The sequence below is a fragment of the Schistocerca gregaria genome, chromosome 3 (genome assembly GCF_023897955.1).
Source record: "Schistocerca gregaria isolate iqSchGreg1 chromosome 3, iqSchGreg1.2, whole genome shotgun sequence".
NCBI classification, from domain to species: domain Eukaryota; kingdom Metazoa; phylum Arthropoda; class Insecta; order Orthoptera; family Acrididae; genus Schistocerca; species Schistocerca gregaria.
The window spans coordinates 840,175,150-840,247,238 of record NC_064922.1 but is presented as its reverse complement, the minus strand read 5'-3'; the positions used below and the strand labels follow the sequence as shown (position 1 = coordinate 840,247,238).

Here is a 72,089-nt window from a genome sequence, read left to right as displayed (position 1 = left end):
GTTCGTGAAGTCGGCCCTTTCTGTCGCTCAGCTCGTACAGGTGTGGCCTGGTGGTTTTGGATTTTGTCTGGAACATTTGTACGCTGTGGCACAGAACTTTCTGCGCGCTGGATCTCTTCAAACTGATCTCTGCTGCAAGTCTTCTCACGTATTTCCCTGGAGTTTGCTGAATAGTTCCAGAAACCGCGGCGACATTTTCAGATGTAACTACACCTTGTCTAGGACCAAGATTTCTCGCTGGAACATCAGCCATGCTACCCGTCCGTTGAACTTCGGCGAAGAGCCTGATAATGTTTTTCGCATTGGCTGCTTTCACGTTGTTCTGTAAAATATACACTCCTGGAAATTGAAATAAGAACACGGTGAATTCATTGTCCCAGGAAGGGGAAACTTTATTGACACATTCCTGGGGTCAGATACATCACATGATCACACTGACAGAACCACAGGCACATAGACACAGCCTACAGAGAATGCACAATGTCGGCACTAGTACAGTGTATATCCACCTTTTGCAGCAATGCAGGCTGCTATTCTCCCATGGAGACGATCGTAGAGATGCTGGATGTAGTCCTGTGGAACGGCTTGCCATGCCATTTCCACCTGGCGCCTCAGTTGGACCAGCGTTCGTGCTCGACGTGCAGACCGAGTGAGACGACGCTTCATCCAGTCCCAAACACGCTCAATGGGGGACAGATCCGGAGATCTTGCTGGCCAGGGTAGTTGACTTATACCTTCTAGAGCACGTTGGGTGGCACGGGATACATGTGGACGTGCATTGTCCTGTTGGAACATCAAGTTCCCTTGCCGGTCTAGGAATGGTAGAACGATGGGTTCGATGATGGTTTGGATGTACCGTGCACTATTCAGTGTCCCATCGACGATCACCAGAGGTGTACGGCCAGTGTAGGAGATCGCTCCCCGCACCATGATGCCGGGTGTTGGCCCTGTGTTCCTCGGTCGTATGCAGTCCTGATTGTGGCGCTCACCTGCACGGCGCCAAACACGCATACGACCATCATTGGCACCAAGGCAGAAGCGACTCTCATCGCTGAAGACGACACGTCTCCATTCGTCCCTCCATTCACGCCTGTCGCGACACCACTGGAGGCGGGCTGCACGATATTGGGGCGTGAGCGGAAGACGGCCTAACGGTGTGCGGGACCGTAGCCCAGCTTCATGGAGACGGTTGCGAATGGTCCTCGCCGATACCCCAGGAGCAACAGTGTCCCTAATTTGCTGGGAAGTGGCGGTGAGGTCCCCTACGGCACTGCGTAGGATCCTACGGTCTTGGCGTGCATCCGTGCGTCGCTGCGGTCCGGTCCCAGGTCGACGGGCACGTGCACCTTCCGCCGACCACTGGCGACAACATCGATGTACTGTGGAGACCTCACGCCCCACGTGTTGAGCAATTCGGCGGTACGTCCACCCGGTCTCCCAAATGCTCACTATATGCCCTCGCTCAAAGTCCGTCAACTGCACATACGGTTCACGTCCACACTGTCGCGGCATGCTACCAGTGTTAAAGATTGCGATGGAGCTCCGTATGCCACGGCAAACTGGCTGACAGTGACGGCGGCGGTGCACAAATGCTGCGCAGCTAGCGCCATTCGACGGCCAACACCGCGGTTCCTGGTGTGTCCGCTGTGCCGTGCGTGTGATCATTGCTTGTACAGCCCTCTCGCAGTGTCCGGAGCAAGTATGGTGGGTCTGACACACCGGTGTCAATGTGTTCTTTTTTCCATTTCCAGGAGTGTATGACTTCAACGTCTTTCTTCGGTACGTTAACCTCCTTTCACGTTTCAACGGTGAGTTTGCGCTGTGGCGCAGTATTTACAGGTAGCACTAGATATACCGAGCTGAACAATCCGCCATTTTGAATCCCAATCCGAGGACAGTGTTACATGCTTCGCGTGGCGTACGAGAGTGAGTCAGCGAATTTTGCTTAATTTTATTGTTCCATAGTATCAAATGGTGGGGTGTGCAGCCCCAAACCGCTCAAATAATAGAAGACATGGTCGCTGTAAGTTTTATCGGTTTCCTGTAGATATAGATCGGCGTAAAAGGTGGCTCGACACCAAAATCGAGCAACTACCTGTATAATATAAGTAAAACAGCTTGTTTCTTTTGTTTTAGAAATAGAAATACTCAAAGAGCGGCGGTAATGAGATTATATGTGTAAGAAGTGTTCTTATTTCAATCTTGGTGCATATCATGTTCACATCACACGACGTAACGTTGTCTCAAGTTTAAGTGTAAGCTAATTTTCTTGATTATATTTACAACAACTGTATAAAATCTCAAGTCTTCCTAAGGGGCTGTTAATTTTATGTTGTTGTTGTGGTCTTCAGTCCTGAGACTAGTTTGATGCAGCTCTCCATGCTACTGTATCCTGTGCAAGCTTCTTCATCTCCCAGTACCTACTGCAACCTACATCCTTCTGAATCTGCTTAGTGTAGTCATCTCTTGGTCTCCCTCTACGATTTTTACCCTCCAAGCTGCCCTCCAATACGAAATTGGTGATCCCTTGATGCCTCAGAACATGTCCTACCAACCGATCCCTTCTTCTGGTCAAGTTGTCCCACAAACTTCTCTTCTCCCCAATCCGATTCAATACTTCCTCATTAGTTGTGTGATCTAATCTTCAGCATTCTTCTGTAGCACCACATTTCGAAAGCTTCTATTCTCTTCTTGTCCAAACTATTTATTGTCCATGATTCACTTCCATATATGCCTACACTCCATACAAATACTTTCAGAAACGACTTCCTGACACTTGAATCTATACTCAATGTTAACAAATTTCTCTTTTTCAGAAACGCTTTCCTTGCCATCGCCAGTCTACCTTTTATATCCTCTCTACTTCGACCATCATCAGTTATTTTGCTCCCCAAATAGCAAAACTCGTTTACTACTTTAAGTGTCTCATTTCCTAATCTAATACCCTCAGCATCAGCCGACTTAATTCGACTACATTCCATCATCCTCGTTTTACTTTTGTTGATGTTCATCTTATACCCTCCTTTCAAGACACTGTCCATTCCGTTCAACTGCTCTTCCAAGTCCTTTGCTGTCTCTGACAGAATTACGATGTCATCGGCGAACCTCAAAGTTTTTATTTCTTCTCCGTGGATTTTAATACCTACTCCGAATTTTTCTTTTGTTTCCTTCACTGCTTGCTCAATATACAGATTGAATAGCATCGGGGACAGACTACAACCCTGTCTCACTCCCTTCCCAACCACTGCTTCCCTTTCATGCCCCTCGACTCTTATAACTGCCATCTGATTTCTGTACAAATTGTAAATAGCCTTTCGCTCCCTGTATTTTACCACTGCCACCTTTAGAATTTGAAAGAGAGTATTCCAGTCAACATTGTCAAAAGCTTTCTCTAAGTCTATAAATGCTCGAAACGTAGGTTTGCCCTTCCTTAATCTAGCTTCTAAGATAAGTCGTAGGGTCAGTATTGCCTCACGTGCTCCAACATTTCTACAGAATCCAAACTGATCTTCCCCGAGGTCGGCTTCTACTAGTTTTTCCATTCGTCTGTAAAGAATTCGCGTTAGTATTTTGCAGCTGTGACTGATTAAACTGATAGTACGGTAATTTTCACATCTGTCGACACCTGCTTTCTTTGGGATTGGAATTATTATATTCTTCTTGAAGTCTGAGGGTATTTCGCCTGTCTTATACATCTTGCTCACCAGATGGTAGAGTTTTGTCATGACTTGCTCTGCCAAGGCCGTGAGTAGTTCCAATGGAATGTTGTCTACTCCAGGGGCCTTGTTTCGACTCAGGTCTTTCAGTGCTCTGTCAAACTCTTCACGCAGTATTGTATCTCCCATTTCATCTTCATCTACATCCTCTTCCAGTTCCATAATATTGTCTTCAAGTACTTCGTCCTTTTATAGACCTTCTATATACTCCTTCCACCTTTCTGCTTTCCCTTAATTTTATAGAAAGAGTAAACTGATGATACTTACCTCATCGCAACTTGTTGGTATAAGAAAATATTTGCAGTTATTACTACAGTTCATTTTGAAGAAAGCCAGTTTGAGCAAAACCGAGGACAAACTGAAACCAAGTGCCATCCCTACTCTTTTTGATGTGAGAAATCCTCCACTTCCAGTTGCTCAGCTATGTTTGAGAAGTAACACTTAAAAGTGTTAGCCATTAGTGAGGGGTCAGTCAGTTTATTGCTTTTTCAATCAATTTGGTATTGCTGTGATTACCTAGCATTCAATGCCCTTTTAACAACATGCCAGGTTGCTTTAGTTTTATTCCTAGATTTACTAAACAGTTTGTCGTTTCTCAGTCTTTTTTTAACTTTTTTAAACAACTTCTGACAGATTTCTTTTAAATCTGCTAAAATAGTCAACAAATTCCCTCTTCTACCGACATGACATTTTTATGTCTGTTATGTTCCGTTTTAGCATTATTCCGTAATTGTTTACGAATGCAACACTTATTTACAGTAAACTTAATTGGATATACCTTATATGAACCAGAAAATGCGATACTGGAAACGAATTTTAACCGATTTTGGTAAAAATTTAGAACAGCAACGTATGACTTACATGGAACGTAAGTGACTGTATCATATCTTGAAATACTCGACTAATCACCTACTTTTATTTGCTTGCCTCTTAATGTTAAGTGTAAGCCAACACATTTACTACGGTGTAATATTATTTGCGGAAGGAATGTACCTTTGATGGCCTTAAGAGCATATTAAAAAGCGAAAATGTTCCTTAGAGTTTCAACGAGCGTCTTCAACGTGGATTCAAGATGGCGGATTGTTCAGCTTGTGCTATTCAGTGCTCTATTTATAGGCACTTCGCATTGCGATTGAAGCGCCGTCAGTTAGCGGCTTTTCGAATTATTGTGAAACTTCTTCATAATTTACGTATAAAATTTTTACAGCTTTCAGAGTAAGCATACCGTTTGTTGTACTCGTCTATCGACCTTAATTTTTGAGATATTTACTTTTGAATTTAGGGGCTCCTTCGCAGGATACCCTGTTAAGTATTCCATACACCTACGCCTCTTCTAACGAGTAGCTATCATCCTCAGCTGACTTTCGATGTTGAGCTAATAGGAAACATAGCGTATACAAACTACAGGGAGAACGGTGGAAAGACGGACATAAGAGACAACTGCAGAGGAAGGAAACAGATAAATCTTTCGTAACGGGACACGCTTTCTAGCGGGAAACCACAACATTTTGCCTGATAAGGCATGGCAGCTGCAAGCGGATACCACAGTAGATTGTACAGCCAGAAGACAGAGGTTACTACACAAGGAAATAAAAAAATATAGCAAAGTACGATGAGAGGATTCAAAATGCAAGTTCTAAGAGTAGCTTCAAGGACAGCGTTAAAGCCACTAAACCCAACGCACTGGCCTGGGACGTACGGTGCTGTTCATGTACTTACAATAAAGATTCGTTGACGTTCTTAAAACTGTGGTAGACATCGCTCTAACGAGTAAGAAACGTGATGAGTGCAGTGCAGAAATAAGTCTTAAGAAGAAAATTGAATGCTAGACTTCTGTTAATCTACATATACACCTGCGTCTATACTCCGCAAACTACGTTAGTGTGTGTGGTGGGGGTTACTTCTGCTACCACAGTCTGACTCCCCTCGCGTTCACTGCCCCACTCGCGGTGGCGGGAAGTAATATCTTACCGAACTCGTTCCCATATGCCCTCTCTTTGAATTTCGATTCCAAACCCCTCCGTGATGCACAACCCTTCTCTTCCCGAGTCTGCCACCGAAGTTTCCTGAGAAGCTGCGTGACTCTCCTGTGACGAGTGAACGATCCCGTTACGAAATTTACCGCCCGTCTTCGCATCCCGCCTACCTTCGGATCCTGTCTAGTACTTCAGTCGAGTCAACGTAGCAAAGATCCCAGAATGACGAGCAGTACTCGAGAATGGGTCGAACAAGTAGTTTCAAGGATAGCATTAAAGCCACTAATCCCAACGTTTTGGATTCTTTAGACTATGGTAGACAAGCGTGTCGCGAGGAGTGCCCCGGGAGAGTGTGATGGGACTGCTGTTGTTCTCTATACACATAAATGATTTGGCGGAGACGGTGGGCAGGAATCTGCGGTTGTTTGCCTATCATGCCGTGGTGTACGGTAAGGTGTCGACGTTGAGTGACTGTAGGAAGATACGAGACGACTTAGACAATCTTCTGCTACGGTCGCAGGTTCGAATCCTGCCTGGGGCATGGATGTGTGTGATGTCCTTAGGTTAGTTAGGTTTAAGTAGTTCTAAGTTCTAGGGGACTGATGACCTAAGATGTTAAGTCCCATAGTGCTCAGCGCCATTTTTTAGACAATCTTCCGCCGCGCGGGATTAGCCGCGCGGTCTTGGGCGCTGTAGTCATGGACTGTGCGGCTGGTCCCGGCGTAGGTTCGAGTCCTCCCTCGGGCATGGGTGTGTGTGTTTGTCCTTAGGATACTTTAGAATAAGTAGTGTGTAAGCTTAGCGACTGATGACCTTAGCAGTTGAGTCCCATAAAATTTCATACACATTTTTGAACATTTTAAGACAATCTTTCCAGTTGGTGTGATGAATGGCAGCTAGCCCTAAATGTGGTAATATGTAAGTTAATGCGGCTGAGTTGGAAGACCAAACCTGTAAAGTTCGGATACAGCATTACTAGTGTCTTGCTTGACAGAGTCAAGTCATTTAAATATCCGGGCGTAACGTTGCAAAGCGATATGAGATAGAACGGGCATGTGAGAACTGTGGTAAGGAAGGCGAATGGTCGACTTCGGATTCTTGAGATAATTTTAGAATACAATGTTTCACCCATAAAGGACACCCCATATAGGACGCTAGGGCGACCTATTCTTGAGTACTGCTCGAGTGTTTGGGATCCGTACCAGGTCGGATTGAATGAAAACATCGAAGAAGTTCAGAGGCGGGCTGCAAGATTTGCTATGGACGATAAATAGTTTGGACAAGAAGGTAATGGAAGCTTTCCAAATGTGGCGCTACATAAAAGTGCTGAAGATTAGATGGGTAGCACATAACTAATAAGGAGATATTAAATAGAATTGGGGAGAACAGGAGTTTGTGACACAACTTGACACGAAGGAGGAACGGGTTGATAGGACATGTTCTGAGGCATCAAGGGATCACAAATTTAGCATTGGAGGGCAGCATGGAGGGCAGAAATCGTAGAGGGAGACCAAGAGATGAATACACCAAGCAGATTAAGAAGGATGTAGGTTGCAGTAAGTACTGGGAGATGAGGAAGCTTGCACAGGATAGAGTAGCATGGAGAGCTGCATCAAACCAGTCTCAGGACTGAAGACCACAACAACAACAGGTTCGAACAAAACTTAAGTGTTACGGAAATGCTTCGGGAACTCAAATGGGAATCCGTGGAGGGAAGGCGACGTTCTTTTCGAGAAACACTATTGAGAAAATTTAGAGAACCGGCATTTGTAGCTCACTGCCGAACAATTCCACCGCAGTCAACATACATCGCGCTTAAGAATCACGAAGATAAGATACGAGAAATTATGGCGCATGCGGAGGCACAGAAACGGTCATTTTTCCCTCGCACTATTTGCGAGAGAAACAGGGGAGGCGACCGACTAGTAGTAGCACAGGGTACCCTCCGCCACCCACCGCGCGGTGGCTTGCAATGTTCCTGTCTGGATGTAGATGTGTCAAGCTTCCAATCGAGTGACACGTCCAAGGTGATTTTGCGCATAACCGAGGTAAAATTTGGTGCCAATGTGACATCATAAACCCAACTGAGCCGCCGCTGCTGGCCGAGCGTTTCTAGGCGCATCAGTCTAGAACCGTGCGACCGCTACGGTCGCAGGTTCGAATCCTGCCTCGGGCATGAACGTGTGTGATGTCCTTAGGATGGTTAGGTTTAAGTAGTTCTAAGTTCCAGGGGACTGATGACCTCAGCAGTTAAGTCCCATAGTGCTCAGAGCCATTTGAAACCCAGTTGACTCGTCACATGAGCTTCTGAGTTTTTGCCTGTTTTCCTTGTGTGTGGACACGTTGCTATCTGAAGCGTCGCCGAACCCCACGGCAAGGTAGCAGAGCCTCACGCTTTTGTACCATTACGCAAGTAGTTAGTAGGCACCGTTGGCGCAAAATTCCAAATTCTGCATCGCACTGGGAAACAATTACAGCGTTTGAAAAAGGTGATCTTTTAATTGCTTTAAGCAATGTATTTAGTTCTCTCCATCTTGTAGAGATGTAGATGTAACTCCAACAAGTTACTTTTATCATTGACGAGCTACACTTCCTTAATACTCTTCCAGTCCATCTCGTCCTCACGTCTGTTTTTCCCGTAATTTGTATTACGTCGCCATTCCGCTTCAGGTCGCTCCGTATGCTTACTCCGAGATATTTTACGGCAGTTACTGTTTCCAAAAATGGGAGATATGATACTGCGTGAAGAGTTTAATAGAGCACTGAAAGACCTAAGTCGAAACAAGGCTCCGGGAGTAGACAACATCCCATTAGAATTACTGACTGCCTTGGGACAGCCAGTCCTGACAGAACTCTACCACCTGGTGAGCAAAATGTATGAGAAAGGCGAAATACCCTCACACTTAAAGAAGAATATAATAATTCTAATCCTCAAAGAAAGCAGGCGTTGACAGATGTGAAAATTACCGAACTATCAGTTTAATAAGTCACGGCTGCAAAACACTAACGCGAATTCTGTACAGACGAATGGAAAAACTGATAGAGGCCGACCTCGGGGAAGATCAGCTTAGATTCCGTAGAAATATGGGAAGATGTCAGGCAATACTGACCCTACAACTTATTATAGAAGCTAGATAAAGAAAAGGCAAACCTACGTTTCTAGCATTTGTAGACTTAGAGAAGGCTTTTGACAATGTTGACTGAAATTCTTAAGGTGGCAGGGGTAAAATACATGAAGCGAAAGGCTGTTTACAAATTGTACAGAAACCAGATGGCAGTTATAAGAGTCGAGGGACATGAAAGGCAAGCAGGGGTTGGGAAGGGAGTGAGACAGGGTTGTAGCCTTTCCCCGATGTTGTTCAATCTGTATATTCAGCAAGCAGTAAAGGACACAAAAGAAAAAATCCGATTAGGTATTAAAATCCATGGAGAACAAATAAAAACTTCAAGGTTCGTCGATGACATTGTAATTCTGTCAGAGACAGCAAAGGACTTGGAAGAGCAGTTGAACGGAATGGACAGTGTCTTGAAAGGAGGATATAAGATGAACATCAACAAAAGCAAAACGAGGATAATGGAATGTAGTCGAATTAAGTCGACTGATGCTGAGGGAATTAGATTAGGAACTAAGACACTTAAAGTAGTAAAGCTTAGTGTATTCATCTCTTGGTCTCCTTCTACGATTCTTACCCACCACGCTGCCCTCCAATACTAAATTGGTGATCCCTTGATGCCTCAGAACATGTCCTACCAACCGATCCCTTCTTCTAGTCAAGTTGTGCCACAAACTCCTCTTCTCCCCAACCCTATTCAGTACCTCCTTATTAGTGATGTGATCTACCCATCTAATCTTCAGCATTCTTCTGTAGCACCACATTTCGAAAGGCTCTGTTCTCTTCTAGTCCAAACTATTTATCGTCCATGTTTCACTTTCATACATGGCTACACTCCATACAAACACTTTCAGAAAAGACTTCCTGACACTTAAATCTATACTCGATATTAACAAATTTCTCTTCTTCACAAACGCTTTCCTTGCCATTGCCAGTCTACATTTTATATCTTCTCTACTTCGACCATCATCAGTTATTTTGCTCCCCAAATAGCAAAACTCATTTACTACTTTAAGTGTCTCATTTCCTAATCTAATTCCCTCAGCAGAACCAGACATAAGCGAATGAAAATAAGCAAAGTAGACTAATTTTAGTGTCGAATGATCACTCACTTCTGAAACCGTTAGAATAGTAAAAACGGCAGTATTAAGTCTTTGAACAAGATCCTGAACTTGGGCATTCCACGCCAGCTTACTATCTATCTGAACACCTAGAAATTTGAACTGTTCAGTTTCACTAATCATATGCCTGTTCTGTGAAATCAAAACGTCAGATTTTGTTTAACTAGGTGTTACAAACTGTAAAAACTGAGTCTTACTGTGGTCTAGCGTTAGTTTATTTTCTACAAGCCATGAACTTAGGTCATGTAGTGCACACAACATCCTTTACTACCAAGCTAGTGTCATCAGCAAACAGAAATATTTTAGAGTTACCCGTAATACTAGAGGGCATATCATTTATATAAATAAGGAACAGGACTGGCCAAAACACAGATACCTGAGGCAACCCCCACTTGACAGTACCCCACTCAGACCCAAAATCACAGTCTTTGTCAACATTGTGAATAATGACCTTCAGCTGTCTGTTGCTAAAGTAAGAGGTGAACCAATTGTGAGCTACTCCCAGTATTCCGTAATGGTCCAACTTCTGGAGCAATATTTTGTGATCAACACAATCAAACACAATCAAAACAACAACACAATCAAAATCAAAAAAATATGCCAAACGTTCGAAACCTTTTGTTTAGCCCATTCAAAAGAGAATATAGTATTTTCGGTTGTTAAATGACTTCTAAAGCGGAATTGTAGATTTGATAGGAAATCGTGTGATATGAAATGATCAATTATCCTTACATACACAGCCTTTTCAATAACTTTTGCAAACACTGATGGTGTAGAAATAGGTCGAAAATTATCTGCATTATCCCTTTCCCCATTTTTATAAAGCGGCTTTACTACTGAGTAATTTAATCGCCCAACAAACTGACCATTACTAAAGGAAAAATTACAAATATGGCTAAATACTGGGCTAATATGTACAGACAGTACTTTAATATTCTGCTAGACACGCCATCATGATCATGAGAGTACTTAGTCTTCAAAGATTTAATTATTGACTCAATCTCCCCCTTGCCTTTATCACAGAGGAGTATTTCAGACATCATTCTCGGAAAGGCATTTGCCAAGAAAGTTATATGATTTCCTGTAGAAATTAAATGTTTATTGAATTCATCAGGAATGCTAAGAAAATGATTGTGAAATAACTCGAACGTGTTGCTGGAGGTCGTATGGTGAGTGCTTCCGTTACCAACGAAGCAAAAGTGTTTGGCATTTTCAGAGGCACTGTATCGAAAATTTGTACCACACATAGTAGGTGTTGCGTGATCACGCCAGACGGTCATTGAAGACGATTGTGCCGAAAATAAGAGGACAACTGCAAAAGTCACTACGGAAGTGAACGTCGCAGTCGCCAACCGCATCAGCACCGTAAGAACACCGAGGGAGAGGCACAGGCACAGAACTGCAGAGCGGGTTAGAATTCCAAAACTACTCATGAGGCCCATGCCCTTGTAGTAGAGCCGGCCGCGGTGGTCTCGCGGTTCTAGGCGCGCAGTCCGGAACCGTGCGACTGCTACGGTCGCAGGTTCGAATCCTGCCTCGTGCATGGATGTGTGTGATGTCCTTAGGTTAGTTAGGATTAAGTAGTTCTAAGTTCAAGGGGACTGATGACCTCAGCAGTTAAGTCCCATAGTGCTCAGAGCCATTTGAACCGAACGGTACCGACTGGCCGCCGTGTCATCCTCAGTCCACAGGCGTAACTACATGCGGATATGGAGGGGCATGTGATCAGCACACTTCTCTCCCGGTCGTATGTCAGTTTACGAGACCGCAGCCGCTACTTCTCAGTCAAGTAGCTCCTCAGTTTGCCTCACAAGGGCTGGGTGCACCCCGCCTGTCAACAGCGCTCGGCAGACTGAACGGTCACCCATCCAACTACTAGCCTACTCCGACAGCACTTAACTTCGGTGATCTACCACTGCGGCAAGGCCATTGGTTGGACATCCGTTAGTGGACATTAATATCGCATGAGCGCACCCTTCGTCTTTATGAAGGATTGAACTTCGCAGGGGACGTTTTCAGTGAGGTATCTGAATGTGTATGGAGGAATGGCAATCTATTTTTCCTCAAGAGCCGAAACCAGAAAGGCAGCGATGTTGGACGCTGGGGTCTGGAGAGGAGTCGACATTCAAATTGATCCCAAAGGTGCTCCATTGTGTTCAGGTCTGGATCTGGGGAATCCAACCCATTTCAGGTGCCTCACAAATGCTGATTTCTGACAGAGCGCATTGTCATTTTGACAGAAACAATCATTGTTTCCCAATCAGTTACACATGATGGCAGGTAAGGTTTCCCAGGCATTTGCCAGACCCAAACCCATCCATCGGATTGCCAGAGTACTGCATGATTCACCGCTCCAGTGGCTTCACCCTTCACACCGCCCCAAGTGTTGCTTAACTCTGCCCAAGTAAAGATATATCCTGTGAGGAGCTGCTTGACCGTTGTACGCCATTCTTTTTAAATCGCTAGACAAGAAGAGAACAGAAGCTTTGGAAATGAGGTGCTACAGAAGAATGGTGAAGACTAGATCGGTACATCATGTAACTCAGGAGGAGCAGTACTTTATATGTAGAGCAACCATAGCCGAAATATTCCGCGATTTGAATAAAGAAGACTGCTGCGCCTGTTAGGATTCTTTATTGGAGAATACGACCGGGCTCGCAAAGTTGCATCATCAGGTGCTCCACTATATACAAAGAAAGGAAAGAATTTATCAGAAATTTAGACATGCCAAGAAACGGACATATACACTACTGGCCATTAAAATTGCTATACCAAGAAGAATTGCAGATGATAAACAGGTATTCATTGGACAAATATATTACACTAGAACTGACATGTGAATACATTTTCACACAATTTGGGTGCATAGATCCTGAGAAATCAGTACCCGGAACAACCACCTCTGGCTGTAATAACGGCCTTTATACGCCTGGGCATTGAGTCAAACAGAGCTTGGATGGCGTGTACAGGTACAGCTTCCCATGCAGCGTCAACACGATACCACAGTTCATCAAAAGTAGTGACTGGCGTATTGTGACGAGCCAGTTGCTCGCCCACCATTGACCAGACGTTTTCAATTGGTGAGAGATCTGGAAAATGTGCTGGCCAGGGCAGCAGTCAAACATTTTCTGTATCCTGAAAGGCCCGTACAGGACCTGCAATATGCGGTCGTGCATTACCCTGCTGAAGTGAAAGGTTTCGCAGGGATCGAATGAAGGGTAGAGCCACGGGTCGTAACACATCTGAAATGTAACGTCCACTGTTCAAAGTGCCGTCAGTGCGAACAAGAGGTGACCGAGACTGCAACCAATGGCACCCCATAACATCACGCCGAGTGATACGACAGTATGGCGGTGACGAATACACGCTTCCAATGTGTGTTCACCCGATGTCGCCAAAAACGGATGCGACCATAATGATGCTGTAAACAGAACCTGATTCATCCGAAAAAATGACGTTTTGCCATTCGTGCACCCAGGTTCGTCGTTGAGTACACCATCGCAGGCGCTCCTGTCTATGAAGCAGCGTCAAGGGTAACCGCATCCATAGTCCGTGCTGCTGCAAACGTCGTCGAATTGTTGGTGCAGGTGGTTGTTGTCTTGTAAACGCCCCCATTTGTTGACTCGAGGATCGAGACGTGGCTGCACGATCCGTTACAGCCATGCGGATGAGATGCCTGTCATCTCGACTGCTAGTGATACGTGGCCGTTGGGATCCAGCACGGCGTTCCGTATTACCCTCCTGAACCCACCGATTCCATATTCTGCTAACAGTCATTGGATCTCGACCAACGCGAGCAGCAATGCCGCGATACTATAAACAGCAATCGCGATAGGCTAGAATCCGACCTTTATCAAATTCGGAAACGTGAGGTACGCATTTCTCCTCCTTACACGAGGCATCACAACAATGTTTCACCAGGCAACGCCGGTCAACTGCTGGTTGTGTATGAGAAATCGGTTGGAAACTTTCTCCATGTCAACACGTTGTTGATGTCGGCAGCTGCGCCAACCTTGTGTCAATGCTCTGAAAAGCTAATCATTTGCATATCACAGCATCTTCCTCCTGTCGGTTAAATTTCGCGTCTGTAGCACGTCATCTTCGAGGTGTAGCAATTTTAATGGCCAGTAGTGTAAAAGCGGTAAGGTCTGCATTTCTACTAACAGTCAAAAGATTATCGTTCTGTTTAAAACGCATAAAGTCATTCCCAACATTTATTAATATAAAAGAGTTTTAATTTGTGAAAACGATTTTATTAATTGTAAGGACACTGCATTGGACTGTGCTGGTATATAGGATCCTAGGTAGCGTCGTGAAGTCTTTTGACATTAGTTGTAAAAGTAATTCTGATTCATGTGACTCATAAACAGAGGCTGTTGTTTCTGATTATTGCGCTTCGGTAACTTAACATGTGCAGACAGCCTCCATTATTTCTATCAAGGTTTCAGGTTACTCAATGTTTGCAACACTGCGCAAGAGCGGTTTTCCACACAGGCCTCGCTGTAGTTAGTAGTCAAAGGGTACTGGCAACAACAACGTTTCGTCCTCAGGCTATCTACAATGGAGGAAATGTCTGACACACTGACAATTTTTTCTCTTTTAATGTTACAAACTCGTCGGTTTTGCTAAGTATTTTAGTTGTTTTTACTATAAATTATTTTAATAGCTACTAGGCTCTTACTTTGACGTTTTTACTGGGGTACTTTATAGGTTGGGACGGCCTTAGCCCGCAGTACATTTTATCATAGACTCTCGCACATTCGTGGAAACGTTCAAATGTGTGTGAATTCCTAAGGGACCAAACTGCTGAGATCATCGGTCCCTAGACTCACTACTTAAACTAACTTATCCTACGAACAACACACACCCATGCCCGAGGGAGGACTCGAATCTCCGTCGGGATGTGCCGGCACATTTGTGAGACAGAGGTTTTAAATACAAAGAAATAAACGTTGGGAATGGCTTTACCTGGTTTAAATAAAGCCATAATATTTTAACTGTAAGTAGACAAAGACCTTTATCACTGTTATTTGTCCGTTTCCTGGCATGGCTAAATTTCTGATAGTTTCTTATATTCCCTTGTATACAGCGAAATACCTAAGGATACAAATTTAATTTGCGAAACTCGCAAACTAATTTTTGTTAAATTTTTATTAAATAATATCAGCATTTCTGCCAGCAAACTTGAATACATAATTAATTGAATACTTGAAAGATACAGTATATTCGTCAAATCTTTTTGTTTAGATCCAGATGTAGCTGCTGTAACAGGTGGCGGAAGGCCAATGATCATTTTCCAATCTTGAAATGATTGACATCTTTGCATTTCAGAATAACAGTCTGAAAGTTTGGTTAGTTTCAAGAAGTTTGACATTAGCATACATTTCCTAGCCTTAGTATATACAATATATTTCAATTTAGACCATGGTCTGCAAAGCACTCTAGGCAACATTTAATGATTCGTCAGATTACCAAGTGGGTCGATGGGGCCCCTCCATGCTACAAGATAAAGTGTGACAGGTGGTGAATGTATTGATGGATTATTATCTCGCAAAAACAAGTAATCGTCAACCACAGGAACCTGATCAGATAGTTTAGCATCCCAATGAATAGCGCCATTCTTTTAGCGCTGGTAGGACATGTTCTGAGGCATCAAGGGATCACCAATTTAGTATTGGAGGGAAGTTTGTATTGGGGGGAGGGGGGGGGGGGGGCTAAAAACGTTAGCCGGCCGCGGTGGTCTCGCGGTTAAGGCGCTCAGTCCGGAACCGGGCGACTGCTACGGTTGCAGGTTCGAATCCTGCTTCGGGCATGGATGTGTGTGCTGTCCTTAGGTTAGTTAGGTTTAAGTAGTTCTAAGTTCTAGGGGACTGATGACCACAGATGTTAAGTCCCATAGTGCTCAGAGCCATTTTAACCATTTAAAAACGTTAGAGGGAGATCCCAAGAGATTAATACATACAATAAGCAGATTCAGAAGGATGTAGATTGAAGTAGTTATTCGGAGATGAAGAGGCTTACACAGGATAGGGTAGCATGGAGAGCTGCATCAAACCAGTCTTCGGACAGATATGACCATAACAACAGCATGCTAGGTGGACTTCTGGTAGCATTTTGGAACTCGCGAATAATTCATTGCGATCATTTCATGCGATTTCTTACAACCACCCTCTGCAATGCTCGTCGGTCCCTCTCCGTCAGTACACGAGCTGTGCCTGGTTGTTGGTTTACCTGTGGTCGTTCCTTCGTGTTTACACTTCACAGTCACTTCACCAGCAGTCAACATGGACAGCTGTACGAGTGTTGTTTTGCAGGTCTCATCCAGTGACTTGTCCATATTTGAAGTCACTGATCTCTCCTGACGCCCCATTCTTCTGCTACCGCTCTTCCTCTTGCCTCCTTTTAAAATCAGTGAGGGGAGGGGGGGGGGGGGGGGGGGTGCGTACACCTCTCTTGACATCTGGTAGTCAATTCAGCATTACATAGAGGTATCCGGACACTTTTTATCAGACAGTGTACATCTTCTGGGAACAGCCTCATGGACCCTCCGATGTTACTCGCTGGATCATTTATACTTCCTGTAAACAGCAACGGTCGTATCACAGTTCCTCGTGCTACTCATGAAATTACTATCAAACCTGCCGACACCATTTCGTTAAGAGCGACGTGTTGAGTTCAGTCTGCAAGGAAGTCAGTTTACTCACAAATCTTATTTTGTCCACAAAACGACAATCCGGAACTGTATCCGGTGCCCTCCTCAAGGAACACGTCATCAACCTTTAACAGTGAAATTCACCAAACAGCTATGCAATTGATATGTTATTTTATTTTATTTTCGCTACCAGTTTCGGCAGTTATGCCTTCTTTAGGCCCCACATGCACCTCTCAAAAATAATCGGTATTGGCATACTGGGGCCATGTGTTTCTGGCACAGTTGCAGTCACGTCTTCGAAGCGAGTACTTGAGCTCCGAATTCACGACATCCAGAAACGCATGGCTCTAGTATGCCAATATCGATTATTTTTGAGAGGTGCTGCGGTGCATTTGGGTCCTGAAGATTGCATAATGAACTGCCGAAACTAGTAACGAAAATAAAACAAAATAATATCTCAACTGCACGGCTGTTCGGCGAATTTCATTGTTAAACATTTGACCAGCCGCTGTCCCAAGTCCACAATGGATCAACAGAAACTCCATCAACCTGGTCACCTTAGTCCAAAGCGCCCTGGACTGAGTGCGAAGTAGTCGAAAATAAAAGCAATAGAGTACGAAAGTTCTTGCAATATGAAAGGAAGGACGTTGCCCCCAAGACTGTTGTTACACCCCATGTCGGTCGCCGTTTGTTGTCAGATATTTCTGAAACCTACGAACGGTATGTGAACATCTGTCTCATACCACCATCTCTTCTGCGATATTTGTCTCTGGATGTACAAATGCTCCGGTGTGGATCTGTTTTTGCGGTAGCCACATTGATAGTAACCAGTTACTTCTTCAGTTATTAGGATCAGTCTGTTTAAAAGGCAGTCGATATGATTTTGTGTGTAGCATCACGTTATGCAATTCTTCAGTAGTTATGACACATAAGAGGGTGATTTTTCTAATGTGGGATAAATAACTGGTTTCCCAATCTTCAGGTATGTTTTGTGTTTCCCGAATAGGTTCCATTAAAGACTCTAGCTATGATTCTAGGGGAGTTGAAACTTCAATATTGGCAACCATTTCTTTGAAACTTATACAAAATAGATAAGTGTTTCAAAGTTTTACTGTCCTTCGAAGTAATCACCAGCATCGTCTACAACCCGTTACCAGTGATATCGAAGTCGTAGGGTACCGTCAACAGCACAATTTATACAGGGTGTTAAAAAAAGGTATGGCCAAACTTTCAGGAAACATTCCTCACACACAAACAAAGAAAAGATGCTATGTGGACATGTGTCCGGTAACGCTTAATTTCCATGTTAGAGATCATTTTAGTTTCGTCAGTATGTACTGTACTTCTTCGATTCACCGCCAGTTGGCCCAGTTGAAGGAAGGTAATGTTGACTTCGGTGCTTGTGTTGACATGCGACTCATTGCCCTACAGTACTAGCATCAAGCACATCAGTACGTAGCATCAACAGGTTAGTGTTCATCACGAACGTGGTTTTGCAGTCAGTGCAATTTTTACAAATGTCGAGTGGGCAGATGCCCATTTGATGTATGAATTAGCACGGGGCAATTGCCGTGGCGCGGTACGTTTGTATCGAGACAGATTTCCAGAACGAAGGTGTCCCGACAGGAAGACATTCGAAGCATTTGATCGGCGTCTTATGGAGCACGGAACATTCCAGTCTATGACTCGCGACTGGGGAAGACCTAGAACGACGAGGACACCTGCAATGGACGAGGCAATTCTTCGTGCAGTTGACGATAACCCTTATGTCAGCGTCAAAGAAGTTACTGCTGTACAAGGTAACGTTGACCACGTCACTGTATGGAGAGTGCTACGGGAGAACCAGTTGTTTCCGTACCATGTACAGCGTGTGCAGGCACTATCAGCAGCTGATTGGCCACCACGGGTAAACTTCTGCGAATGGTTCATCCAACAATGTGTCAATCCTCATTTCAGTGCAAATGTTCTCTTTCGGACGAGGCTTCATTCCAACGTGATCAAATTGTAAATTTTCACAATCAACATGTGTGGGCTGACGAGAATCCAAACGCAATTGTGCAATCACGTTATCAACACAGATTTTCTGTGAACGTTTGGGCAGACATTGTTGGTGATGTCTTGATTGGGCCCCATGTTCTTCCTCCTACGCTCTATGGAGCACGTTATCATGTTTTCATACGGGATACTCTACCTGTGCTGCTAGAACATGTGCCTTTACAAGTACGACACAACATGTGATTCATACACGATGGAGCTGCTGCACATTTCAGTCGAAGTGTTCGTACGCTTCTCAACAACAGATTCGGTGACCGATGGATTGGTAGAGGCGGACCAATTCCATGGCCTCCACGCTCTCCTGACCACAACCCTCTTGACTTTCATAAATGGGGGCATTTGAAAGTTCTTGTCTACGCAGCCCCGGTACCAAATGTAGAGACTCTTCGTGCTCGTATTGTGGACGGCTGTGATACAATACGCCATTCTCCAGGGCTGCATCAGCGCATCAGGGATTCCATGCTACGGAGGGTGGATGCATGTATCCTCGCTAACGGAGAACATTTTGAACATTTCCTGTAACAAAGTGTTTGAAGTCACGCTGGTACGTTCTGTTGCTGTGTGTTTCCATTCCATGATTAATGTGATTTGAAGACAAGTAATAAAATGAGCTCTAACATGGAAAGTAAGCGTTTCCGGACACATGTCCACATAACATATCTTCTTTCTTTGTGTGTGAGGAATGTTTCCTGAAAGTTTGGCCGTACCTTTCTGTAACACCCTGTATAGATAGCTCCAGTGGAGCGGTCTATAGCTCGACGAATCTCTGTAGCAGCTCTGAAGCGAATGCCATCTCGTGCTTCCTTAAATTCACGAATGAAGTTGAAATCACAGTGGCTTAAATGCGGTGAGTGTGGGTGATACAGCACTTCCCAGTCATACAGATCGAATAAACCAGTCACGACTTGGGTCGCATGTGCCCGAGCATTGTCCTGCAAAACGATGGGTGGGTCCCGGAGAAAGTATCCCCGCTTCTTTCTCTAAACTGGTCGCAGTCTGTGTTCCAAAAATTATGAGCATGCAATACCATCCATGGTGATTACATCCATCTTAAAGAACCATGTCATGCCTTTCGTAATGTCCAGGGTACCATCATAAATCGAGGTGACGTTAGTATAATTATTGTCTTTGAACAAAAGTGTCATTTCTGTCCGTCTCATTGTATAATTTTTTTCGGTTACCTCTTGTACTGTACTGTACTATGCTATGTATGATCCATGTTTCGTTGTGGGTGGCTATAATCAAAGCGTAGCTACTCACGGATGTCCAGCGTGGCCTGTAATTATCGTATGGCTGCTAAACTTGGTAGATATCCTAATGCGTTAATGCGAACCGATTTACGCTGCATAAAATTCAGTTACAATTTTAGCCACCAGGAGCAAATCTGGCAACGTGAATGCAAGAAAGATGTACAGAAATGTTTCCTAATTCTATGCCGGCCGCGGTGGTCTCGCGGTTCTAGGCGCGCAGTCCGGAACCGTGCGACTGCTACGGTCGCAGGTTCGACTCCTGCCTCGGACATGGATGTGTGTGATGTCCTTAGGTTATTTAGGTTTAAGTAGTTCTAAGTTCTAGGGGACTGATGACCACAGCAGTTGAGTCCCATAGTGCTCAGAGCCATTTGAACCATTTTCCTAATTCTATGGATTAGGAATGGAACATGGGGAGAAAAGGTGAAACAGGTGCGAAAGGCCTACTGTTGATTTTATTATTAACTGTCGCTTACACAGTTTTTCCTATGAGCACCAGAGACATCCATGCTATGCTGCATCAACAGTTGCTCAGAGCAGTTACAGTGGAACCTGTGTAGCGCGTTCCTGTGCACTGACCTCCGAGTAAGGTAAATACCAAACCCCTTGTGAACTCATTCTTTTAGATATCCCCAGAGCCAAAAGGCACATGGATTCAGTTCAAGTGATCTTACGGGCCATGCACCTGGAAAACCTCTGGAGATGACATCTTCATGGAAGGGTGAATTAAGCAGATCTTAGAGAATGGGCGAGTGACATGAGGTGTTGTCCCAAAGTGCATGAAAACAGTGGATTCCACACAGTTACGCTCTACCAAAGCAGGACTCATTTACTGTACAGGAAGGTCTCAATTACATACAGACATCACGGTGCACGTGAAAGGCCTTCTGGGTGTATTCTCTTCAAGGAAGAACGGTTCGAGAACGAAGGTGCCCGTTAATCCACACCACAGAGTCGCGTACAAGTGAAATAGCTCTTCGTGCATGACACATAGTTTAACACTACACCAAACTCGACAATTCTGTGTGTAGAGGACAAGGGGTTGTTTTTAGGAAATATAGTGCGACATTGTCATTTAGTGTGTTTCATGGCGCGATGCGCCAGCCGCACGGCAGATAGCGGACGAAGGCTGGCCGGCGCGTTATGCAGGTGACACAGTTTTGTAACGAGCATCGGTATGTGTGTATGTGCGCGGCAGTCATCAACAACCAGAAAGCAACATTAGCAGAATTACGCAGGCGCGGGCCGCGTGTGGCGCGGTTGCATTAGCCATTTCATCGAGAACATTCTTCTAAACACGGCGCCGCGTAACCGGCGGATTCAGCAGCGGTCTGCACTATTTAAGGGCATCAGAGGTGGGCGTCGGCATTCGGTTAGACCGATTGGACGTTCGGTCGCTGTTACGTCGTCTTTATCAGTGACGCTGTCCCAGGGGACCGATCAGCGGTGGGCATTGCCCGCTGCTGCACCGGCGACTCCCGAGCTGCAGCATCTGCAGGAGGCGCGCTGGGCCAGGCCTCGTGCTGCTAACCTCCTACCACCTGCGCAGCCGCTGACCGAGCATAATGTCGCGTTCCCTGGGCTAGTATTGAAAGAATCAACAATAAAGAGGAAGATTGCTAAAATCAGCCACCTTCTCCTACCCAGCCACGCCCTACAATCCCGACCACGTCACCCGCTCTGGTCATCCTATTACATGTATATTGACCCTGCAGTGTACTAAAATGTGCTACGTCACTCCATAGAATATAACCCGGCCACGTGTTATCGACGTCGATCCCTGCCAGAAACTGAAGAGCAAATTCAGAATGTAGCTGTGGATCGTGATATTTCAGTTGCTGCAGTGACTGGATCTTGTATGAGTACCATTGTAAAACAGACTACAAAACTTTCTGTACTGTTGACCATGGGATGGACAATTCTCATGACGCTGCATGAGCAACAGCACTACCCGGGGCTCGTGCAGCATGGTCAGTTACAGCAACAGCAACCTCGTTAGTAATTTCCATCGGGATAGCAGGCCTTCCTCTTTCAGGTGCCGCAGGAATCTCAACCGTCTTTTCAAATTTCATTGTCATCTTCTCTAAAACATTTAATGACATCTAGCCTCTCCGCTCATCCTTCAGTCGGCGATAACTCTCTCAATGCAGCACTGTTAACGCTGCCGTTCACATAACACAGTTTGACTACCAGCGTGTTGTCTCTCTTCTCGATGGCCGTACTGTTCACTCACGTTGTGGTTTGTCAAATGGCAGCGTGGATGTCATACCGTCATGGATACAATGTACAGCACCAGATTTGCACCATCTGACCACAACTGAAGCAACTTTTTACTTTTTTCAGTGGAAATCTGTTCCACATTAATGCATTAGCGTAATTACGAAGTTCTGCTGCCATGCGATAATTACAGCCAGCGCTGACACTCCGCGAGTAGGTGCTCTGTAATTATAAGCACACGGTAGAACTGTCTTATTTGGCAATGATATATTAAAGTTAGATATAGTGGGAATTAGTGAAGTTCGGTGGCAGGAGGAACAAGACTTCTGGTCAGGTGACTACAGGGTTATGAACACAAAATCAAATAGGGATAATGCAGGAGTTACTGACAGGTTTCAGAAAGATTATATAATGGTACGACAGAGATTTAGGAACCAGGTTTTAAATTGTAAGACATTTTCAGGGGCAGATGTGGACTCTGACCACAATCTGTTGGTTATGACCTGTAGATTAAAACTGAAGAAACTGCAAAAAGGTGGGAATTTAAGGAGATGGGACCTGGATAAACTAAAAAAACCAGAGGTTGTACGGAGTTTCAAGTGGAGCATAAGGGAGCAATTGACAGGAATGGGGGAAAGAAATACAATAGAAGAAGAATGGGTAGCTTTGAGGGATGAAGTAGTGAAGGCAGCAGAGGATCAAGTAGGTAAAAAGACGAGGGCTACTAGAAATCCTTGGGTAACAGAAGAGATACTGAATTTAATTGATGAAAGGAGAAAACATAAAAATGCAGTCAATGAAGCAGGCTAAAGGAACACAAACGCCTCTAAAATGACATCGACAGGAAGTGCAAAATGGCTAAGCAGGGATGGCTAGAGGACAAATGTAAGGATGTAGAGGCTTATCTCACTAGGGGTAAGATAGATACTGCCTACAGGAAAATTAAAGAGACCTTTGGAGAAAAGAGGACCACTTGTATGAATATTAAGAGCTCAGATGGAAACCCAGTTCTAACCAAAGAAGGGAAAGCAGAAAGGCGGAAGGAGTATATAGAGGGTCTATACAAGGGCGATGTACTTGAGGACAATATTATGGAAATGGAAGAGGATGTAGATGAAGACGAAATGAGAGATATGATACTGCGTGAAGAGTTTGACAGAGCACTGAAAGACCTGAGTCGAAACAAGGCCCCTGGAGTAGACAACATTCCATTAGAACTACTCACGGCCTTGGCAGAGCCAGTCCTGACAAAACTCTACCATCTGGTGAGCAAGATGTATGGGACAGGCGAAATACCCTCAGGCTTCAAGAAGAATATAATAATTCCAATCCCAAAGAAAGCAGGTGTTGACAGATGTGAAAATTACCGTACTATCAGTTTAATAAGTCACAGCTGCAAAATACTAACGCGAGTTCTTTACAGACGAATGGAAAAACTAGTAGAAGCCGACCTCGGGGAAGATCAGTTTGGATTCCGTAGAAATGTTGGAACACGTGAGGCAATACTGACCCTACGTCTTATCTTAGAAGCTAGATTAAGGAAGGGCAAACCTACGTTTCTAGCATTTGTAGACTTAGAGAAAGCTTTTGACAATGTTGACTGGAATAGTCTCTTTCAAATTCTGAAGGTGGCAGGGGTAAAATACAGGGAGCAAAAGGCTATTTACAATTTGTACAGAAACCAGATGGCAGTTCTGAGTCGAGGGGGCATGAAAGGGAAGCAGTGGTTGGGAAGGGAGTGACACAGGGCTGTATCCTATCCCCGATGTTATTCAATTTGTATATTGAGCAAGCAGTAAAGGAAACAAAAATTTAGAGTAGGTATTAAAATCCATGGAGAAGAAATAAAAACGTTCAGGTTCCCCGATGACATTGTAATTCTGAACGGAATGGGTAGTGTCTTGAAAGGAGGATATAAGATGAACATCAACAAAAGCAAAACGAGGATAATGGAATGTAGTCGAATTAAGTCGGGTGATGCTGAGGGAATTAGATGAGGAAGTGAGACACTTAAAGTAGTAAAGGAGTTTTGCTATTTGGGGAGCAAAATCACTGATGATGGTCGAAGTAGAGAGGATATAAAATGTAGACTGGCAATGGCAAGGAATGCGCTTCTGAAGAAGAAGAGTTTGTTAACATCGAGTATAGATTTAAGTGTCAGGCAGTCATTTCTGAAAGTATTTGTATGGAGTGTAGCCATGTATGGAAGTGAATCATGGACGATAAATAGTTTGGACAAGAAGAGAAAAGAAGCTTTCGTAATGTGGTGCTACAGAAGAATGCTGAAGATTAGATGGGTAGATCACATAACTAATGAGGAAGTATTGAATCGGATTGCGGAGAAGAGAAGTTTGTGGCACAACTTGACCAGAAGAAGGGATCGGTTGGTAGGACATGTTCTGAGGCATCAAGGGATCACCAATTTAGTATTGGAGGGCAGCGTGGAGGGTAAAAATCGTAGAGGGAGACTACACTAAGCAGATTCAGAAGGATGTAGGTTGCAGTAAGTACTGGGAGATGAAGAAGCTTGCACAGGATAGAGTAGCATGGAGAGCTGCATCAAACCAGTTTCAGTACTGAAGACCACAACCAACCATATCTTGTGAAAGTTACTTTTATCCTTAAGTTTTGCACACCGCTATATATAGAAAGGCGTTCATTATTCTCAACACACATCAAAAGTCTTGTTTGTGTTAAGCTATTATTTAAGAGGTGCCTGAAATACATTCATAAGTCATTCTATTCTCGATCTGATTTTTTACGTAATGTTAGAAATATACGTCATTCGTCTGTAGTGTTTTTACTATTTATTGCAAATCTTATGTCATAATTCACAATGATGAAACTAAAGAAATCTTTTATTGCAACTGAATACTGAATACGATGTAGTGAGCGGAAAACCAGGCCGCTGAAACGACAGGGCCATCTTTATTGTCGTACATAAGAATGATTTTGTCAAATTTTGCCCGAGGTGAAGAAGTGCATTATGTGATGATAAAAAGTTCGTGTGTGGTGGCACGATGGACTGAGGAGAGACATGGCCAGTAAACTCCGTTACTTAAACGCAACTGGGCAGTGTGTTGGCTCCAGGGTACACTATATGCCCCCATTGTTACGTAGCAATCTATTGCCAACCTGGTGGGTCTCATGCGCTACTCATAATTTGGTTTATGTGAACTTTATTCCCGTCACTTAATACAACAGTTAACCATTATAATGAATAACGTCAGTAACTGGCTACTATATTACGAGGGTGGTTTGAAAAGTTCTTGGAACGGAACAGAAAAAAAGTACTTACATCACTGAAACTTTTTTTTGATTTTTCAATTTTGTCTCCTTGTAGATTAATGCGCTTGGTCCAACGGTGTTCCAGTGCCTTGATCCCAGCCCGAAAATGAGTTTCCTCCAGGCCTGCAAAATAGTTGCCAACTCCAGCTATCAGTTCTTCCTTTGAAGTGAAGCTTCGTCCACCAAGAAAAATTTCAAGTTTGGGAAGAGATGGAAGTCTGGTGGAGCCATGTCAGGTGAATAAGGCGGGTGTGGCAACAATTCATACCTTAGTTCGTGTAATTTTGCCATGGTGACGACACATGAGTGCGGGCGAGCATTGTCTTGATGGAAGATGACTTTCTTCCTTGCTAAACCTGTCCTTTTTTTCGAATATCTTTTGTTGCAATTTGTCCCGGAGGTTATCATAGTATTCTCCTGTAATTGTTTGCCCAGTGGAGAGATAAATCTACAAACAGAATCCCTTTCGCCTTCCAGAACACTGATGTCATGACCATTCCCGCAGAAGGTGGTGGAGAATCAGCATGTTTCCACTGCTTTGACTGTTGTTTCGTGTCTGGGGTATAATGGAATGGAAAGGTTTGGGTTTGTTGAATACCTGAAGAACGTTACCTGCCGTCACGTGTTGTGCCAACAGCGAGGTACACAGGTGGTGGTGTTGAGGTATGAGATATGAGGTGTGTGTTCCATGGTAAGGGCGTGGTTCCCTTACTACACTTAATAAAACTTTAAATGAGGAAGGATATGAACACTTTTTACAGCAATGTATACTGCGTACCATAGAAGAACATTTCAGAGATGCCAACTGATTGTGTAAGCATGATAATGCACCTGTCATAAAACAGCATCTGTCAGGAAGTAGTTAGTGGACAATAAAATTCCTCAAACGGACTTACCTTCCCAGACACTTTTGGCATGAGCTAGAAAGGTGACTTCATTCCTGACTCCAATGTCCAACATCATTACCTTGTCTGGTTTCAGCTCTTGGGCAATAATGGGCTGCCGTTCTCTCCACACACTCACACTCACACACACACACACACACACACACACACACACACACACACACCACACACCACACACCACACACCATACACACACACATATACACACATATTCTGACTCCTCATTGCCTCATTGAAACTGTCTTCACCAGAGTTCAAGCTGTCGTAAAAGTAAAGGTTGGAGACTTTTCATATTAATGTCCAGTGTAATTGTCCGGATACCTTTGATCAGATAATGTGTACTGGGCAATATTAACTCCATTGTTCTTGAAACAGTCTGAAAGGGCACCATGAGAAGTTCCAGAGCTGAACAGTGCAAGACACTATTACGTGTGTGGCATAGGGTTGCACCATACATTCGGCTTACTGCCCATCCCATTGATGGATTGAGTGCACAAGGAAAACTGTTTATTCGCTTGTATGTGAGCAGTTATTTGCTTCATTTTACCTCAATGATAGATAAATTGCGATCTGGAGATGCGAAAGTTGATCCTTGGAATTTTCTGAAAAGGTGCAGTGCCTTTCTTTGAATGCTTGCCAGTTAAGATTATTTTAGCATTTCTGTTAAATGCCAAAATCCGTCACATAGCGCTGTAGCCATTCGCCCCATCTTCCCTTGCATTCACGAAATAAGACCTCTTAGTGAAACGTGATACTTTACACAGTCTCTGTAAGTGTTCCCCAAGCGATTTGTTTTGTAGACATGTTGCAGTTTCCGCGTGTCCTGCTCAGATAGGCAGTGTTCTGTCACCAAAGAAGTACTCTTCAATACCATGCAAAGGTTGCTCTTTTAATACACACAAAATTTTAATACTAAGTTGCTCCATTGGTAATGACTGAATATCCTCGGTTATGGCATTTTAGGGACACCATTGCGAAACTATTGTGTTTCTCTGTTAATCAATATCTTGGCCTACCTATACCGTCTTTATTACCAGTGTTGTGTTGATGAACTTAATTTCTCTGTCTGTAGGTCTGATGATATGTCTTTGTGTGAACGAGCTGCTTTGTTTTGCAACATAAGCATATTCTTGCAGCCTACAGAATGGTTAGATAGTAACAAAAAGCCCATGGATAATGAGGCTGTGGAACATTACAGAGTGCACTTCAGTAGGTACTGTTCTAATATAACAACTTTTAGTTTCCCCAAGAAGTATAGAAAGTTTAGGACATTCATGAGTGCTGATGTCAGGTTAACCTTTTATCAATGAAAAAGCCGAGAGGCTTAGTAACTGCTATGTTACCTGGTACTACTTCAGAATCACTGAGGCTGCATATCATTCTGTGTTGTGTCTTCATTAATGCGCATCTTGTTCGTGATACATAAGGCTTCAGCCTCACTAAATAGGATTTCTGCTTGTTGAAGAATCAGAGCTACATCCCCCTTTTGAGAATAAAGTTGTATTGTGCGTGAACTGCTAGCTCTGTCCGTTGGAGCCTGTCAAATGAAAATTAGGAACAACAGAGGCACTATTACGGATACCTGTGGCACCCCATGTTGTAATTTGATTTCATCTGAGTCTGCTCTGTGCTCTGTGGCAATATGTCATCTGTTATTCAGGGAGGATTCACTGTGTAGTAACTTCATTTCTCCTGAGTTTGTTCTCTTCTCTGAGACACTCCGTCGTCTGTTATTCAGCTAGGATTCGAGAATTTGTAGAACGGCTCCCCCAGTACCATACGATTTTAGCTTGGTGAGTAGGGTCTTATGTGGGATACAATAGAAGGCTTTATTAAGGTCGCAGAGTGCCATTGCTATAGACTGTGTCTTCAAAACTCTGACTTATATTTGCAACTAATACAAGCCATGTTGCATATCACACAGCAGGCTACTTCTTTCAAATTAAAGCTTTAATTATGGACTCCATCTGGCGTTATAGATATGGGCCTGTAGCTTGATGCTTCATTTTTTGTATACTGGCACATGTGTGCTATTTTCGGAAATTTACCGCCATTGAGGCATTTATATATTGCCAGTGGTTAAAAAATTTCACAGATTATATTTTTTCACGTAAAGGGCATGCCATAAATATAAGGGCTCTGCTACTGTTTGTAATTTTTACTATTTTTATAATGTCATTTTGGATACACTCTCTTCCAAGTTACCACGTTTCATTTATTTCCAAATCTCAGAGTAACTGCAGGATCTCTTCCAAAGTCAGGAATTTCACCTAGTGTGCTTTCCTTTATGTTTATAAAATAATCGTTAAATTAGTATGAACTGCAAAAATTAGAGTAAGATTTCTTTGTTAACCAGATTCCACAGAGACTTGCAAGGATCATCAGCTACTTCAATAAATGTGACATCGCTTTCCTACTTTGCTTTCTCTACTTACTTCTACACATCCCTTTAATCTTTAGAGGCAAGACTGATGTGCTGCAGCTTGCTCTACTGCCAGGAACATTGCCTTGGCTTGGAAACTAACGACGTTTCATATATGCAGCACCTGCCCTGGCTAGGTACGTCGCAGCTACCTCTGGGCCACGTCTCCTGTCGGCATCAAGAGGTTGCCCTGTATTTGCCGTGACCTGTCAGATGCATTGCTCACAGACGTAAACGATGAACCTCAGACTTCACTCCTTGTAAAAATGCAAGGCCATCCGCACACGGAGCGACTGGAAAGGAACACAATGGGCAGGCGATTTAAACTGGTAACTCGTCACGTGGCTCACAAATGCAGTGCAACACGGCACAACTCTGGACTGACAAACTGCAGTTGCCGTGTGCAAGTGTGGAGGAGAGGAAGCATTGCTTGTTGCACCCAACTATCTTTTGATTACACTCAGCATGTAGAGTACACAGTCACACTTGGAGGAAGCTGTTATTATTATTATTACACATGAATAAGAAAAAAATCTGGATTCATCTGTACATGTAGACAACCAACAGACAGATCGATTCAAACTGCATAGCTTTTTACAGAATGAATGAACATTGCTACAGTGGTATGGTACAGTTTATTTTTCCCGCCATTGACACCATATAAGACAAACGTGAGAGAATGAGTCAGTGCAGAGGAACAAATAAAAATCTCTCTGAAGTAAGAAAGTGCCACAATTTATTTATGCACACACTAAATAAATACTGAAAATTATATCAATAATAAACATCGCAATAATTAGATTAGTAAATAATACGTGTAAATGGCGGTACACTCTGATTGTTGTGTTTTGTAAATCACTTTTGAAACCTAGCTACTGGGACAGACAGTTGTGGAGTAGTTGCTTGGTTCATAATTTCATCGGTTTGTTGTAATACTCTACACTTGAATACTTTTATTCCTTCATCACTCATCTCATCAACCTCACACAACAAGTTTAAGCTGAAACATTTTCATATCTTTTCTACTCTGATTCTGGGATTTAGACTGCTGTGAGGTGGCTTCCATTTTGGCCTCTGTTTTAATCAGTTTGATAAAGCAGCTGTAGAGGAGAATCTGGCATCACCTGGAAATTTCTCTCAGCCAGGCAAAACTTGAATTGTACAGGTTGGCTGTCTTCATTCAGCTCAAAAGTCGCAGTCTCTGGAAACGGTGTTAATAGTGTTTCTGGCAGAGGTGGTGCTGTTGGACGAGGCTCACGGTTGTTAACGTGAGAGACGCTCAGAAGAAATTTCTTCGCTGCTTACAATCTCAAACACATTTCATTTGACGTGGGAAATATCTAGCAAATTTCCAGAGGTAGCAGAAGTTAAGGACTTAAAGGGTAGTTCAAACTACATTCCTGCCATCAAATAATACGGCTTCTTTGTCTTTATTCCCTTGCCACTTGCAGCAGGTTTCACATTGTGAACAAAGATGGTTCGCAAAATCTTCCATTTCTTTTTGCATTCAGGTTATAAAACAAGAATAAGACCCCTCCCTTAAAGTTAGAAAATGAATAAAATGCACATAATTATGAAATAAATTCACAGAATAAATTTATAATTGTTTTATTTTAAGTACTTTTCTAGCGATTACACATTTGTTTCACTTTCACTGCACTTCACACAAGGAGACCACTACTGAATGCATCATAGTGGTGACCATAAAAATACTTTGCGAGTGCTCAAAAAAAGGTATATAGTCATCCAAAAAATAGAACAGGAGTGCCGAACGTTTTTGTCATTTATAGTATCTTCCGAACGGTACTGGTTCACTGGATGACAAACATACCAGAACAAAGAAATAGGTGATAGGTGGTTCAACATACCTCAGTTACAAATCATACCACTGTGTGCTAATTGCATACTGCTAGATTATTTATTCAAATTGAGACGGTTATGCTCGAAGGTACAGTAACTGAGGAATATTTCGCAGTCCAGCAATAACTGGATAACACATGCAGACCTGATATTCCATCCCCATTGAGACTAATGGCTGATGGGAATTATAACCCTTTCCACTGTTACTTTGTAGCAGGTAAACTTTTCCCATTATCATGCTTCTTAATGAGGCCATTACCTAAAATTGTCTGTAAAATGTGGGAAGAATTTTTAACGAATGGTTGAGCAGAGAAAGAAAAACCATTGAATGCGGATCTGGATTGGTTTCAGAAAAGTTTCACATCGTTAACGGCCAATATGTAACAGGAATCCCGCCAGAGTGAATGATATTATCAAAGCTGCTTGTGTTCTCTACGACCATGTATGCTAAGTGTAAAAGACACATCAACATAATCACGAAACTGCTGATACTGCAATATTACAAGTACCTCAAAACACAATTTTTGCTAATTCGTCGGCGGTTGTAATACGGCTAGTTTCCTCCGTGGCGCAGGTAAGTGATGAGCCAATGGTACACAGAGACGTGGAATATCAACATATATCATTTATTTTACACAGCACGATACACAAACGATTTACTATCGGAGGCGCTCCGTCCAAATTAACTTTTTAGCCCCAGACACTTCACTCTGCACTGTCATCACTGGTCAGTGATACTCAGTCTGTGGGGCGCTGTCCTCAAAGTATTGAGAAATTATTTAACAAATTACTTTGTAACTTCTGGCCCGTCTCTTCCAGTGTAAAAGGACCTAGTGCTCTTGACTCTTTTATTCCATGTTAACTAGAGTTCTACAGTGTGATCATAATGAACATAAAACAATGTTTTTAACGTGTTGTCGATTACAGACATTTAGAAAACCAATACGCCATTAGATTTACACACTCGGAAAAGGAGTGATTGTGGTTTGTGCTCCTTAAATAATTTGTATGTGAACACCATTGTGCTTACACGTAACGGATATCTGTGCCTTTCCGTTTTCTCAAAGTTTATACAGAACGAAATAGGCGATGACAGTCAAAAAGTTCTTCCAATACGACTTTTTTTTTTTTTTTTTTTTTTTTTTTTTTTTTGCACATTGGGTTCCACTGGTGTATTGGTGATTGTCTTTTAAACAATAGATGTACCTGCCAAGTGATCTTTAAAATTCACACTTCGTGTTCTATCAATCCTTCCTTCAGTAGCCTGGGAACTTATACAAAATCGGATTTTTCTACTTGCCGTACAAAGCTAAAGTTCACCACCTGCTCGTTCGTCTTCATACTGAACCAATACAGAGGTCAAAGACGCAATTCAGATCATTAGGCAATGCAGAAGTCGAGCCGCTGGCAGTTGGTTTGTGACGCGTTGCGAACGATTTAGTAGTGACGAGTCATGCAGCAGTCGCGCCTTTTGCGGAGTCCCATTGAACTACACAGGAAGTTATTCGCAATCGACCGGTTACCAACTCGCGTCGGCAACGGGTTTCAATTGAGTCACTCCGTATGCATAGCGCACGTCTCGTGGTTTTGAGCACTTTGCTGTGACGCTTCGCCTGCCGTGTATTGTTGCGCTTGCGCAGTGCGACATCCGCGTACGCGCAGTTCCCTGTTGGGGCCGTCGGTTGCGAGCAGTTCGATAACGGTCGCGGCTTCGGCTGATGCGACCTCAAACTCGCAGGGGCATTATTTCGAAGAACGCAGCAATCTTGAACCAACCGCCATATTTCCAGAAACGAAAAAATGAGTCCGGCTGCAGATTTTGGTAACTTGTCAGTTGGATGCCATACTAAACCTACACGCTTTTTCTGAACTGCAAAACTATTTGCAAAATGAACAAACGACTGTTCGAAAAAAGCTATGATTTTGTTTAATGTAGTCTATAGCACGAATCTCAAACATATCGCCCAGCATGTAACTCACGTAGAGCAAATAAATTTAAGTAAATCACGTCAAATATTTCCCAAGGAATCTTTCTCGTAGGAGAGCTATTTGTGGTAATAGTAACATGTTCCTCTCGTTTTCTCTGAGCTTGCGATAAAATATTACTAGTAAAAGCATATTTTTATATTTTCATCCGAAACCTATCGGTAGATCGTGAGTTAATATCTGAAAATGTAGTTGTAATCAGTGACTATTGGTGATATAATGGCTTGGCACACGAAGCAGCCTAATTTGAGCTTGCAACGCGCTGCTGCTCACTTGCTACGCTTTGGAGTCTGCGGTGCATAGTTTTTAGTTTTCCTTCCCCCCCCCCCCCCCCCCCCCCCCTCCCTTGCGCGCGTACACGCGCACACACACACACACACACACACACACACACACACACACACACACAATGCTAATAATTTGTGGCACTACTCCGTTCCATTTTTCTATGCAATATTAGACTGTTAATCATCTTTGCAAGACTGAGGTAAATAGAGCACTGCAGTAAGTTCTAGCAATGGGGGCAGCTGGGTAAAAATATGTTGCACAAAATGATTATTTCTTGTTTCAACAGGTTATTTCTTATTAATCAGGATTTGAAGAATCATTTTTTGCAGTCACCAATTTATTCAAAAATCTTCAATTACAACAGTTGCAGATTTGTTCAGTAAGCCTGTGATGAAAGATCTGAATATAGCTTACTTTATAAACCAAAACCACCTTGTGCTGTAGTCATTTCCAGTGTAATTCTAATGAACTGTAGTGTCCTGCCAACCTAACTCTACATTTTACAATCTACTTACCAGTAAGAATGATTTATGATCATGAGAACGTAAGGGTTTTCAAGTAAGTTTTAAACTGCACAGCATGATGTTTATTGGTGGAGTGTGTCCCTCGAAAGATTGGATACAATAAGTCTTTTTGTAGGCTGTAAGAGACTGAATTCCATAGCACCAAGTAAATGAGAACACATTTTACAAGTTCCCAGCTTGGTGTAGTGCTTCTGCATACATCAAGAAGTAAAACAGCTGGTCTTTCAGTTACTACTCCAGACACTACTTTCATTGTGTTATTTGCAGTTCTACGTGCACCACTGGGTCACTGCCTCTCTGAAGAATCTTCAGAACAAAACTCTCACCTTCTTGCTTGCCAGTAATTATTGCCCAGCAGCTGCATTCTTGGAGTTGCACCACTGTACAGAGGCATAAACATTCCACTGAAAGTGAAAGAGGCACTGACAGATCCCAGACTTCACTGGGAAACATGTAAGTAGTGGTATATGGCAAAGGTGATAAACACTTCCTTAACCAGATACTCTATGTTGATGGAATAAAAACAAATGAGATTATGAAGACGTGGAAAATATACATTATGAAAGACAATGAATCCAAATAACAAACTGCATGTTTCATAAGTCTGCTTGATTACACTAAATACGAATATTGAAGATAAGCAAAAAGGGCCATTTTACAGACTGTTTCATGCCACTGTCTACTGAGGATGTGCTGCAACTGCACTAATTTCCAATAATTTTTTTCACTGACATTGAACCCACATGTCTGCTTACGGAGAAAGCACAGTGATTACATTTTTAAAATTAGTACTGCTTTAAACTGGAATCAGAAGTGTCCAAACCATGAAAAAACACTTTCATAATTGACTGCATTCAGACTCACAACAAGCAAAAAGATCTGTCTTAACTGATACGAAACTGGGCTTTCAGTTTATTAATTGTATACAGTTGCTGTTAGTTTTGACCTCACAGTGTGAATACATTTCCGTTAAGTAAGCATTTCAACAATTCCTCCACCCACTGAAGAGATATACGGTGGCAACTGTCTGCATCTGGCACTGAAATGTCCTATCCCGAAGTATTACACAAATTTACTAAGTCGGCAGTCCATATTTGCATATCTAGTGAAAACTTTGTCTTCAACTGCAGCACACAGAGCCAAAGAAAAATTCCAGGAGTATAAGAGTTGTCTCCAGCACAAATGACTGTGGTGATTGTGTGTATATTATAGTGTGGTGTTTATGAGTGCCTTTTTTGTTTATGATGTGTACAGGTTATTATCACGGTGTCACATACCTCCACTCCACAAGATACTGAGAGAGGTATTTGAATTAAACCCAGAATATTGGTGCAAGTGTAGCCCTTGCTAGGTAAATACATGTAATTAAGTGTCCTTCCATTGACAGGGATCGAAATGATTACCTTCTGCTCAAGCACCAGTGTACCAGCATGCACTGACAACTTGAAGTTATGTAATTGGATATGTAAAAACGGATCTAACATAAGAGCACTTTCAGACCAATATATGTGCCACACACAATTCAATACAAGCAGGGAGGGTGGAGGGTTAACGTGTGGTGCTGTAACTTCATCAAAACATATCTGGGTAGAAATGCAGAGAAAACCAATTAAGTTTGTTCAAGGCAAAAGCTATCCAAATAAAATTTTATTTGCAAGAACTACACAAATGTAGCAATGAACTTCATCCTCAAGATGAGTTACGTTACTTGGGAATAAAATCAGTGGGGAATATGTGAAAACAAGAGTGAAATGGGTGCAGGAAAAATGAAGAAAGCGAAAAAGAAGTATATCATGGATGCACACATCCAGCTTATAGACAAGTTAAAATTACTTCCAATGAAATTACAAGCAAACCTGTCAACTTTAGGTACGATGAAGATCTCTACAAGAGAGAGTGACTGCCTGCTAAGAAGGCATCTGACATCCAGTATTAAGAGTTTGTTGCAGCTCTGCAAACTTACAGTTAAACAAGACAGAAGGAATAGGTAATATATCTGTAGAATTTCTTAAAACAATTGAGGGGTAATGGTAATCAAAAATGATTCAAATGGCTCTAAGCACTATGGGACTTAACATCTGAGGTAATCAGTCCCCTCGAACTTAGAACTACTTAAACCTAACTAACCTAAGGACATCACACACATCCATGCCCAAGGCAGGATTCAAACCTGCGGCCGTAGCAGTCGCGTTGTTCTGGACTGAAGTGCCTAGGACCGCATGGCTACAGCGGCCGGTGAATGGTAAACAATTAAGTTTGTGCACAGGGTCTACAATATTGGAGATATACCATTGGACTTTCAAAAGAGTATCATCTGCACACTCCCTAATATAGCAAACACAGATAAATCTGAGAACTATTGTACAATCAGCTTAACAGCTCTTGAAACCAAGTTCCAGACAAGAATAATATACAAAAGAATGGAAAATAAAAGTGAGAATCTGTTAGATGACAATCTGTTTGGCTTTAGGGAAGGTGAAGGCAGCAGGTGGGGCAGTATTGACACTGTATTAAATAATGGAGGCAAGAGTTGTGTATAATTCACACAGCTTCATATTATTTTCCCACCAATAAAAACTATTTGACAGTTTAATATAATGCAAAAGGTTTGGAATTATTAGACAAAGAGGAGGTGTAAGGTATAGAAAAAGATGGACGATAAACAAGAAATGCAATAATGAAGAAGCAACAATAACAATGGAAGACCAAGACAAAAGTGCTCGGATTGAAATGGGTACAAGACACGGATGTAATCTTCCTCTCTACTATTCTAGCTGTACACTGAGGAGACTGTGACAGAAATACAGTTTCAGGAGTGGTGTTAAATTTCAGGGTCAAAAGATACAGGTATTTCATTGATGGCTTTGCTATGCTCTTGAGAGTGAGATACAATTACAGATTTTGTTGTATGGAATGAACAGTGTAATCTGCAAAGAATATTGCTTTGGGGTGAAGAAAAGAAGGAAGAAAGTAATGAAAAATTTCAGAAATGAGATTAATGATCACTTTAAAATTGGACCATGAACCATGCAGGCAACAAAGTGGAGTTCTGCAATCTTGGAAGGACAATAACCCATCACAGAAAAAGCAAGGAGGTTACAGGATGATTAGCATAGTCAACATACAGCAGTACATACAGGGTGAGGCAGTGAAAGAGCACGGTTTTGAAATATCACGTTATATATTTAGAAAAAGAGTACAATTATTTCAACATGAATCTTAAGTACATGAGTGGAAATTAATGTTTCACCTTAAGACAATCTTTTTTTAATATGGTGTCAGTAAGGTGGCGTCCTTGGTTTTGCACACATTGTCTAAGTCCAAGATGAAATCCGCTCATGACGTTCTGCAGCATCTACAATGGAATGTTCCTGCTGGATTCACTCCTTCAGACCTTCTTTTGTTCTTGGTGGATTTTCCTCGAAGACTTTGCATTTAAGATAGCCCCAAAGAAAAAATTCTGGGGTGATCAAATATGGCAAATGGGCATTCTGGTTGATTAGTCACCCTGGGAATGTGAGTTTAAGCAAATCCACTGAGACGTCAGTGGTATGGCTTGTTGTAGCATATTACTGGAAGAGCATTTCTTCATCTGGATCATACTGATCGATTTCAGACAGACCAAAAGTTGCCAACATGTCAGCATAACGTTCAGAGTTCACCGTTACTGTGTTATCAAGTTCATCTTCAAAAAACCGTCACACTATTCCACGAGAAGATATTGCACCTCTAACTGTTAGTTTTTTAGAATGGAGTGGCTGTTCATGAAGATCATGTGGGCTATTAGCAGACCAACACTGGAAGTTTTGCTTGTTGATGTAGCCACTAAAGTGAAAGCGGGGTTCATCGCTCATCCGTAAGTTACGCACTCTTTCTCCATTTCTTCCAATAACATTAAGCCTAGCACAGCAAAAGCAAATGCAATGATTGTAATCACTAGGTTTTAGGGCTTGCACTATCTGTATTTTGTATGGATGATAGTGTAGATCATTCTTTAAAATCTGACCCACTGATCGATGGCTGAGACAAAGTTCAGTGTTGCGCCACCTTGCTGATTGTCATGGACTTGATGCTTATGAATCGTGTTCATGTGCATGATCAATGTTCTCTGGGGTTGCAGATTGTTTTTTTTTCCCATACCATTTATTTTCTTCATCCTGCTTCCATTGGCTTCAAAGTTTTTCACCCACAGGAGGACTACTTTCTTTGATGACAAGGGAGCCTGTGGCGGTAGATTAAACTAACAACCGAAAGCGCACTGGGCACCAATAACACAGTGTTTTTATAATATGCTTTTACACCAAATGCATGTTGCGTGCTTGACCAACACTCCATGTTGTTGTTGTTGTTTTCAGTCCTGAGACTGGTTTGATGCAGCTCTCCATGCTACTCTATCCTGTACAAGTCTCTTCATCTTCCAGTACCTACCGCAACCTACATCCTTCTGAATCTGCTTAATGTATTCATCTCTTGGTCTCCCTCTACGATTTTTACCCTCCACGCTGCCCTCCAATACTAAATTGGTGATCCCTTGATGCCTCAGAACATGTCCTACCAACCGATCCCTTCTTCTAGTCAAGTTGTGCCACAAGCTTCTCTTCTCCCCAATCCTATTCAATACTTCCTCATTAGTTACATGATCTACCCATCTAATCTTCAGCATTCTTCTGTAGCACCACATTTCAAAAGCTTCTATTCTCTTCTTGTCCAAACTACTTATCGTCCATGTTTCACTTACATACATGGCTACACTCCATACAAATACTTTCAGAAATGATTTCCTGACACTTAAATCTATACTCGATGTTAACAAATTTCTCTTCTGCAGAAACGCCTTCCTTGCCATTGCCAGCCTCCTTTTTATATCCTCTCTACTTCGACCATCATCAGTTATTTTGCTCTCCAAATAGCAAAACTCCTTCACTACTTTAAGTGTCTCATTTCCTAATCTAATTCCCTCAGCATAACCCGTCTTAATTCAACTACATTCCATTATCCTTGTTTTGCTTTTGTTGATGTTCATCTTATATCCTTGTTTGAAGACACTACCCATTCCGTTCAACTGCCCTTCCAAGTTCTTTCCTGTCTCTGAGAGAATTACAATGTCATTGGCAAACCACATTGTTTTTATTTCTTCTCCATGGATTTTAATACCTACTCCAAATTTTTCTTTTGTTTCCTTTACTGCTTGCTCAATATACAGATTGAATAACATCGGGGAGAGACTACAACCCTGTCTCACTCCCTTCCCAACCACTGCTTCCCTTTCATGCCCCTCGACTCTAATAACTGCCATCTGGTTTCTCTACAAATTGTAAATAGCCTTTTACTCCCTGTATTTTACCCATGCCACCTTCAGAATTTGAAAGAGACTATTCCAGTCAACATTGTCAAAAGCTTTCTCTAAGTCTACAAATGCTAGAAACATAGGTTTGCCCTTCCTTAATCTAGCTTCTAAGATGAGTCATAGGGTCAGTATTGCCTCACGTGTTCCAATATTTCTCGGAATCCAAACTGATTTTCCCCGAGGTCAGCTACTACTAGTTCTTCCATTCTAATGTAAATAATTCGTGTTAGTATTTTACAACTGTGACCTATTAAACTGATAGTTCGGTAATTTACACATCTGTCAACACCTGCTTTCTTTGGGATTGTAATTATTCTATTCTTCTTCTTCAAGTCTGAGGGTATTTCGCCTGTTTCATATATCTTGCTTACCAGATGGTATAGTTTTGTCAGGACTGGCTCTCCGAAGGTTGTCAGTAGTTCCAACGGAATGTTGTCTACTCTGGGGGCCTTGCTTCGACTTAGGTCTTTCAGTGCTCTGTCAAACACTTCACGCAGTATTATATCTCCCATTTCATTTTCATCTACATCCTCTTCCATTTCCATAATATTCCCCTTAAGTACATCGCCCTTGTATAGACCTTCTATATACTCCTTCCAACTTTCTGCTATCCCTTCTTTGCTTAGAACTGGGTTTCCATCTGAGCTCTTTATCTTCATGCAAGTGGTTCTCTTATCTCCAAAGGTCTAATTTTCCTGTAGGCAGTATCTATCTTGCCCCTAGTGAGATAAGCCTCTACATCCTTACATTTGTCCTCTAGCTATCCCTGCTTAGCCATTATGCACTTCCTGTCGCTCTCATCTGAGACGTTTGTATTCCTTTTTACCTGCTTACTTTACTGCATTTTTATATTTTCTCCTTTCATCAATTAAATTCAATATATCTTCTGTCACCCAAGGAATTCTACTAGCCCTTGTCTTTTTGCCTACTTGATCCTCTGCTGCCTTCACTACTTCATCCCTCAGAGCTACCCATTCTTCTTCTACTGTGTTTCTTTCCCCCATTCCTGTCAATTGTTCCCTTATGCTCTCCCTGAAACTCTGTACAACCTCTGGTTCTTTCAGCTTATCCAGATCCCATTTCCTTAAATTCCCAACTTTTTGCAGTTTCTTCAGTTTTAATCTACAGGTCATAACCAATTGATTGTGGTCAGAGTCCACATCTACCCCTAGAAATGTCCTACAATTTAAAACCTGGTTCCTAAATCTCTGTCTTGCCATTAGATAATCTATCTGAAACTTGTCAGTATCCCCAGGCTTCTTCCATGTATACAGCCTTCTTTTATGATTCTTGAACCGTGTTAACTATGATTAAGTTGTGCTCTGTGCAAACTTCTAACAGATGGCTTCCTCTTTCATTTCTTACACCCAATCCATATTCACCTACTACGTTTCCTTCTCTCCCTTTTCCTACTACCGAATTCCAGTCACCCACGACTATTAAATTTTCGTCACCCTTCACTACCTGAATAATTTCTTTTATTTCATCATACATTTCTTCAATTTCTTTATCATCTGCAGATCTAGTTGGCATATAAACTTTTACTACTGCAGTAGGCGTGGGCTTCGTATCTATCTTGGCCACAATAATGCGTTAACTATGCTGTTTGTAGTAGCTTACCCACATTCCTATTTTCCTATTCATTATTAAACCTACTCCTGCATTACCCCTATTTTATTTTGTGTTTATAACCCTGTAGTCACCTGACCAGAAGTCTTGTTCCTCCTGCCACCGAACTTCACTAATTCCCACTATATCTAACTTTAACCTATCCACTTCGCTTTTTAAATTTTCTAACCTACCAGCCTGATTAAGGGATCTGACATTCCACACTCCAATCCGTAGAACGTCAGTTTTGTTTCTTATGATAACGACATCCTCTTGAGTAGTCCCCGCCCGGAGATCCGGATGGGGGACTATTTTACTTCCGGAAAATTTTACCCTAGAGGATGCCATTGTCATTTAACAATACAGTAAAGCAGCATGCCCTCAGGAAAAATTACGACCGCAGTTTCCCCTTGCTTTCAGCCATTTGCAGTACCAGCATAGCAAGGCTGTTTTGGTTAGTGTTACAAGGCCAGATCATTCGATCATCCAGACTGTTGCCCTTGCAACTACTGAAAAGGCTACTGCCCCCCTTCAGGAACCACATGTTTGTCTGGGCTCTCAACAGATACCCCTCCGTTGTAGTTGCACCTACGGTACGGCTATCTGTATCGCTGAGGCACGGAAGCCTCCCCACCAACGTCAAGGTCCATGGTTCACGAGGGGGCAACACTCCAGGGCTACTGAAATTTCCACCTGTCTAGATGCTCAAGGTAGTTTCCCCCACTCCCATAACCCTCCATCACACCTGTCTGCTGGAGTCGAAATCTTGCCGTTTCACTGCCTCACCCTGTAATTCTGTGAATGTACATCTGGAATATAGCATTCTGTCAAAGTTAAGCAGGACAATGGGAAAACTGGTGATGAATATGGCACAAGAGATGAAGTAGTAGTGAGCCGTGTCAAACCAGTCAGAACAATGGTGACCTTTAAGTTCAAAGTTTATTCTACCAGCAGCATTTGGAATTTTATACCTGAAAGTTAAGAATGGACCTGATATTCTATCTCTTGCAAAGACTTTGGCTGGAACATTCTGTCTACCCAATTAACTACTGTTACTCAAAGTACAGCCATTTAGGTTAACAAAAATATTTAAAACATTGCACTTATGTCTAACAGTGGAAGATCCAGGTTGGAATGTAATAGTATTATGAAAATGAAACTTGCTACTCACTGTACAGCAAAAATGCTGTCAAGACAGTGAGTAGCAACTTTCCTTTTGATAACATTGTAACACTTATTGTCCACAATTAAGGAATCTACATCAAAAAACTATGTAAAACATGGTAATTATGTGTGCACTAAATCATGCTGTAGCAGGATGTTTGGTTTATGAATATATATTTCTTGTAAAAAGGAATGTACACACACGAAGTATTGGGGCCTAAATCCATTGACTTTATTCTCTCAATCCATTGCTTCCAATATCCTTTCATCTGGCCTAGAATGCTGCAACCTCAGAAATTTCCACGTGGCAAATAACATCAATGAACCTCCCCTTTGCTCACTTGCTTTCCATGGAGAACTTCTTAATTATCAGGGGGCAGGCAACAGACAAACACAAACAAACAAAATTGTCAGAAATACAAACTTCTAGAATCTTATAAGCAACAAAGCTATTACAGAACTGGGCTGGGAATAAAATAAACTTATCACACGAGGCACAGTCGATGGTGGTAAATCAGCATGTGAAAATACAGTAATTTATAGTGAAACAACAATAACACCCAAGATACAAAAAGCCAGGAAACAGAAGTAGAACCGAAGTGCAGATGACACTGACTGGTACAAATAGAAAATCTACAAAACAGCAGTTGAGATGACAAAGAAAACAATAAAAACCACACTACCAAATGGAACATAATCAGATAGCTAAAAAAATCTACTGATAAAGTGGTAGCAGGAGAACACATACATAAAAGTAGGTTGTATTTATCCAAGCTTTCGGAGCCAGTGGCTCCTTCTGGAAGAAGAGTTGGAGGAAAAGGACCGAAGATGATTAGGGAAAGGAGTCGGTTTCTCGAAACTCACCCTGAACTGTTAGTCAAGGCAGACTTACTGGATGGGATAGTCTTTCCTTATTCCCTGACCCATGGTTCTGGGTGACTTTTCTGAAATCTACAGCCTTTTCCTAGTCTCTCCAGTCTTTTTCCTTCACCTCTCTTCCCTCCCATTCAATCAAGCCACTGGCTCTGAAAGCTTGCAGAAGTATAACCTTTTGTGTGTGTTTTCTCTAGCCACTGCTTGAGGAGCAGATCTGTTATCTATCTAACTACGCTATATTCCAGAAAAAATATTTTCATTGTCACACTACCAAATGGGAAGGATATAACTGCAAGAGTTTCGTATTACAGCTATAACTGGGTTCATTGGGTGCTGGTCTGAAGTGTAAAACGACAAGTAGATAGCAACAGAAGATGTCAAGTACATTTAAAATGTGGTTAAGATCAAGTTTCACTGGCACTGCTAAGAGACTCCAAAAATAGCATATGAGGAAGCAGGTGTACTTTCTTCATGACTGCCATGTGTATGTAATAGATGAAAAGCACTCTGACTGCTGATCTATAACCTTTATCATCTCACAGATGACTCTCAGACTGATGAAGTCAGTCGTACCAGAGACAAGCTTGAAAATACAATAGCTGCAGATGTACATTAAGATATCCAACAGGGTGATCACATACAGTCAAAAGTGTGGCGAGATATTACAATTAAAATGTGTATTTATTATATATTTGTTTTTATTTTCAGTGAAACAGTGTACGCAAAATCTTAAAATATATTGTTTCTATAAATAACACTTAATAGTACAACTAAAAGTTATAATTATCAAATACATATGTATAAAATTTTCACAATCTTTGGTTCTTACACTGGAAAGATTAAAATACTGAAGAATATAAATGTTAGAAAGCTCGGCTGACTTTCTATACTGCCATTTCCATCTCAATTTTGGGATGAGGATTATAATTCTGAAGCTCAAAATCTTCTAGCTTGAATTCTTCAATGTCGGCGACTTGACGTTTTATTACCAGCTTAGGGAAAGGACGAGGCTCACGCTTTATCTGCACTTTCAGTGCCTCAATGTGGTTCAAGTAGACGTGTGTATCACCAGTAGTGTGTATAAACTCACCAGGCTGTAAAAGATGTGAAAAGTTCCATAGTACCAGGTTATTGAGTAGAGCAACAGATTACACTTACTTCACTTTAAAGAACCATTACATGACTTTTCAACTAATTCTATGCTGAAACTTCCTGGCAGATCAAAACTGTGTGCCCGACCGAGACTCTAACTCGGGACCTTTGCCTTTCGCCGGCCGCGGTGGTCTCGCGGTTCTAGGCGCGCAGTCCAGAACCGTGTGACTGCTACGGTCGCAGGTTCGAATCCTGCCTCGGGCATGGATGTGTGTGATGTCCTTAGGTTAGTTAGGTTTAAGTAGTTCTAACTTCTAGGGGACTGATGACCACAGCAGTTGAGTCCCATAGTGCTCAGAGCCATTTGAACCATTTGAACCTTTGCCTTTCGCGGGCAAGTGGTCTACCATCTGAGCTACCGAAGCACGACTCATGCCAGGTACTCACAGCTTCACTTCTGCCAGTATCTCGTCTCCTACCTTGGAAACTTTACAGAAGCTCTCCTTCCCATTCTGGAAACATCCCCCAGGCTGTGGCTAAGCCATGTCTCCACGGTATCCTTTCTTTCAGGAGTGCTAGTTCTGCAAGGTTCGCAGGAGAGCTTCTGTAAAGTTTGGAAGGTAGGAGATGAGATACTGGCAAAAGTAAAGCTGTGAGTACAGGGCGTGAGTCGTGCTTCGGTAGCTCAGATGGTAGAGCACTTGCCCGCGAAAGGCAAAGGTCCCGAGTTCGAGTTTTAATCTGCCAGAAAGTTTCATATCAGCGCACACTCCGCTGCAGAGTGAAAATCTCATTTTGGTAATTCTATGCTTACGTAAAATATCAATGCTGCAATGACTTAAGATGCAATTTATATTAAGTCTTAAGGGACAAAATTATATACTTGTTTCTTCAGCTTATGTAAGCCATAGAGCATATACCAGACTATTCAAAGCACTCATTACCTTCCAAATTATTAGCCAGATTGATATAAAAATGCATTAGCATAAAATCAGCGAGATGTTACATGATACAACAAACACATTATCACAGATCATCTGGTCAGCAGAAAAGATGTAGGAGCAATCAGCCTGTCTTGAAATATGAAGAGCCTCGTTGTTTGTTATGGTGACAAACTACACACAATATACATTTATTGCACTCTACAGACTTTAATAGTAACTTGTTAACACATCCACTTCACCTCACCCCTTCTGTAATAAACATCCAAATGCATTAAGCATCATACACTCAGCCATTCAGCTGAATAACATCTCCTTTCCAGCAATGTATAGCTATGATATTCATTATCTTATTTACCAGAGACTTATGACTAAGTCATCAGCTGCGGTAACTTACAAATAGTGTCACATATTGCAACTTGTGTTAATTTGTATGAAAACTGCAATGCGCGGGAAGAATGGCCCCCAAAATTCCAAACTCAGATCATACGTAGAAGAGTGTAACAACAACAAGTGATGAAGTTTGCAAATGTTACAGTATCAGTATGTGAGTAATTACCAACAGGATGTCATAATTTGTCTCAAGTTGAACATACAGTAAACACCATTGTTTGTGTGCTAAGAAAAATACAACATTTTTCCGACACATCCCGTCTCAGCCTCTCTAAGAAAGACAGTGGCATCTGTACCAGTTCCCACACTCCTACCCTCCACATGCTCCCAACCACCCAGGATGCCCCATTGTGGGCAGTTACTGTGCACCCATTGAGAGAATCTTTGCTCTCATAGATCAACACCTTCAACCTATTACTCACAACCTACTCTTCCACATAAAAGACGCCAACCATTTCCTTTAGCTCTCCACAGTTCCTATTCCTTTACTACACGACACTGCTCGTCACTAGTGATGCCACCTCCCTTTATGCTATTATCCCAAATGCCCACAGCCTTACCGCTATTGAACATTACCTTTCCCAAAACCTGACATATTCCAAACCAACTAACTCCCTCCTAGTCACCATGACCAACTATATCCTCAGCCATAATTACTTGTCCTTTGAAGTCATCACCTACGAACAAATCCAGGGTTTGGCTATGGGCAACCACACAGCACCATCCCACACCAACCTAATCATGGGCCATCCCAAAGGAATCCTTCCTAAACTCCTAGAACCCCAAACCCCTCATCTGGTTCAGATTCACTGATGACACCTTTGTGATCTGGGACACACCATCCACATTCCTCTAGAACCTCAACACCTTCTCCCTCCATTTGCTTCACCTGGTCCTACTCGACCTACCAAGCCATCTTCCTTGATGTTGACCACCTCAAAGATGGCTGTATCAGTACCTCTGTCCATATAAAACCTACCAACCACCAGCAATACCTCCACTTCCACAGCTGCCACCAATTCCACTCCAAGAAGTCCCTTCCATACAATCTAGCCATCCATGACCATCGAGACTGTAGTAACGAGCAATCCCTCTCAAAATATCCCAAGGGTCTCACTGAGGCCTTTACAGGTTGTAATTATCCTCCCCACCTTGTACAAAAATGGACCTCCCATGCCTTATCTTTCCAGTCACCCAACACCTCCCAAAGTCCCACCATCTGGCCACAGAGGAGCATTCATAAGTCACTCAGTACCACCCACGACTGTAGCAACTCAATTACATTCTCTGCCAGGGTTTCGACTACCTCTCCTCATCCCCTGAAATGATGACTGTACTACCTACTATCCCTCCCACAGTGGTAGTCCACCGCCCACCCAACCTACACAATATCCTCGTCCATCCCTACAAAAGCCCTGCTCCCAGCTCCTTGCCTCAAGGCTAAAATCCTTGTAATAGACCTAGTTGCAAAACCAGTTCCATACATCCTCCCACCACTACCTACTCCAGTCCGGTCACAAACATCACTTATCCCGTCAAAGGCAGAGCTACATGTAAAACAGTCACGTGATCTACAAGCTAAGCTGTGACCACTGCGATGCATTCTGAATGGGAACGACATCCAACAAGCTGGCTGTCCACATGAATGGCCACTGAAACTGTGGCTAAGAAGCAACTGGACCACCCTGTTCTGAGCACATCGCCCAGCACAACATTCTTCATTTCAATGACTGCTTCACAGACTGTGCCATCTAGAGCTTTTCTCAGTTTCACAAGTGGGAACTCTCCTTGCAACATATCCTATGTTCGCATAACCCTCCTGGCCTCAACCTTCATCAGTCATTGTCCTTACCCATCTAGGCCCCTTGCCTGTTCCCATTCCAGCACTACATAGCCCTCTATTCCACAACTGCACCCAGACTTACTTCTTTTCTGGTAAGCCCCCTCTCTCTTTCCCACCCTCCATCTAACCTCCTGACTGCACCTAGCTATCCTACTCTCCACTTTGTCCCTGTAGGCTCCCACTAGCAGAACTTTACCATCCCCCACCCCTAACCTGCTATTCCTCCCCCTCCCCACCCCAGCCTCCTCCTCACCCCATTCAGTTGCATCTCCCATAATGCACTGCTGCTCGCTGTCTGGTTCCAGCTGCAAGTGACTGTGGTCTTTCTTTTCTTAGCAGATGCACTGGGTTCTGAGCCCACAGCCGAATTTACTGTCTTGTTCACTATGTGCACACATTTCAAATGAACCTGTGATAGTAGTTGTGTCCTCTTCTTCAAAAAGAGGATTTTCATCAATGTCTTCTTCATCTGTGATTTGATCAACATCTGGTGGAATGTAAGTGCAATGAAAGCTGTCTGCAACCTCAAAGTTCTTCGTCTTCATGCAATGTAAGTTTTGCAGCAGACAGGATTTTGCATAATAATCAGACATTTCTAATCAAGCAGAAACCCCTGAATGAACTGTCTGCATTCATTCATAGCAGAGCTGTGGTAAATTACCATTCAATTCGTAACACACAAAAGTAAATAAAATGCAAAACTTTAATGAAACTGATTTAACAGTAGGGAATATTTGGTCACAATTATTGTTCCAGCTGTAAACACACCTCTTATCAATAAAGTTCAAACTGAAGCTCAAATGTAGAGATGTATATGCCTACAAATATCTTGGTTAAGACTCATTTTAGAATGACACCTAAGTTATAAAACCACATTAATCCTCAGTCCCCTATTTTTGTTTGATGTTCTGCACGTAAACCAACCGAACTGAGTGAATATCTTTCAAACAACGCCTAACCGTAATAAACTGTTCAGATGACAACGGAATACCAATATATCACTGAGGTAGAATACAGCAGCCACGTTTTAAAAGTATACTCACCAGTCCCAAAGTTGTGCAAATGCAACATAATTGTAAAACAGTAGTTTGAAGTCTAAAATTAACCCTGTAAACAGTAATATAGTATGATAACAAGATTGAAAGAAGTTCACTGTATACAATTCATTTAATAATCATCATGTGCTAATTAGGAAAGAAAATGAAAACTTTTGCAATTAAATACACAAATTTATCTGGAAGTTTGAAAAATACAAAGTGGCCAACATTACTTTCAGTGATTCATTTAAAATGCCTGAACTAGCTATTTCAGATGTCTTGATTTTTGAATAAAGAAAGTAGAAGTTTTGTGCAACTCATTTTATATAAAAAGATTATGAATGAAATGTTGTGTTAATGCAACTTTGGGCCTTAACGAGTTAAGTTTAGCATTTAGTTTTAACAGTCATCAAAAAGAACAATACATAACAAAAATTAAAGCTCTATTTTGGATTGTAAATCTTGCAAACAACTTCCATAAAAAAGTCTCTTTCCTCACTTACATTCAAACAAATAGGAGTTACACACGTTTTTTGCACCGTTTTGTTCCATGTAGAGAATACCTTGTAGCCACCATGTCCCTTCCATAGTAGGAGTGTATGCATCTGCACCTGGATTTTTGAAAGTACTCCTATGATTCCCAGTTATGTGCATAAAGCAATCAGAAAGGTACTTGTACGATAGGATGCAATGTGAAATTACTGTTTTTCATCACATTCACAAGAACATAGTCTATCCTTTAGTCAACAACTTCAAAGAAACACTTCTTGCTTCCTCTCTCCACACTGCCCAACATCTATTGGCTAGGAATACAATTATTACCTCTTCTGAACTTTCTCTTGTGAAATGTATTCATCAATCTGTACAATATGAACAACATCTCCAAGTTTGTTGCCACTCTTCATACAGTACACAACCCAAACTTCACATCAAAAGTGGCACCAATTGAAAATAGAATGATTTGATAAATCCAGCTGCTCAACAATAAAAGTGGCCCTACTTTGTTTCACCCAAAAGTAAGTTTACTTTAATATGTTCCCTATCATCAGGCCACTTCCCACATACAAAATTTTTTGCCAAATATTATTTCGACAAATTTGAGAAGTTTTCCTGCACACCAGCACCTCCATGTTTCAGGACTGGAAGCTTTGCAGATGCTGAACATTACATAATACGTAACCTGTTTTTTGCAATGAAATCTATTCATAAACAATTGTTCTATCTTGCCCTGCAAATTAAAGCAAATTAATACGAAACAATAGCCCAATAAATTGGGTCGTATTCTGAGGTACATAGAACACAAATACAGAACATGAAAATCTGTAACCAACCTTATTATCCATTATCAACAGATCAATTATCATCAAGCTTTAGCTCTCCACATCAAAAACATTATTAATGAAATCTTGTCTTACATCTAATCAAGTAATCTGAACAGGCAATTTTCACTGACTACCATATAGTATCACCCAAATGGTTAGTAGCAATGGAAAAGAATTAGTAAAAGAAAAATTGCAAACAGATGCACGCCACAGAAGAGCCTGGTACAGTGTAAGTGCACTTTAGCACAACTTCCTATTATCCCAAAAGTTGGGAAAACAAAGAATCTTACCTTCAAGTTGGTGACAGCAGCTAACATGCATGTCAACAGAGCATAGCTGGCAACATTAAATGGCACCCCAAGTCCCATATCTGCTGACCTCTGATACAGCTGACATGACAACTCCCCATTTGCTACATAAAACTGGACCAAGCAATGGCAAGGGGGCAGTGCCATTAAGCCCAAGTCTGGGGGGTTCCATGCACTCATGATAATACGGCGGTCATCTGGATTTGAACGTAGCATGTTTATTACTTGCTGGAGTTGATCAACACCTTTTCCTTCATAGTTTGCATGTGGTCCTTTATAGCCTGCCCCAAAGTGGCGCCACTGAAAACCATATACTGGACCCAGGTCACCTGCAAATTAAAATGATAGTAAAAATGTAGAGTTTAAGATCATTTGTGATTAATTCAGTCTCATGCATGGGAAAAAGATTGGGGGGAAAGGAAAAGTGAGAATCACACAAATAGTATCCAGAAACTGGTTCTGTTGTAACCCAAACCACGAACATGCTGGAAGAAATTAAAACTGTTTGACTGTACATTCTTTTTAAAAATTATCAGATGATGTTGGCATCATCTTATTGTTTCTACAAAGAATACAGCAAAATCATGTCACTCTGTTTCAGCATGATTGTGGGACACACTAACCAACCATTGTCATTGTAGTCAGCTCAAAAATTGGTTTAGCAGCTATCCATGTTTATCTATCCCATTGAAGTCTTCACATCTACAGAAAGATACTGCACCCAACATCCATTTACTGCAGTAAGACTTTAGTCTGTCTCCCTTTACAGTTTTTACTTCCCACACTTCCTTCCCATTACTAAATCAAATACCCCCTCAATGCTTTATGATGTGCCCTACCATCCTGTTCCTTTGTTTAGCCCTCTAGCTCTTCACTAGTTACTCTATCACCACCTAATTTTTGGCATTCTTGTCTAACACAACACTTCTAAAGTTTCCACTCTTCTTTTGTATGCACTGTTTTTGCTCATATAAGGCAAGACTACAGACAAATACCTTCAGGAAATACTTACCTACACTTAAATGTATGTATGGTAACACTTACCTTTCTCAGAAAAACATGTCTAGATAATGTAAATCTGCATTCTAAACCACCTCCTATGATCAATTGTTTTAATCCCCAAATAAAACTAACCTACTACTTTCATCTTCTCAATTCCTAATCTGTCGTCTCAATCATTGACTGATTTAATTCATCTACACTTAATTCTTTTTATGTCTACATTATACAAGACACTCTTTCAAGGCACCATCCATTCCTATCTTTGAAATACTTTGGCATCATCAGTGAACTTCAAAGTGTTTAATTCTTCTCTCTAATTTTATTTCTTCCTATTGTCTGCTTGATTTCCTTTAGTATTTGTTCAGTGTACAGAATGAACAACATAAGGAATAGGTTACAATCCACTATCACTTCTTAATTACAGCCTCCCTTTGATTTCATTCACCTCTTAACAATAATAATTTTTCTTTTAAAATTTTAGATAACTTTTTTCTCCCTGTATTTTATCGTGATAACTTCAAAATTTTGTCTCACTCAACATTATCAATAGCCTTTTCTAAATATACAAGTATGGATTTTAGATTCTTCAATCAATCATCTAAAGTAAGCTGTAGCGTCAGTACTGCCTACCATGTTCTTACATTTCTCCTGACACCTATATGGTCTTTCCTTAGATCTGCTTCCACCACTTATTCCAATATTGTGTTAACTTGTGTCAGTAGTTTTCATCTATGACAGGCCGTATGGTAAGATACATGTCAGCATTTGCCTTCTCTAGTGCTTGGAAATTACATTTTTCTCCAATCCTGGATGAAACAGTTCAGTCATGGTCAAGTGTTCCACAGATCTTAATTATGCTGAAGGAAATATGTTTGTCTACTATAAGTGTCTTTTCAACTTAGTCCTTCCAACACTGTCAAATTCTTCTCTCAAAACTGTATAAGGAATCATTATCATCCACTTCCTCTTCTCTTTCCATAACACCGACATGTAGTTTTCCCCGTGTCTATATTCCTACCATCTTTCAGCCTTCTCTACTTAGTGTTGGGTTGTCATCTGAGAACCACCTTTTCACATAGCTACTTCTTCCAAAGGTTTGTTTAGTTTTTTTCCATAATCAGCATCTACCTCTCTTACAGTTGCATGCTTCCACAGTTTTGAATTTCTTGTAACCTATCTCTACTTATTAAGCTATGGTTTTATAATTTCCAAAGTAGAAAACTTTAAAAATTTTGTCACTTTCATGTTACACTATAGGATTGTAATAGCATCTACAGATCTATTTACCAAACAATACTCATTCCACTAAGTACATACAAGAAGAGAAACTGAAGTGTGAAAAGGAAATAGCACTTAGCTTAATCTCTCCTCTCCCCATTAGCCACGAAAAACTGTAAAACTGACTTTCTTATATGCACAGCAAAGGTACGACAATTAATGTGAATCAGTTGCCACACAGAAGACCGTAATACTGAATCCATCTTTCTATGGCGTGAGAGGTGATCTACATCTACATCCATACTCCACAAGCCACCTGATGGTGTGTGGTGGAGGGTAGGGGGATTTGTTGGACAAGCATCTTGTTCATGTAGACTCTTATTTTCAGGTCATCTGTTTTTATATTTGTCAGACTTCCCACACGACCATTGCAGTGACACTGCATGATTTCCACCTTTCGGCTCTGGTTTGTCACATCTTTATCGCTGGTGACACAGTGGCCAACCTCTGCACATAACTTCATCTGTCCACACAGACGAATGTGCAGTTTGTGATTTGAGCTGATATGATATGCAAAAATTCAGGTTACAGAACCAATGGTCTGGTGTTAAGTCTCTGACCAGTCCTCATTCATCTGGTTGGGTATGTCAATTCGTCATCAGAGAACGGCAAGTGAACATTACCTCCAATAGGACTATGCTGAGTGAAGTGCTATTGTCAATAAACCAACCACTGTGTTCGTGACAATTTAACCATTTTTATGCTTAATGTTGTGAAACATGAACCAGCCAAAGCTTTACTCCTTCAAGACACAATGCAATCAGCATCTTTCTCTACATATCCATTATTTTTAAATCTGTCTTTTCTACTTCAGCCACAGATCTGTGGAATAAACAACAGTTAATGGTGTCAAAACCAAACCTTTGCTGCACTTAAGAGAATACTGAAGTTTCCCTATCAGTGTATCCCACTGTCCTGCCCAATGGTGGCCCCAGACCAGCTAACTTTCTCTCAATTTTATTTTATCGTGGCAGCTGCCATATACTTGTAATTCCCACATTTTATAAGAATGATATATTGTGAGAAATGTATTTAGCAGCAACTGGATAGAGGCAAGAGGCCTGGAAGCTCAAGCTTCATCACAAACTAAATGCATTTATAATGTATCATGAACTATACTTCTTGATGTGCCCATGAATTTTACACACCATTTACTCCAAGGATCCTCAGACATTCAGAACATGCCTAATCTGCAGTGTTCATATCACCACATTTAAATTACATCATCATGTAACATGCACTCTTGTACAAATAGGGCAAAATTGCCATTAACTTCATTCAGTTCTGTCTGTACACACATTTTTTAAATGTTTTTACCAGAAATTCTTGTAAATGGACAGAACAGGTGTCTTATATTCATCATGACTGAACAGCCTTATTTGCAAAGGTACACTCAAAAATCGTAATGATTGTTAAAAGGTGTCACCTCCAGCTCCCTCCACTTCAAGTCACGAAATAAACTGTGCTTTTGAGCCAAGCTTGCAAAACAGCCATTCTTGTTGTCACTCAAAAACAACAGAATAAACTTGACAAATCTAGGAGATCCTACCATCAGTGTGTAAAAGTCAGTGGTTTGTGGCAACATACTACTCCTATAGGCCCCAATTAACAATGGACTCTTTCCTGGATACTAAAGGCACACAACATGGGCAATTTCCAGACCGCACACACAGAGGCCATGAGAAAAATAAACATAGTTGTTGGACTCATTTTAAATAATTATAAAAAATGTATTGAATTTTTTTTCTGCACCAAATGAATACATATACCCATCTGTCACACACATTAGGACAGAAGTTCAGAGATTAATCTGTCAAATTCCCAACGGAGATGAAAGTTATAAGTGGAAGTCATTTATTTAAAAATGGCATTGAAATATACCTCCTAAATAAGGTTTTCTTACTGAAATCAGTATATAGGTAAATTTTAAAATGTAGATCATACTTCATATTTTAACATAAGTTCACTATGTAATGTTTTTTTACCTGAATCATACATGTGTGTGTTGTGCATAATACTAATGGTTTATTTTCCTCAGAACATTGTCTCACTTGTCATGGAGCAATGCTGACTAAGTTCTTGAGACAGACAAAGGGAGACAGACATAACAGAGGTGAGGCAATATGGTCACTGTCTGAAGTTACCTGTAAGTATGTGTGGCATCTACAGTGACACGTTTTGAGTGATGCTATGAACAGCACACAATCATTTTCCATGTTATCAAGCTTACTAGTTCCAAGTGCATACAAGAAATATTTACTACAAAGCACACAATGAAGGGTGTACATCAGTTAAGGCACTGGAGTTTCTACGCTGTGGGCAACAATTCTGATTTTACACACTTGCCAGCTCAGTCAGTATAACACTTGCCCACAATTGGAAGAAGTCTTGAGTTTTAATCTCAGCCCAGCACACAGTCCCCTGAAGCATTAAGATGGCAAATCTTGACAGCATCTGTCCTAATATTTTAAAGAAGGGTTTAACAATTGTATGCTTTGGTCTATGTACTTCAGAAAGAGGTGCTTTAGATATGTTGCCAAGTACTATACACTGCTACATCTGAAGATTCTGTCAGTAGTTGGCTCGAAATGTTTCCAACAGCAAACAAATTCTCTTTTTTAAGAGAAAATTAATTTCCTAATACCCTTGGAAGAAGTTAGCATGACATGAAATCAAATTCTTATGCCACCTATTTGCAAATATAATTCAACAATTTTTCTTTGCAGTTGATTTGCAGATGCACTCAGATGACTATCAATATGCATAATCATGACAGATTTTGATGAAATTTTGTGTGAACACTTACACATGTTCCCAATGAAATGTTGGTAAAGTTTTACTTTTGCCTATTTAATACTAGGAGACAGATAGGTATTTGTTTGACTCCATAGACCAGCTATCAATAGTGTTACTGTGAGATTTTGGCAACTTTGGCACATTTCCCATAATATTTTCTTGACTGGTACAAAACTATATCTTTTAGTGTTTTGCACTCTCTTGTGCAAAATAACAACAAAAAATTTCCTGAGTCATTTGAATATGGATAATCTGAAGTGAAGTCAGCCAAACAAATATATGAAAAAAAAGCAAAGTTAGCTTTTTATATCTCTGGAAGTAACTGCAGCATAATCTGAAACTTTGCATGCAATGACATACCAATACAAGATCTTAGAATACGAAATTTCACTCTCCTAATCTTTTCCAATAGTTTATGAATTGAGTACAAAGTTGACAATATGTCAAAAAATTTGAAAAATGGCTATTTTGGCACACATTTGCAATATATATATATATATATATATATATAAGACACTTCCACATGGGAAAAAATAAATTAAAAACAAAGAATCCAAGACTTACCAAGCGGGAAAGTGCCAGTAGACAGGCACAATAAAATAACACCAACACACACACAAAATTACGAGCTTTCGCAACCGACAGGACGGAGCAACCGCCGGTTGCGAAAGCTCGTAATTTGTGTGTGTGTGTGTGTGTGTGTGTGTGTGTGTGTGTGTGTGTGTGTGTGTGTGTGTGTGTGTGTGTTATTTTATTGTGCCTGTCTACCAGCACTTTCCCCGCTTGGTAAGTCTTGGACTGTTTGTTTTTAATATATATATTAAAAGATTTACTGTCCCCCTAAGGTAATTCTTTCCGCTCCCGGGATTGGAATGACTCCTTACCCTCTCCCTTAAAACCCACATCCTTTCGTCTTTCCCTCTTTCCTGAAGAAGCAACCGTCAGTTGCGAAAGCTAGAAATTCTGTGTGTGTGTTTTATTTATTGTGCCTATCTACCGGCACTTTCCCGCTTGGTAAGTCTTGGAATCTTTGTTTTTAATATACTCATTTCCAGCCTTGCCTTTCAATCTTTCTTGAAAAACCTTAATCCTACTCCCAACATCACCACAACCGAAGCCCAGGCTATCCGTGATCTGAAAGCTGACCGATTCATCATCATTCTTCCGACTGACAAGGGTTCCATGACCGTGATACTTGATCGTCGAGAGTATGTGGCTGAGGGACTGCGTCAGCTTTCAGACAACTCTACATACAAAGTTTGCCAAGGTAATCCCATTCCTGATGTCCAGGCAGAGTTTCAAGGAATCCTGGAACCTTAGGCCCCCTACAAAACCTTTCACCTGACTATCAAACTCCTGACCCCACCAACACCTCTCACTCCCACCTTCTACCTACTTCCTAAAATTCACAAACCCAAACATCCCGGCTGCCCCATTGTAGCTGGTTACCAAGCCCCCACAAAACGTATCTTACCAACTGACCTGCCTACACTGTGACACTTTCTCTGTGGGAATGACCAGCAACAAACTGTCCATTCGCATGAATGGACACAGGCAGACAGTGTTTGTTGGTAACGAGGATCACCCTGTGGCCAAACACGCCTTGGTGCACGGCCAGCACATCTTGGCACAGTGTTACACAGTCCGGGTTATCTGGATACATCCCACTAACACCAACCAGTCAGAACTCCAGAGATGGGAACTTTCAGTTCATTATATCCTCTCTTCTCATTATCCGCCAGGCTCTGCTAATTTCTAATTTCAAGTTGCCGCCGTTCATACTTCACCCGTCTTTCAACAACATCTTTGCCTCTGTACTTGCACCTCGACTGATATCTCTGCCCAAACTCTCTGCCTTTACAAATGTCTGCTTGTGTCTGTATGTGCAGACGGATGTGTGCGCGCACATACCTGTCCTTTTCCCCCCCTTAAGGTAAGTCTTTCCGCTCCCGGGATTGGAATGACTCCTTACCCTCTCCCTTAAAACCCACACCCTTTCGCCTTTCCCTCTCCTTCCGTCTTTCATGAAGAAAGAGCCGTTGGTTGCGAAAGCTTGAATTTTGTGTGTATGTTTGTGTGTCTATCTACCTGCCAGCACTTGTTTGGTAAGTCACGTCATCTTTGTTTTTAGATATGTTTTTCCCAAGTGTAATGTTTCCCTCTATTATATTCATATATAAATAAAAAATCTACAAACTCTCTTAAACCATTTTGCTTAGAAAGACCATGTCCTAAACGACCTAAAAAACTGTTTGGTTTTGAATGTGAGCATGCACGGCCCTACAAAAGAACGACAACATGGAGGTACATTGAAAATTGACCTATATTCTGCTGATACTCAAATCTCTCTCTTTTATTATTTTCTATAACTATTCAATACTCCCTGTGGAAGATAGTATCAAAAGTCGTGATTAGTAGGAAAATGAGCATGAGTCAGAAAAACAAAAAGATAGCAGTCGTTTTCCTTTTTTTTTTTTTTTTAACCTCAACAGCATTCTGCTCTATGAAATTCTTTTCATAATAAATGAAATAAGGAGTCAAACATAACAGGTTTTTTGTGGCTCCAATAATTTGATGTAATATCATTTGAAAAATGTAATTTTTTTGCATTCTGTCTTATCAAAATTTCTTCGCAAACAATCCTATCAGCAGTATATTACAGAGTAAATAACTGAAACCTATAAAAAATTCAAGCAACTTTATGTTAACACAACACTGGATTCTTAGAAGAGATCTTTTCTAGCTTTGGGCCCGTACTTATAGAAATGTATCATCAGCTTGGGATCCTGATGATCACGCTTGGGAACCTATGTAAAGACATCTGCCCCTGGCTGCTGCTGCTGCACACAGCAATCCGGTGTGGCTCCTATGGCCATGGGGCTGCTGGTTTTCTGACTTTAAAAGGAACTTGCAATGGTTAAGCCATCATTCACCATACCAACACATGTATACAATTTTTGAAGTGTACACAAATGTCCCATATTAACCACAAACTATGCTAGCACTAAATACCCTATACACTGAACCAGAATCAAACTAACACATCAATAGGTTTACACAATAAAAAGGCACATTAAGAGTTCTCTGTAACATGAATCCATTTCAAAAAATGTCAGGAAGACTGCTGTGAAATTCACAAAAATTTACACAATGTGGCAGTGGCATAAAACCTACAGGCTACTTATATGAAGTGTGCTGATGCTGTTTTGCAACAATTCTTTCTACCACAATCTCCTCTGCCTAGGTACTGCACTGTTAGAGTGTGAGGTTCATAACCGGTTTGATTCTGTAGTGACAGCAGAAAAACAGACTAAAATAAGTCACCATGAGTCATGACAAAAGAAACCTTTTTTTTGCTTTTTCAAGCTGTCTCTCACTTCCTTGTCATTTGACTGGACTGATTTCCCCAGGGAGTACTAAACAATTATAGGACATAATAAAAAGACATATTGAATCTGAGGAATATAGGCTGATTTTCAATGCACCTCCAACCTTGCCATTATTTTTTATGACATTATAAGCTCTCATTGCAAAACTAAATATAATCTGTAGATGGTTTAGAATGTAGCCTTTCTAATGAAAATAGCTCAAAAGAATTAGCTGGAGACATTTTTTGAAAGTGGTCCAAAAATTTCCATCTCTGGCTTTTCAGAAAAATAGTCAACTTTGGCTTCAATTTGTATACCATTGGAAAGCTGTAAGACTGAAATTTTACATTCTGAGACCTTGAATTAATGAGGTTTCAGATGTATCCCACAATTACTTCTAGAGACATAAAAATTATAAGTTCGCATTTTTTTAACTTCTGTCTCTTTGTCTGACTGTGCGTCAAATTTTCCACTTGCAGATCACTCAGGATATCTGTTTCATTATTTTGCTTAAGATAAAAATAATAAAGAATGCTCCTTTTCCACATTTGCTGCACATGACTCTGGTGGCAACAGCCATTATACTTAAAAATCTCATACCCATAAATGTTTTGAAACTTTTTCCCCCCCCCACAATGAACCATACGATCTACATCTACATTGCTACTCTGCAAATCACAAAAGTGCCTGGCAGAGGGTTCATCAAACCACCTTCACAATAATTCTTTATTATTCCACTCTCTAACAGCAAGCAGAAAAAAAACTAATGCCTACATCTTTCCATGCGAACTCCGGTTTTCCTTGTTTTATGATGATCATTTCTCCCTATGAGGTTGGTGCCAACAAAGTATTGTAGCATTCGGAGGAAAAAGTTGGTAGCTGAAATTTCATATGAAGATCCCACCACAACAAGAAATGCCTTTGTTTTAATGACATCCCCTCCAAATCTTTAAGTGCATGACACACTCGCCCCTATTTCTGGATAATGCTTAACAGGCTGCCTTCTTTTAACATTCTCGATGCACTCCTTTAAGACTATCTAGTAAGGACTCCACACCACACAACTATGCACCAAAAGAAGACAGACAAATGTAGTGCAGGCAGTTTCTTTAGTAGATCTATTGCATTTTTTATTGTTCTGTCAATAAAACACAGGCTTTGGTTCTCCTTCCCCACGACATTATCTGTGTGTTACTTCCAATTTAAGTAGTTTGTGACTGTAATTCCTAGGTATTTAGTTGAATTTAAGTCCTTGACATTTCATTATGTAACCATAGTTTAATTCCTATTAGCACTCATGTGGATGACATCACACTGGATAGATGCCAATTTTCGTACTATACAGATATCTTACCCAAATCATTTTGCAATTGGCTTTGATCTTATGGTGACTCTGCTCAATGATGAACAACAGCATTACCTGCAAGCAACCTGAGATAGCTGCTCAAATTGTCTCCTAATTTTTTTTATATAGATAAGGAACAGCAGAGGGGTATAGCACTACCTTGGCAAATGTCAGAAATCACTTCTGTTTTATTTGATCACTTTCTGTCAGATGTTACGAACTGTGACCTCTCTGACAGGAAACCATGGATCCAATCATACAACTGGAATGATATTCCATAAGCACACAACTTGATTACGAGCCACTTGTGATGTACAATGTCAAAAGCTGTCTGGAAATCTAGAAACACCAAATCAATTTAAATCACTTGTCGATAGCATCCAACACCATGTGAGTAGAGAGCTAGTTGTGCCTCTTAAGAACGATGTTTTCTAAATCCGTGATGACTGTGTTCATAAAACATTCTATTGGAGTAATTCATAATATTCTAACACAATATACGTTCCAAAATCCTGCTGCATATCGACGTTAACGATATGGGCCTGTAATTTAGTGGATTACTCCTACTGGCTTTCTTGAATATTGTCATTATCTGTGCAACATTCCGGTCTTTGGATACTGGTCCTTCATTGAGTGAACAGTTGTATATGATTGGTAAATAAGGAGATATTGCATCATCATACTCAAGAACCACTGTCATCATTAGCATTTCCACCATTATTGCACAAACAAGACATTGATTGTATCTTCCCACTAACATACTTTGCATATGACCAAAATCTCTCTGGATTTTCTGCCAGGTTTCAAGGCAGTTTCAATGTGGAAACTTATTATAAGTATCTCGCATTGAAGTATGTGCTGAATTTTGAGCTTCTGTGAAATAACGCCATCTCGGGGATTTCGCATTCCCCTCCTCTCCCTGCAACAATGTTCTGACCCATTTTGTGTACAAGTGGGGCATCAGCTCCATTGTTTGCTAGTTTATTTGGTATAAATCTATCAACTGCTGCCAATACTCTATTTCTGAATTTAAGCCACATCCAGTCTACACTTACATTGCTGATTTGGAAGGAGTGGAAATTGTCACTCAGGAAGGTCTCAAGCAAATTTTTATCTGTTTTTCTGAAAAGATATATTTTTCTTTTATTTTTGGTTGATTTGGGAGTCACAATATTCTGTCTCACTATCACAATCCTGTGTTCACTAATCCCAGTATCCGTTTTGATGCTCCTTATTAGTACAGGATTATTTGCTGCTAAGAGGTCAAGCATGTTTTCACAACTCTTTACTGTTTGGATGGACTCTAGCACTAACTCCTCTAAATAACTTTCAGAGAATGCATTTAGCACAATTTTGGATAATGTTATATGCATACCTCTGGATTTAAACATGTATTTCCCCCAACATATCATGGGTAAATTGAAGTCAGCACCATCTATAATTGTATGAGTTGGGTATGTGCCTGAAGGTAACTGAAGTTTTCTTTGAATCTTTCTCCAATGTTATCACCTTAGTTGGAAGGTCAGTACAAGGATCAAATTAGTATTTTATTTCAGTGGCCAAGAATGGCCTCTATCCATACTAACTCACAGGAACTATCTACTTCAATTCTGCTACAAGATAACTCCTTGTAACAGCAACGAACTCATCACCACGAATGTATTTAGTCTATTTTTTCTGAACACCATCAGCTCCTAAGCAAAAATTTTGGCTGAACTTTTCCAGATTAAGCCAGGTTTCAGCGCCAGTAACTATTTGAGTATCAGTGCTTTCTATTAGTGCTTGGAGCTCTGGTAATTTCCCAACACAGCTAGGACACTTTACAAGAGTTATATTGTTTTATAGGTCTACGAAGACCTACTTCTTCCTGTGTTTGACCTGCATCATTTGAGACTACAGCCCCTTTTGTGTTTTTCCCTAACCTAAAAAGTCCCACGTCGCACAGGCCCCACTACCGTTGTAGATGCCTCCTGCATGTAATGGACCACTGACCTATTCAGCGGAATTTGAAACCCAACCTCCCTATGACGCAAGTCAAGGAATCTCCAACCTACAAAGCCTCAGAACTGCCTCAGATTCAGATCCTCCACTCTGCTCTGTACCAGAGGTTCACAATCAGTCCTGTCAACTGCTTCAAATGGTGAGCTCTGCTTTCACCTCACAAACATGCCGTGCCTTTAACACTTCAGAAAGCCACTCAAAATTGGAGGAAATCTCTTCCAATCCAAAGCAACAATCATCATTGGTACTTGTGTGAGGCAACACCTGCAGTTGACTGCGTCCTGTGCTCTTCACGGCATCCAGAAGGACTCATTCCACATCTGGATTGACTCCAAGAGGTGCACACTGGCTTTCTTCCTTTCCTGTATTTTAGAAGTATTGACCCTGGTTGTTGAGACACTTTTCCCACTGAGACACAAGGTGGTCAACCACCTCATGGGTGAGTTTGCTTGGTTGTTTTGATCGCTTGGCGAAGGATGGTCAAGGTTTGCAAGCAACGCTAGGCACTCACTGCTGTCCGAAGCTGCAGGAAGTGAATCAGAAGGGAACCACCTTGATCAAAGAAGGTCAGCATAACCTTTCTGCGCTGATGTGGGCGACATCCAGCTGTATGTGCAGAACTGGTTAATATCACAGCCATGGGAATTTTATGAAACAGCCATTAACAGTCTTGTGTTACAGTGGGACAAGTGTCAACAGCCAGGGCCAATACCTCGAACATACACGTACTGTTTTCTGTAATTATACCTCCAGCTAATTTCTTTCTGAATGCTCCTTATACATCTTTCACGCAAGAAATATTTCTGTAGCTGCTACTTTATTTTGATTGTTTCAGGAAGCTGCATACCAATAAGCTGTTGAAGTGAGTCTATTAAAGAGCAATACATATTGTACAAGTTAAATCAAGTGTTAGTTGTGAGTGTCAAGAAGTTATGACCCCATCCACTGGCACGCAAGGATTGCATTCTACATACTGTTTTTGTGCATAATTAAGACGCAGATTTGTTTCCACCGTATATGTTCTGTGAGATGTACACCTTTTTAGAGCTGACTGGTCTATATGACTCTACAAAATGATCACAAGATGAATAAATGTAATTTTGTTTCACAGTCCACAAAGAGAGACCATTTTACCATATATTCAAACAAATATTTGTCAAAGACTTGTTTATTACCAAATATATGTTTTCTGAACTTCACCTGCAGTTGAAGTTTTTAAGTTGAAAAGTGCATAAAATATGGCAAAGTGTATTTCATTACGACATGAACATAAAGGTACACTACAGCACATCCTGTTACCACAACCTTTATTTGCCATTTATACTCACTGGCTTTACTACCTCACAATCAAATTATCACCTTCCAACCTAACCTAGGTCTCTGAGTGCAGTACAAACTTTACTGTTCACACAATTAAGATTTTAGGAGGGGGCTCAGAAAAAAAACTGTCACTGGTACTGTGTATACTTGTTACATTTACGTACCTTCTTCTCTGTCATGAAATCCTAAACTGTCGAGAAATTCCCTTGAGCTATTTCCATTCCAAATATTTATTCCCTTGGCTTGTAATTCTTTAGCATTGGTTGATCCACGTATGAACCACAAGAGCTCTTCAACAACAGCCCTCCAGAACACTCTTTTGGTGGTGAATAGTGGAAAAACACCTGTAAAGTCAAAATTACAGAATGTGAACCAAACAGAACTTAAAAAACATACTTCTAAACAGTGAGCAAAGCTTTGCCAACAATACAAAATGCTTGCAATAAGGAAATATTACCTTGTGCTATTTCTGATTCATACCACAGTGTGAAAATTCACAGCTGACAGTGTCTAACCAAACTACACTCAACATAGAAACAAAATTTCAAAATCCCATCTTGAGTTCTAGTTATAAGCCTCTGAATATGCAGTATTTCATTCTCAACGAACGATTGACGTGCAACGAGATGCAGGTTATACCTTAAGTCTCACATAAACTTGTCCTTCACGGTCACACATCGGTATTTTCGAGAAATAACTAGTGCACCTTACTAAAACATTTAACGCCTGTAAGTCGTTATCTGAATATCAGAGACCAGTCAAAGTATTCCGGTAATATGCAGTGACAAGTATACCAACAAATTTGATTATTAATTCCTTCACATTGCTTGTCACATGAAAGCTTAACTTAAAATTAACATAAAAATATTCACCTTCTCTCAATGAATATCGCATTTGGGCTCCAAAAAGCGACAATGTTCCAACACCAGTCCTATCACTCTTCTTGTTCCCATGCGAAATTATTCTTTCAATGTGTTTGAGATACTGATACTCTTCATGAACAGGAAGGGCACCATTTGTCTTCTCGAATGTCACATCTGTTCCATTTTCAGCCACATTTTTCAATGCAGTGTTTGAAATGTTATGTTTCCCTGCTGTTTCTTTCTTGCTTGGGCTACCATTCTGCAAGATGCAACACACAGTTTCACTCATGATTCCAAACTTCCAGAACAACACGTCGCAACATACACAGACTGCTTCTCGTACCGCCGGCGCCAAACTTCAAAATCTGAAGCAGGTTTGCCACATGCAACAAAAATGACAACACTTGGCTGTCACTCGAATGGCGTCACCGATGTTGTGTGTGCACAAACTCTTTGGATGGTTTTGCAGACAAACTGGATATGAATGATTTTCCAACTTCAAAATATGAGAAACTGAGATTAGCCCGCAAATGAAACTACTGAACAGCCGCTAAAAATCCTCAAATTTCTACATAATTCTGCTCATTTTGCTGGTTGCAAAAAGACTGTATATCTCTATCATGTAAGAATAAGAATAACACTCAGAAAATATTCTACAAAAATATTCTGACATAATAATAGTTTGATAAAATTACAAGAACATATTGATAGATGTGACAATGTAAGAGAAGACGTTCGGAAAAATGTAGCTGCATTTTCAGGTGCACTGAAAACTTGCATATTCTCTCTACCAGTTTTTTCAACTTCTAACAGCTAATTTGCATGTGGAAAAGCCCTTCTGACAATATGATCGACCTCTTGACTTGAAAACTTAAATAACTTATATGTTACATTGGCATGTCTAACAGATGATGGTACTGGCCCAACAGTAAATCTACTGTGAGTAGAAGTTGCTGCCAGTACTAGAACGTCAATTGACTCACCTACAGACGAATTAGTAGAAGTAAGCCAGCAGCATCCCATAGCAAAGAAGAGGCCACAAGCAATCCCCTCCCCCCCCCCCAAAAAAAGTGGCAGTAGCAACACCAACAGGTAATTTAGCTGCAATGTGCTGCAATGAGGCCAACACCGTCTGGAGACCCAAAACCAACATGTCATTAAGAATCTACTTGACATCCTGAACTCAATAATAAGTTAATACTACAAAGAATTTTTAACATTAAACGTCAATGCTCTTTTATACCAGAAAAATTGAAACAACTCATTAAAGTTCTGGACAAATACCAGATCCAACTCTTAGACTTGCAAGAAACCAGATTTATGAATGAAAACACAATGAAATCCGAATGATAGAGAACTTTCAAGGGTAAAAATGCATTAAAATCCAATGAGAAAATGGATCCCACACCTACAAATGAAAAGTGATTTCTACCATATTTTTATTCACCAAATGAGAGCCTTTCAGTTTTAACCCCCTGATGTGTGAACGAATCCCATACATTAATGAAAATAATTTTAAAACACAAAAAAGTGGCATGCTTCTGGGAAGCTGTTGGGCATGAAATGTCTAAAAGGCCAAGGAACAATAAATAATACTAGTGGGTGACTATACTGCACAAACAGGAAAACACAAAAATATAGGAAAACTGTTAGAGAATGTTCAGTTCTCAAAAAACAAATAAGACTGTAAAAAGACTCATCGAACTGTGGAAAAAATTCAATCTCTAGGTGATGTCCACAGCTTTTTAAAAATTCCCAAGGAACAGTAAACATGGGAATCACCAAATTCACATTTAGGAGAACATTTCATTTTAACCGAGTGGGTACCTCTTTTGTACAAGTTAAACAGGCAGTAAATATACAGGGTGCATCTTAATTAATGGAGTAAATGTAAACAGTTGAAAGTACATGTCACTTGAAACAAAAGAGTCTCAATAAATATAGGTTCGAAATTGCATACCTTAAAAGCTAGGAGTAATTTTTCACCTTTGATACAGTTAAACAAACCTCTGCTGCTGCAAGTTCTTTGCTTTCAATATTTTGGGAAGTGGTAGCATGGAGAAAAATAAGAAGAAAAAGTCTTACAAACATGTTCTCTAAAATGCGTACCTTAAAATTTACAAGCACTTGATCATTAGAAGAACTGTGTTACAAAGTAGCAAAAATAAACAAGTGCTCATAGCTCTTAAGGAATGCATTTTTGACCCTATGTTTACTGAGACTTTCTTGCTCCTAGTATTGTGTACTTGCAGCTGTATGTGTTTACGCCATTAATTATGATACACCCTGTATAAACCATTCTCTTACTACTATAAAAATGAAACACATACACAGAACAGAAAAAATTATCAAAACGTTAAGAATAGGTAGAGAATACTGAATGTCAAGAAAAAACAAAAGGGAAGTCGGTGACAATCGGAAAATTTGCTCGAAATTCAGTCTAAATTGATCAAGTCAGCTTATGGAGTTGCCATAGTAAAGAAGAAATATACACATATGGTGGAATTCACGATGTGAGAAATCACTATAAATAATAAAACTAACTTGGATTAGCTGCTGGTAAGCCTTCTGGGATGTGACATCACGGTCCAAGAAACTCTCCTGTTCCTTACGTTTCATCCAGGACTGCGCTGGACATCCTTAGAACGCTCTTCTGCTGAGACTTGCTGACCTCTGAGGATGTTCAGTGCAGTCCTGGATGAAACATCAGGAACAGAAGAGTTTCTTTTACCACAATCTCACATCCTGAAAGGCTTAGGCTTACCAGCAGCTATGTCATTCAATATATAACTTGAATTAAGTGTTACTCTTGCAAAAAAAAAAAAAAAAAAAAAAAAAAAAAGAAAGAAAACAGAAGACAAAGATCGCTAACAGCTAAAATTGTGAGATAAATTAAACAAGAATAATGAGAAGGATCAACTTTTGGAGTTTCATGAGGACTTCCAGAAAAATAATATGGCTTCATTCTACAAAGCTTTTAAATCGAATTTGCAAAAATACCAACCACTAAATCTGTGTTTGAAAGACGAGAAAGGAAACTTGAGCCTAAATAGCCATGAAAACTGTAGAATACTGGCAATATACTTTCAGAAACTGTAAAGAACAGAATGAGAAATTCCTAAGGCCAGCTCCTTAACATAAATTTAAAGATTCACAACCGCATCATTTCCAGGAAATTCTACTAGTCATTAAAGAACTAAAAAGTAGCAAAGCTGTGGAGAAGACAGTTTGGTGGCAGACGTGTAGAAAATGCAGATGATTGAATACTCAAGCAACTACAAAAGAAATTGTAAGGTGAACAAACAACAAACAAATGGAAAATAGCGCTTATTCTTTCATTATACAAAAAGGGGACAAAACACATATAAATAATTATCGAGAGATACCTCTCCTTCCAGTAGAGTATAAAATGTCAAAATCAAATATGGGAACAGTTAGAAAAACAGAACAGAGAGTTTATGAGATGAGAGTCACATGTTATGAGATATTAAACCTAAAGCTCTTAACCAGGTGTTAGAAACTTTGAGTCCAAAGTCTTTACATGTCCTTTTTATTTTAATAAAGGCTGTTATGCTATCAACAGAGATACTCTGGTCCTAGATGAACCTGGAGCTGACAATTGTAAGGGATCAACTGCCCCTTGCGAATTGAGAACAATGTATCCTTGCCTCACCAAGGTCACAGTAGATACTATGTATAGTCAAGCGCCTGGTGTGTCAAAGTAGTCAGTGGTAAGACTCCAGGCAAATAAGATGTTGGCTGCTAAACGAGCAGGGCGGATTTCGACATGAGGGCAGACTGTATTTACAAGTATTAAACGGCTGTGAGTGTCACCAAAGCCGTGGCCCTGACCTCCATCAAATTCGTAATTGGCAGTAACTGAGTTAAAATTTAATGTGTTTAATTGGCCATTTGTGAACAGTGGTTATACGACAACCACGCTGGGCACCTACGATTTGGATTGCAGTGAGGATTGTGCGTTCAGTGCTACTTGAAGAATGTTGGTTGTTGTTGTTGTGGTCTTCAGTCCTGAGACTGGTTTGATGCAGCTCTCCATGACACAGGGCTGTAGCTTATCCCCGATGTTATTCAATCTGTATATTGAGCAAGCAGTGAAGGAAACAAAAGAAAAATTCGGAGTGGGTATTAAAATCCATGGAGAAGAAATAAAAACGTTGAGGATCGCTGATGACATTGTAATTCTGTCAGAGACAGCAAAGGACTTGGAAGAACAGTTGAATGGAATGGATAGCGTCTTGAAAGGAAGAAATAAGATGAACATTAACAAAAGCAAAACGAAGATAATGGAATGTAGTCGAGATAACTCGGGTGATGCAGAGGGAATTAGATTAGGAAATGAGACACTTAAAGTAGTAAAGGAGTTTTGCTATTTGAGGAGCAAAATAACTGATGATGGTCGAAGTAGAGAGAATATAAAATGTAGACTGGCAATGGCAAGGAAGGCGTTTGTGAAGAAGAGAAATTCGTTAACATCGAGCATAAATTTAAGTGTCTGGAAGTCATTTCTGAAAGTATTTGTATGTAGTGTAGCCATGTATGGAAGTGAAACATGGACGATAAATAGTTTAGACAAGAAGAGAATAGAAGCTTTCGAAATGTGGTGCTACAGAAGAATGCTGAAGAGTAGATGGGTAGATCACATAACTAATGAGGATGTATTGAATAGGATTGGAGAGAAGAGATGTTTGTGGCACAACTAGACTAGAAGAAGGGATCGGTTGGTAAGACATGTTCTGAGGCATCAAGGGATCACCAATTTAGTATTGGAGGGCAGCGTGGCGCGTAAGAATCGTAGAGGGAGACCAAGAGATGAATACACTAAGCAGGTTCAGAAGGATGTAGGTTGCAGTAGGTACTGGGAGATGAAGAAGCTTGCACAGGATAGAGTAGCATGGAGAGCTGCATCAAACCAGTCTCAGGACTGAAGACCACAACAACAACACCTTTTAATACAAAACTGAGTTATAACAATGTAGGATCGAAACTGGGAGTCTTTATACCTCAGAATGTCTCGCCATAAACACAGCCAAACAGCCAAATAATTTGAATCAGAAAGAAAGAAAAATAATTAGAAAAATTGTGTAGGCCAAAAATATGACAGTGGAATTTGGCAATTGAGAAGCAACAACCAAGTGTGTGAAGAAAGTAATAGATACAATGAAAAAGGTAATGATCACATTTTGTGGACACTTAAAAACAATGGATAGCAAGAGATTTGCAAAAAATTATTCAAATTCTTTGAAAAAACTCGAAAACCAAAATTCATGATTTATAGAATCTAAGAAATATCGTAAGGTCAGTAGGAGTTGGGACTAACAGACAAAGACAAAGAAAATTGGCATGCATTCAGGGAAAAGGCACAAAAAGTCAAAGATTTTCTGAAGAAAACCTGAAAGAAGAGAGAAAGCTCACGGACACAACAAGGAAGAGAATGGAAGAGAGCTAGAATGAAGAAGCATTAAGTTATAGCATAAAACATACAAATCTGTTGTTGTTGTTGTTGTGGTCTTCAGTCCAAAGACTGGTTTGATGCAGCACTCCACACTACTCAATCCCGCACAAACGTCTTCATCTCCAAGTAACTATTGCAACCTACATCCTTCTGAATCTGCTTAGTGTATTCATCTCTTGGTCGCCCTCTACAATTTTTACCCTCCACGCTGCCCTCCAATAGTAAGTAGATGATTCCTTGATGCCTCAGAACATGTCCTACCAAACGAACCCTTCTTCTAGCCAAGTTATGCCACAAATGCCTCTTCTCCCCAATTCTATTCTGTACCTCCTCATTAGTTATGTGATCTACCCATCTAAACTTCAGTATTTCGAAAGCTTCTATTCTCTTCTTGTCTAAACTAGTTATCATCCATGTTTCACTTCCATACATGGCTACATTGCATACAACTACTTTCAGAAAAGACTTCCTGACACTTAAATCTATACTCGATGTTAACAAATTTCTCTTCTTCAAAACCGATTTCCTTGCTCTTGCTAGTTTACACTTTATATCCTCTCTGCTTCGATCATTATCAGTTATTTTGTTCCCAACAGCAAACGTCATCTACTACTTTAAGTGCATCATTTGCTAATCCAATTCCCTCAACACCAACTGATTTAATTAGACTACACTCCATTATCTGCATTTTGCTTTTGTTGATGTTCATCTTATACCCTCCTTTCAAGACACTGTCCATTCCGTTCAACTGTTCTTCCATGTCCTTTGCTGTCTCTCACAGAATTACAATGACATTGGCAAACCTGAAAGTTTTTATTTCTTCTCCGTGGATTTTAATTCCTACTCGGAATTTTTCTTTTGTTTCCTTTACTGCTTGCTCAATATACAGATAGAATAATATCAGGGATAGGCTACAATCCCGGCTCACTCCATTCCCAAGCACTGCTTCCCTTTCATGACCCTCGCCTTTTATAACTGCCATCTGGTTTCTGTACAAATTGTAAATAGCCTTTCGCTCCCTATATTTGAACCCTGCTGCCTTTAGAATTTGAAAGAGGGTATTCCAATCAACATTGCCAAAAGCCATCTCTTAGTCTACAAATGACAGAAATGTAGGTTTGCCTTTTTCTTAATGTAACGTAAGTCGTTAGGTCAGTATTCCCCCACATGTTCCAACATTTCTATGGAATCCAAACTGATCCTCCCTGATGTCGTCTTCTACCAGTTTTCCCACTCATCTGTAAAGAAATCGTATTAGTATTTTGCAGCCGTCACTTATTAAACTGATAGTTCGGTAATTTTCACAACTGTTGACACCTGTTTTCTTTGGGATTGGCATTATTATATTATTCTTAAAGTCTGAGGGTATTTTGCGTGTCTCATACATCTTGCTCAACAGATGGTAGAGTTCTGTCAGGGCTGGCTCTCCAACGGCTATCAGTAGCTCTAGTGGAATGTTGTCTACTCCTGGGGCCTTGTTTCGACTTAGGTCTTTCAGTGCTCTGTCAAATTCTTCACACAGTATCATATCTCCCATTTCATCTTCTTCTACGTCCTCTTTCATTTCCATAATACGCCCCCAAGTACATCGCCATTTCCATCTGAGCTCTTGACATTCATACAGGTGTTGTCTTATTTCCAAAGGTCTCTTTAATTTTCCTGTAGGCAATATCTATCTTATCCCCATTGATATATGCCTCTGTATCCTTATATTGTTCTCTAGCCATCTCTGTTTAGCCATTTTGCACTTCCTGTCACTCTCATTTTTTAGACGTTTGCATTGCTTTTCGCCTACTTCATTTAGTGCATTCTTATATTTTCTCCTTTCATCAATTACGTTCAATATCTCTTCTGTTACCCAAGGATTTCTACTAGCCCTAGTCTTTTTACATACTTGATCCTGTGCTGCCTTCACTATTTCATCTACCCATTCTTCCTCTACTGTATTTCTTTCTCTTGTTCCTGTCAGCCATTCCCTAATGGTCTCTCTGAAAGTCTGTTGAACCTCTGGCTCTTTCAGTTTATCCAGATCCCAGTTCCTTAAATTTCCACTTTTTCGCAGCTTCTTCAGTTTTAATCTACAGTTCGCAAACAATAGATTGTGGTCAGAGTCTACATCCGCCCCTGGAAACGTCTTACAATTTAAAATCTGGCTCCTAAATCTCTATCTTATCATTATATAACGTATCTGAAACCTTCCATTGTCTCCAGGCCTCTTCCATGTATATAACCTTCTTTCATGATTTTTAAACCAAGTGTTAGTTATCATTAAGTTAAGCTCTGTGCAAAATTCTACCAGGCTCCTTCCTCCTTCATTCCTTATCTGCATTCCATATTCGTCTACTACTTTTCCTTCTCTTCGTTTTCCTACTATCATACTATCAACTACAAATCTAAAGGCTTTAAATTCAGCTGCATACTTAGGAATTATAATTATGTGTAACCTAAACTGGAACGATCACATAGATAATGTTGTGGAGAGATCATACCGAAGGCTGCAATTTATTGGCACGACACTGAGAAAATGCAACAGATCTGGTAAAAAGACTTCTTACACCATGGTTGTCTGCAGTCTTCTGGAGTGTTGCTGTGCAGTGTGGGATCTCAGTCAGAAAGAACTGCCAGAGGACATCGAGAAAGTGCAAAGAAGGGCAGCTCGCAGCTCGTTTGTACTATTGTGAAATAGAGCGCCACAAATATGTTACATGAACTGTGATGGCAATAATAAAAAAAGCCTTTTTCGATGCAGCAGGATCTTGTGATGAAATTGCAATTTGTCCTCCGAGTGTGAAAATAATCTGTTGGCGCCCACCTACATACAAAGGAATGGTCATCATAATAAAATAAAGGAAATTAGAGCTGAAATAGAAAAAAAACTGATTGTTTGCTTCTCCCCCATGATGTTCAAATATGGAATGGTAGAGAAATACTTTAAAGGTGGTTCCATGAATGCTCTGCGAGGGTTTTACTTGTGAATTGCAGAGTAGTCATGTAGATGTAGATGTCAAAAAAGCAAAAAAAATAATGTCATGAATCAGCTGTCCCACATGATCCTGAGTTGGTCAAATTCGAGAAATAATAACAAGATAATTTCAGTAAAATGATCTGTGGTAGACCTAGCTACATCTTTAACATATTTTACTGAGCCCAAAAACACCAAGGCGCTACCAAGCCACAGTCAACTTGATAACAACAGCACCAGTAGATGATGGTGGTGGTCTGATACCAGTAGAAGTTCCTACCAGAACATCGATAATCAATCAGCAAACCTCTCCTAGGTTGCAGAAACCTGCATGTCCAAACAGGGAACATTTTTATGACATGGAATGGAGGCAAGGA

At 40.9% G+C, this 72,089-nt stretch overlaps 1 protein-coding gene and 1 long non-coding RNA gene across 3 annotated transcripts; one reads left to right on the top strand and one right to left on the bottom strand.

Moving 5' to 3' along the window:
- The first annotated feature begins 32,252 nt into the window (after positions 1–32,252).
- LOC126355149 (uncharacterized) lies at positions 32,253–62,293 on the top strand. Of its 2 annotated transcripts, XR_007565465.1 has the most exons (4): positions 32,253–32,397; positions 33,641–33,826; positions 53,623–53,697; positions 61,930–62,293. It is a non-coding gene; the product is annotated as an uncharacterized LOC126355149 (long non-coding RNA). The 2 variants fall into 2 exon arrangements; XR_007565464.1 differs by lacking the exon at positions 53,623–53,697.
- On the bottom strand, positions 40,285–63,669 carry LOC126355148 (thymidylate synthase). The gene is made up of 4 exons (XM_050005343.1): positions 63,287–63,669; positions 62,579–62,758; positions 49,287–49,633; positions 40,285–43,462 (listed from the first exon to the last, which is right to left on the bottom strand). The coding sequence occupies exons 1-4, from the start codon at positions 63,564–63,566 to the stop codon at positions 43,253–43,255; spliced, it is 1,017 nt and encodes a 338-aa protein (XP_049861300.1). The 5' UTR covers positions 63,567–63,669; the 3' UTR covers positions 40,285–43,252.
- Positions 63,670–72,089: the final 8,420 nt, after the last annotated feature.

Excerpts from the sequence above, each read along its gene's own strand:
- LOC126355148 (XM_050005343.1), bottom strand. The coding sequence starts at position 63,566 with ATGAGTGAAACTGTGTGTTGCATCTTGCAGAATGGTAGCCCAAGCAAG. Across the intron at positions 49,634-62,578 it reads ATTTCATGACAGAGAAGAAG|GTGACCTGGGTCCAGTATAT; the intron begins GTACGTAAATGT and ends TTTAATTTGCAG. Across the intron at positions 43,463-49,286 it reads CTGCTGTCACCAACTTGAAG|CCTGGTGAGTTTATACACAC; the intron begins GTAAGATTCTTT and ends CATCTTTTACAG.